Genomic DNA, 72,089 nt, shown 5'->3' on the forward strand with positions numbered 1-72,089 from the left:
GATGGTGACTTTTCATTGTTTTGTAATAGTAGAATAAGTCTGAAGTTGATGAATTAGTGGAAGAGACCATGTAGCCTAAAAGTCAGAAGAGAACTATAAATGGATTTACTATGTCATGCTTTTGCATCCATATACAAAGAGCAACATATTATATAGAGCATCTATATCTTAATCTTAGCAATGCAATACATAAGACAAAGAAAACATCAACACAGATGTGATTCATCAAATGCCACACCATGTTCCAAGCTTGTCCACTACTGCTTCTACCCAGAGCAATAACAAAGCACTTGCCATCAGAAAAGTGTCAGTTTTATTTATATTGATCCCAAAATTACCTTCTGTGCTGTTTGCTCTTCAAACTGAGTATATGTGTCAGTCAGGAAGAGGAAAACAAACCCTCACAGAACTGGCATATTTCCAATATTGCATGTGAAACGTGGGAGTGAGAGACAAAGGCAGAAGTAGGATAAATTTAAAGGCAAGAAAAATACACAGTGGCATAAATCTTTCCACAAAGCCTCCATGAAGTTGTTAATGTCCTCAGTAGAATTCCTGCTCTGGTTTATGACATTTGCAGATGTTATGACTAGGCCAGAAATGTGTCCTCCAAAGGTATATCAAGAATGCAGGAAACAGTGTTAGCATTTTAGAGAGCAGTATTCTTGCTCCACAAATCAGAAATAACTCAGTGTCCCCTCTGGGTGCCATGGCATGGAGTGCTACAGGTGACGTTGTTAGGGATGTTTTTTTTCCCCAGAGAAAATCTCCGAAGATGAATCTCCCTGATGCTGCAGCCTGTAAAGGTTCCATTGAAAATTCTATTACACAAGTGAGTTGGCTCCAGATTCTCTAGAATGTCTACTTCCAGCCATCAACACATTTCTCCTAGGTTCCAGGTGGGTATATTTGTCTTAGCTTCTGCTCCAGAGTCTTGCAAAAAAGTATCTTCTGAGGAGTGGCATGATTCCACCTGAGTCGCAAACAAATGAAACAGATACAATGCATCAAATTCAGTTTAGTTCATGTGAACATTTTATAATAATTTATTTCATATGTCCCATTGAAATGTATTCATTTAATTAGACATTAAATTTTGCCTGCACTGAAGTCCATATAAACTTTCCAGATTAAAAAAAAATCACAGAAACTAAAATTATTGTTAATAATTTTCTGAAGGTCTAATACTTAACTGTGATTCAAAAGACAATGTCAAGAAGAGCTGACTGAGGGACAGTGAGCAGAATTGAAAAAGAAATGAAAACTTTATAATTCTATAAATTTATGCAAATCACTGGTGCACTCACATTTTGAAAACCTCATGGCGCTCCAGTTATCTCATATGAAAAGAAACATAGCGTCACTGATAGGCTGAAAGACATGTAAAGCAAAGTGTCTACAAAAATATTAAACCGATTGAGACACTTCAATTCAGACAAGAGATGACTGAGATATAACAGAGATCTGTTAAAACATAAGTAGTATGGAATGGGTAATTGTATTTTGGTTTTGATGACATGGAAATGAGAGAACATCAAATGAATTTGTAAAAGAAAATTTTCTCAAATACTCAAAGGAAATACCTTTGTCATTCAATACTTAAATGGATTGTTGAACCTGTGGCTACAGCATGTTTTGGTTGCCAAGAGTATAAGTGGCTTCAAAAGTTGATTAGGCAAGGTAATGGAGGAGGACTCCACCAAGGACTGCTAAACATGGGGGTCTGATTACAGCCTCTGGCTTTAGTTCAGGATGTCCATGAACCAGAGAGAGCCAGAAGCTGCAAGAACAGAAACAAGGAAATTACCATTCTGTGCGTATCCTGCTCTTAATATTCATTCCCTGAACATCTGCTGCTGAACACCACTGAAGGTGAACTTCTGGCATGACTCAGTGCTGTTGATCTCAGAGGGGCATTGGGTGGTGAAGGCAGAGAGAGAGGGTTTTCAGGCCTTCGCAGATTTTTTAGTGGCATTTACTGTGCAGAATTAAAAACTAATTAAAAAAACCAACCCTGATAAAATACAGCATGCTGACCTAAATCCTTCTTAATTCAAGCTGTTTAAAAAGCAGTTATTTGACAGTTCTATTTTGTTCTAAGCAGGGAAACCTCAAAGAAAAGTGACAAAAGTCATATCAGAATGGAGGTTACCTATAATTCCTTCAAAGAAAGGATGGAATGGAGCTGGTTCTCTTATTCCTAGGATAAAGTCTCTAAGCAGGAAACAACAGTGGTACAAGTGTCACGTATGGTGTGAGTAAGGCTTGCTACAAGAAGTGTGGAATGAATAACATTGACAGATTCACAGCCACATCATGGACCCCAGAGGGACAACTGAAGAAGAAGCCAGACCTGCTCAGATGCCAAATTTCACTTTCCTGGAAAATGTCACTGTTGACAGCAGTCCTTTACATGCTTGAAGTGCCTCCAAGGTTAGGCACTGGTGTGAATAGAACTACATTTATGAATGTACAGATAAAAAATGTGCTGCTAAAATAAAGCCACCAGATGAATGTAGGACAGGAGCTGGGTGACAGCAATGCCTTACGCCACTCCTTCAGTTTTACCCCCCAGACACCACCTGAATGTTGTCTGAACTCAGATGCCTTAATTTTGAGCTCAGAGGCTTTAAATAGAAGTTTGATGCTGCTGCTGTCTTTGCAAAAACAGCCTCAAGTCATTATTGAAATAATGCCCCTCTTACTAACCCAGCAAAATAGTTATGTTTAGTGTAATAGAACAAACAAAAGGAATTGAAAAGCATTGCACTTCATGCTTGAGATCTATTTAAGAATTATTACAAATTTCCTGACCTTTCAAGCTGTAGTCTTTTTGTATTCAGAGTGGAAGCTATTTTTGTATCACTACAAACATAGAGTAGGGCTGTGGTTCTCAGTCTCTAGAGTATCAGGATGATGCTTTGAAGATGTGATTTCTGCCCATCAGGTCACATCCCCATGTAGTGGATAATATTACTTGACATTCTATAAACTCATTTTAAACCTTCACATCCTACAACAGAGAAGTTCCAACCACACCATCACTATTCATTTGGGCTTTGGCAGTTGCTTCTTAAAAATAAAGGCACATAAACTAGTAATATCTTCCTCAGCTGGCCAAGAAATATGGATCCTGAGAGAAAATATCTCAGCCTAACAAATCAGACACTGTGAAATGTCACAGCATTAGCACTATAGTCCATGATAATAGCTTCGTTATAATGATTACCTTTCATGGAAGCTTGCCAGCACGCCTGTGTAACAGGGATTCAACTCTACCATATATGTATCTTTGTTAAATAGGTGGAGATTCACTGCAATAATTTAAACCAGGTGTGAATTAAGACATTTTACTTTGATGTAGTTGTTCCTAACCTACACAGGAATTAAAAAAAAAAAGTAGCTCAAAATCTAAGTTATGGATTCATAATTCTAAATAAATGAAACAGATCCACAGATGTTATAAAATTTTTGTGGGTTATAACTGACAACAGCTGTCTAGAATTATAGATATTTGTTACATTTACAAACATCTAATATGTAGATGAGATACAGAAAAACTGAGTATAGATACATGACATCTCTATTAAATGGGTAATTTTCTCTCATAGCATGTTCCCAAATGGTTATGTATGTCTAAAATTCAACTGTAATATTTACATTAGATACATTTCAGATAACTATATAAAAAGAAAATTATATTTCTTAGATTTTCTGGCAAACTAGTGTATGCTTTGTCTGATTTTTCATTTCTACTAATCAAAGACACAAAATTTTATCCCCATCCTACAGAGACAAGAAATTTACTGTGGGAGCTACATTGATACTCTGAGCTTCTTCATGTCACCACTCAAATATATCAAATGCAACGACCTTTTCACAAGAAAAGAGTTTTCTGTCTGCAGACCAACCCTCTTAAAATAACAATTTCTTTATTATAGAAATATGTTGTAGAATTAGGTGGACTAAGCTTCTATTCCCCAATTCTTTTTTTTTTGATATCTAATCATCTTTCCGCTGCACACTTCTAACAAATAGCACTTCAGAATTTCTGGGTGTGTAGATATCATCTGCTGGAATACAGTTAAACATGGAACTAAAACATGACATAGTAAATATAGTTTTATGACTGGAGCTGGCTGACAACAGAGAGAGGAAGTGTGTCCAGAACCTCCTTTTCTCCAGACTAAACACCCCAGCTCCCTCAGCTGTTCCTCATAAGACTTGTGGTCCAGACCCTTCACCAGCTTTGATGCTCTTTTTCTGAAGATGCTCCAGACCCTCAGTGTTTTTCTTATAGTGAAAAGCCCAAAACTGAAGATGTGGAGTGCCCATCCCTGGAGGTATTGAAAAGACAGGCTCTACAGAATATGGCTTAGTAGCGGATTTGGCAGTGCTGAACTCCATGACCTTAAAGGTCTTTTCCAATCTTAATGGCTCTGTGATTCTATATATGTATGCAAACCGTTCCCAGTGAAAGTTTTGAGGGAACAGAAACGACAGAATAAAAATATCCTGGAAGTATATGTGTGTGTATGTACATATATATATATATGTATGTGTGGGTGTTCATATTTTCTGCATCTGGCATTACACACACAAACCTTGGAGACAAAAACACTGAAACACAGGCCCAATCTGGAATGCCCTTTCTTATGCCTTTAGGATGTTCTGAAGATTTGATTTGCAAGGATATAAAAAACTAAATAACAATATGTCACAGTGTTATAATGTAGTAGTTGAAACACTGATTTAGCTGAAATGTTTCCACATCAATGTAAACGTGAAAGTGAGAATGGAATTTGTACAACAAAGCAAATTTCTTTTACTGGTCATGCTGCATATGAAAGGGAGTTTTTATTGAATAAGTGTACTTATCTCATGAAAAGGCAGCAAGTAATCTCAAATACAAATGGAAATGTGACTATGAATAGACAATTTACACATACAGAGACAGTTTGAAGATAATAAAAGAGAGTTCTTGACCATTGAAAAAGAGATTTTCAGTAACTTACTACTTGCTCTGCAAGTATATGATGAACAATACTTGCAGTTCCTGGTCCCTAGATATCCAAACTCAAGCCCATTGTAGAATATTGCTTCCTGCATACTGCTATTACCCAGGGTTCCTTGTACTGGAAAAGAAATAATGGATGCAGGATATGAATGTGAAAATATCCACATGCTGGTTCTGTCTGGGATAGAGTTCATTTTCTTCACAGTCACTAATGTGGGGCTAAATTTTGGATCTGTGCTGGAGACTGTTGCAAATTCAGGGATGTTTTAGTGGCTGCTGAGCAGGGCTTGCACAGCATCAGGGTCTTTTCTGCTCCTCACCCCATGCCACCATTGAGGAGGCTGGGGGAGCACAAGGAGTGGGGATGAGATACAGCCAGGACAGCTGTAGGGGCTCAAGGGATATTGCATACCACAGGTCAACATGGTTAGCAATAAAATGATATGAGAGGTGGCAGGGAGACACTGCTTGGAGACTGGTTGGGCATTAGTCGGTGGGGAGAAATTTGTATCACCTGTCTTTCTTGGGGTTTATTTTTCTTTTTTATTCTCTTCTCATCATTCAACTTCAGAAATACCATCGCTGTATTATCTATTTTTAATTATTCTGTCCTATGGTTTAATCTCTGACATAGAAGACAGAGTCACAGCTTCATTATATTAATTGTCATAATGAGCTGGATTTGGGATATCCAGCTACAGACTATATTGGAGATGCAAAATAGAACAATTTCAGATTTTTTTTCTTTTTTTTTAAGGAAGAAAAAGAAGACATATTTCTTTTGAGGTCTTTATATGCTTATTTTGCTTTTCCAAATGTGTCCTTCAAAATACTATTTTTAATGCATTTGTTGAATTAATACTCTGATTTCCATAGTTTATGCAATAAAGGTTTATTTATATCAGCTAACTATGCAAAACATTTCATGCAAAATATCCTAATTAAAAGCTGTTATATTATTTCTTGATCCCAGTGGGATATTCTAGTTGGAAGTATATATCCTAAAGACTGTGATGCCAAATTATCTTTTCCATTATAGGTGAACAATTAAACAATGGAGCCTAAAGGTGAACAATGGAGCCTAAAAGACATAAGAGAACTTTTCTCAGATATCGTAGAGTGTGCTGCTAATATTTCCAATCTAGTACAGATGTAGTGGGCAGTATTTGCTTTGCACAGATGAGGTAAAAAATAAAGCACATTGGCAACCTGCTTCATTAGGCCACAATCTTATGTAGCTGATTTATGACCTTGACAAACATTTGAATTGAAAATATCCGAGGACTGGACTGTCATTAATTCAGAGCATGTGTTTCTCATTTTTCTGTGACTTTTTTAATACAAAATAAGACTTCCTATACAACTAATTGAAAGCATAATTGACAAATGAAGGGACTAGCCTGTGTTTACATTCCAGTTATCAGTGACAAAAAATTATACACTTACTACTGAAAACAGACAATCAAACAACTGAATGCAAATCAAAAAGGCATGAAAAAAATCCTTGTCTAAATGTTTGGGATTTTTAAATTTTATTTTCTTTGTTTAACTTTAAGCTGTGAACATTTTTCCTTTCTCATTCCAATAATCTGACATTTTACAAAAAACCAAAGTTGAATGCACCAAACCAAATTATATATAGCTAAGTATCTTGCACTGAAGGAATGTTTGCTTTCTAAAACATTGAATTTTTGGATAGAATTTTGTATTTCCCTGTTGAAAGTATAAATGTTCTTTTCAATTCTCTACAGCAAAGTTTAATTGCAGAAATTTACCTAGGAGTTTAGAATATCATCTCACTATCTAATGGTCATCAATCTCTTTACTAGTAAGAGTAAAACACATATGTGATGATGTGATAATCAGTAAAACAATAATTTTATCTCTGTCTTGTAAAAATTTCTGTTATAGGGATTGTCAACATTTAGTATACTTTCAGTTCTCTGCATAATCTGGCAGAGTGTTGCCCTGCTCCTGTACTGATTTTGCTTTTCAGAATGCTCAACATAAACCAACAAGTCAGATTTTGTGACCTTTGTCCAGTTTTCTATTGTTTGCTACTAAGAAAAATAATTTGATTTTATCTTTTTTATAACTGTTGTTCAAGTGTCAGTTAAAAAGATTTATTTCAGACATCTCTTGGGTCACCTCTTCATCACCTCTATACCAGATTAATGAGGCTCAGTTTCTTGAGCCTCTTTTTATTTCTCCCTTGTGCAGAGTTTCTGTCATTTCTACTCTCTGTTTGTGCACCAACAGGATTTCCACATTTGTGTTGAAAAAGAGGACTAATACTGGCTGCAGTAGATCAGTTTTGACCTGAGCAGTGTCAGCAACTGGTGAATCATAAATTCTCTCCATATGGCAGCATATTTCTTCTAATATAGCCAAATATATTAGAACTATATTGATATTTGCAATGGAATTTCACTGTAGAGCTGGGTTTTTTGTGGTTTAACCCCAGCTAAGCACCATACACTCTACTAACTCACTCTCCCCCACTGTTGGGACAGGAAACACAATTAGCAAGGTAAAAGTGAGAAAGCTCATGGGCTGAGATACAGACAGTTTAATAGGTTAAGCAAAAGCTGTGCACACAAGCAAATCATAACAAGCAGTTAATGCACAACTTGCTATCAGCAGACAGGTGTACAGCCATATCCAGGACAGTTTCATCTCATGCGACAGTGACATGGGATGAGAGACATCATCATTTGAGAGGTCCTGTGCTTTTTTCTTCTTCCCCCAGCTTTATATTCTGATAATGATGCTGCATGGTACGAATATTCCTGTGATCAGCTGGGGTCAGCTGTCCCAGCTCCTTGTGCATCCCACTCTCCTCTCTGGTGGGGTGGGGTGAGAACAGAAAAGGCCTTGGCTCTGTGTAAGCTCTGCTCAGCAGTGACTAAACCATCCCTGTGTTATCAAGTCTGTTTCCAGCACAATTCCAAAATATAACCCCATACTTGTTACTGTGAAGAAAATTGACCCTATCCTGGCCCAAACTGGCACGAATCTATATGATCCCCAGAAGCCCTTAATGATGGATGTTCCCTGCCAGTAGTCTATCCTATACCACAGAATTATTACACTCCAGGTGCCGAACTTGGCACTGCTGCTTGATGAACTTCTTAAGGTTTCTGTCAAGTTTTTGTCCCTGGAGTTGTTAATTGAAACTTTCCTCAGAGGTTGAAAGCCAGATTAGAAATGCATGTGCTTTCTCTTTTGAATACAGCTGACCAGAAAATCTTCCATCTACTTACCACTTCCTCAACTTCCAAATGAGGGGATGGAGATGTTCAAAGCTTTAATAAATTCAATTATATACACATCCCTCAGCAAATGTATTTTACACCACTCTTACCTGGACATGTAGCTAGTAATTTCATTTTAGCCATTCATATTGGACAAGCATGAATCCATTTTTGAATCCATTTTAAATCCATTTTAATTATTCCTGATGAATGCTTTCTCCTTCATGCTTTTGGAACTGAACTCAATGAGAAATTGGCTTAATATTCTTTCCAGGGACTATGATAATGCTGAATTTGAAGATCTCATTTCTAGTTTTCCTACAGAGTGGAAGTCTCCTTTGCTAGTCACAATTCTCTCTTTTGTTCAGGTTGATTATACCTCTTCCTAATATGATCTTTTCTTCTTCAAGTGAGCCACCACAGCTGAGGTGGCAACACCATCTTCCTCATAAGGTTTGGTATGATGAATGCATCTGCTCCAGAAAGAAAGAGGTCAGAAGTCTTCTAGCACAATAGAAGTTTGCCTAGTAGAACAAAATTTCACCCTGTTTGATATGAGAAAACTGAATAAGGGGTATGGCACTAGAGAAAGTTGTCCTGATGCTCAGCATGTAGGTTGTAATGGAAAGTAACTTTATTGGCTAGAAAGGAGAACAGAGGCATGCTATTTATAACAAGTTTCAACATCTGAGTTGCTTAATAGAATTGGTTTTGGGCAATAAATTATCTGCATGTTTAAATTATAATAATGATGTAATTATGGTAATATGCTAATAATTGCTAATGTAAGCGTGATGTTAATGAAAAGAGTGATTTGTGTAGGTAATAAGAATTAGACACTCTAATGTATTGATCTCAATGTGTAAAAGGATATCTTTGAGAATGAGTATGTAAAGCAGACAAAATGAGGCATATTTGAAGGAGTGATTCTTTAGAATTTTCCCCAGGGCGGTTTTATTAATGCCAGACCACCTGCTTCTACTAGGCTATGTGAAAAGGAAAGAAGATAACAAGCTGAAACCCTACTGGAAAACAGACACTTTAATTTTAGTGATAAAAGAATGTTAATTCAGATCCCTACTTCTGATGAATTAAATCTCTGATTGCCTTGAATAATCTTAGACTGACTGTTAAGACAAAAGCCTAGTGAGATTATTTGGTCCTCATCAAACTAATTTTGAAGGACAATTAAAATTCTTTCTTTACTAACAGCATCTCTTAAAGATCTACTCATATAACACGGAAATTAAAATAGATTTTTTTTTAGCACCGCTGCTTCCATCACAGATGATAGATAAATCAGCATATCTACCTTTATATCAAAAACCACACATTTAGATTTCTAAAAGCTTCTAAGCAATCAGCATAGACACTGAGTAGTTAGTTCAGGTACGTCATAAACTTACAGTCTTTATTAGTCTGTACATAACTATATAATTGCCTACACACTAATTGAAACATGGACTGGAAATAATCCTCTCAACTGGTGCAATATCCACCAACATATAAGGTTTTTCTTTTGTCTTTTAAAACATATGGACATATATAAGAACAGAAGGCAACAAAAGAGAGGAGAGAAGGAGTTTTTTAAGAAAAATGAGCAAAACCACTGCACCGAGATGTAAGTTTCAAACCCGTGTTTCCAATCAAGAAACAGGAAGAACCTTCTATACAGGATAAACTGAGCAGAAACCAGGTAGGTACAAACTCTTTTCTGCACTTTTGCTTCTCCTGTCTTGGTTTGATGTCTTTTCAAGAAACAGAAGGGTTGGAATGTCTCTTAAAAGGAAAAGACATCTGTCAGTACTAACACAAAATTTTAGCTAGGAACTCTGATGCAAGCATAAACATTTACATTTGATGTGATACTGTAGTTATTTTAATTGACTGTGCTCTATTGATATCATTACATGCTTTAATATTTTCATAAGTTTTATACTTCCTGAATTCTGATACTTTAAGATGGTTTAAACTGAAATATGAAATATGACTGATACAGCCCATCTCTAGATACCATGGCTGCTTGCTGTGGCACTGTTGTGGCATGGCAAAAAAAAAATAAAATTAATAGATTTGGAAGGCATAATTCATGAGTTCTAAATCTAATTTAATTTTGCCAATCAAATAGATCGTGTCTGAATTTTGCCTAGGGCAAAATTCATATTAATAAACCTGTGTGTAAAATCTTGTTTTGTCTCATTAGCAGCCTGCTTTTTTTTTAGACAAAAATGAAAATTTTATCTAAATTTTATTTATAATAATATAATGATAATGGTAGAGTATGAGAAAAGCAGAAACATTTTATCTTGAAAATACATTTAATTTAATTTTTAATGATTTAGTAAGTTTATGTATAAATTATGCAAAAATAGCTTTTAACAGTGAAATTGAACTTAATGAAACTTCAAAAATGTTGCAAAGAACTTATCAACATTTTTGATATGTAAAAAAAACAGTTCAATTTCTTTCAAAACTGATTCTTTCTTCCAATTTACCCTTGTTTAAAAATAATTAATTGGAATATTCCTAATCTACACTCGCTTTTCATGTTTGACCCAAACAGTCAGTCAACATTTTACACTTTTGGTTAAATTTACTCCCATATCCACAGCTGTAAAAGCCAGCCTGGCTGCTGAATGGAACTCCAGTCAAAATACCACTGCGCATCATAATGGCAAGAGACTGAGATATGTTTGTAATCAACTTTGTCTGAAAAGGTGCCAGATGATTTTGACTGCATGACTTTGTTTGGCACAGAATATATACTAATAATATTAATGGTTACCATTTTGTAATTTAAAAAAATTAACAGTTCATTTTTTAAATTAATTTCAGAAACGAAGTGCTGATTTTTGTTCACAGAAAGGATGTTTTATTTTGAAAACGTTTTGCAAAGATTTTTTATTTTCATTCCTTTTTTTTCTTTTTGCTTAAGCTAGTTTTCCAGTGATACTAATGTGGCAAGAGAGATTGTCAAAGAGAAACCACATGCAGTGTGCCTTGATCCTTATCCTCTGATGGTTTCATCATTAAGTTTTATATGACAAGCAGATACTCCTTGATTTTCTCTGTGTTGGGGCTTTCCAAGGATACTGAAATTGTAGCATATTTTTGAGCACTAACATTAAATCCAAACTGGACAAAACACTAAAGAAAATGCGGTTTAAAATCTTTTGTAAAGTATTCTGAGATCAGTCGATAAAAAACAATGCAAAAACACCCTATTTTTGTAATGAGGAAGGATTTTGATATGACTACTAATATCTTTTTATTCTAACCCCAGATTCCGAATCTTTTACAGGTACTGTTCCTGTCTCTGTTGCCAGAAATTCACTGCAATTCTTACCAAAAGAGAGCTGAGCCAAAACACAAAGCACATGGGTGCTGTGCGCTCCCTTGTCCAGACGCCCACATCTAGAGCTGTACAAGAATCCCCCAGCCTGGTGATATTCACATAGATTTTCTCCTGACAGTTTTGGCCACCCAAGGTGAGCACTCACTAGCCACTGATGTTATAGAAACCCATAAGAAACAAGATCCTTGTCATGCAACTAGCAGAAATTGCACACCTTGTTAGAAGAGCACATTAGGAACCAGAAGACAGAGCAAGAAAGAACCTTAGGAACGAACTGATAATATGTGAAGCATCTCAACACATCTTCAGCAATATTTTTCCATAGGAATGACCCAGTGGTGAGGGACATGATTCAGGACACACCCTGCCCCTCTCCTCAAACTGTCTACTTTGGTGAGACAAAAGCATTGGTATTTGATTATGAAGAGAAATTAGTCTGGAATATATTAGCCAAGGTTCTTCATCGCACAACAAAAGCAACTGTACATAAATCATGTCAGATTTGATTTATCATGTCTGCATTTTCTAAAAGTTTGTGACTTACATGGCTACATGGTTAAAACTAACAGATAATTTAGTCAATTTACATTAACTTTATCATTATTATGGCAATAAATTTGCATTTTTACAGAAAGGAAGAAGGATAAGGAAATATAGGAATTAGCCAAAGGAAAGAAAGAAGGGTAAGGAAATGTAAGAATTAACCGCCTCTGCTCACAACTCTGACTTAAATCCAGTCAGAATGTTAAAGGCATAGTAATGTTTCGAAATGTTTCAAGTCTAGGCTCTTTTGTCAGGATGACAAAAGTGAAGATTGGCACCAAGGTCTGAATAGCCCAATCACATTTATCTATTAAGAAACACATGAGCAAAGCACTGAAGAAGAACTTAACGAAAATATTTTCAAATGAGTATTCCAAAACTAATAAATACCAGAATTAAGGTTTCAAATGTAACCCTGATTTGACACTCGACATTTATGCATTATGAGAACAGCCTCTGCATGATCACATTGTATTTTGCTATTCTCCAGCTCCAGATTAGAGCAACCAGACACAGAAGAGATGAAAAGCCCACACTGCATGAGTGTGACTTGTCCAGAATCACAGTGGAACTCTGCGATGAAGTCCAGTTTCTTTGGGAAGTATCCAACAGTCACAATTATTAAATCTTCTTACATATAGCTCCTGCTTTATTAACTGTTTATCTTCATTTACTGGAAAAAAAAATGCATGAGTATCCTACAGTTGACAATCTCTTTCATCATAAAACTTGATTGGCAGTCTGTGAACTGAATGAGGAGAGAATGCTAAGAAAAAAATTGCATGTGCTAATGTAATTATAGATGGTAATTCTTACATCTAAGACAGACTAATTAAGGCTGTATAGGCAACCTTAATTCTGACATTTTTTTAACTTCTGAGTAATTGACCTTGCAATCGCAGCACTCCACATGTATCAATTATAATTAGTTTTTAAAAACATGAAAAACTGTTGCTGAGGAAGAAAAAAAAAAAAGGAAAAAGGAGAAGAAATTTTCCCCTCTGGAGCCGAGCTGTGACTTTTTGAGAGTCAAATCTTTCAGAACCACAATTCAGAAGGCTGCATGATGACCTACCTACTCCAGGCAGGCCTAGCACCATTAGTAACCCCTGCATGGGGCAGTTACTAGAAACTGGAACACACATCAGCACTGAGAGTTTTCAACAACATATTTGTTGTTGAAAGGTGGTGATTAAGGATGCCTGGCAGCAAGTCAGGCTTGGTGCTATTGCTGCTGCCACCAGGCTCTCTTGCCCTTGCTTTGTCTCTGTAGTCCTCTGTTTCTGCCTTTCTTATCCAAGTTCCTTCCCCTGCTACTGCCTTATTTTGTTTGCTCATTCTTCTGGGCCTTGGTCCTTGCACCTCCTCTTCTGAGCTGTAGATTTGCTGTTTCTTTCTGCTCCATCTGCCTGTACTCAGCCTACCTTCTCTCAGACTTCATCTCAATTGAAAAATGAACCATGAAAATCCCTGAAGATTCCACTAAAGTTCTATCTTGGGGTAAGCTTTGTGTGTATTTTCACACAGGTCAACTTTCTCAAAAAGCCTGGAAGACAGAACCACAATGTCCCCAGTTAAAGCATGAAGACCTTGCCTCCCTGACAAGCAGGCACAATATATCTTTTATTTTAGTGTTTTTAATATGACTCTGCAACTTTATCTCTCCAATCTCATTGTGAGAACCTTTTAACTCATGTTTTATTTCTTTTTAAAAAATTCAGAAACTCAAGATATAAAACATCCGTTTTTATTTTGGAGCATGGAAAATCTACAATGTAATTATTATAATGTAGAATTATGTAGGAAAAAGTTAACTTTGCAATGCTTTGGAATCACTATCTCTACCCCTCTTCCACAGGCAGCAATAAGCAGAATGTTATTAGAATAATAATGATAACTGACTTGTGCCTAGTAGTCAAAAATTTAACTCACCTTTTTTTGAAAGTTTGAAAGGTTGAGGAGTAGAAATATTTCTTTTGCAATATTTTTTAAATAAATAAAATGTCATATTGAGTAGATTAGTTCCTACTGACATTTGCAAATATTGTTTTAGTTCAATCTCTGCTTAACCTGTTGTCAGAAACCAAACTTACATAGTTTTTTCAAATAATTAAAACAAGTCCAATCCTAAGCAATTACAGCAATAAAACATAATCTGCTTTGTCCAAACTTAGTTTGGAAGTAAAAAATGAAACAAAGTCACCATTCTGGAGCCCTGGCATAGGCATATTTTGATGTTATAATGTTAGAGGGAAAAAAAACTCCACAAGGAACTATGACATTCTCAAATGATACAGCCAAAACTTCCTTAAGAGACAGTATCAGAGTTCTTCACCAGATCGTGCCCGGGGAGAGCACCATCTTAGAATTAATGAATATAAACAAGCAATAAATGAATTTAGAGTTAGCATTTTCTCGCCATTAAAACAATGAGATGCTGGTGCATTTGCAAAGGTAATGTATTTATACAGGGTGTGCAGCAGGCTCCCTCTCCCCAGGGCATGTATTTATATCTGAGCTCCGTGTCCTGCGCTCCCCTTAGCAGTGAGGAAGAAACGACTTTAGGGCACAGAACCAAACCTCCAAAAATGAGCCATATCTAATTAACAGGACCAAGTGCGTCATCTATGCTGTAATTTTCACTGAGCTTTAATGTCATAAAGAGATTTTTCCAGATGTCTTTTTATTTCTCAAGAGATTGTTCATGTTTTCACTGAATCTTTCTATAACAGTTTGGGGTCTGGTGGGGAAGGGATTTTTTTTGTATTTTTGTGTTTGTTTGTTTGTTTGGGGGTTTTTTGTTTGTTGGTTTTTGTTTTGCTTTTGATTTTGAGGGGTTTTTTACATTTATCAGGAAAAGGGACTGGAATACTCCTTGATATCAAATTCTGTTTATTCATGGGAAATAAGAGAAATCATCTGATAAACTTGATACTCAGTTATTTTTTTAGAACATGTTTATTTATAGTTTGAAGAGCTAGCTTAAAGCAATGGAAAGTAAAGACTAAGACTCATTTCAAATCTGAACAAGCATAAAAATTTAAGTAAAAAACTGAATAGTGGATATTCTTCAATCTATTGTATTTACAGTTAAAAAGAGAGGAAAGCAGGAGGAAGTGAGTAGGAACAAGGCATAGACTTTAAAAAAAATTATTTTAAAGTATTGAAAATTTGCCATGGCATGCTGTTTCCATTGTATTTTTCAATATGTTATAGCTATCCTAGGGTTTTCTATTTGTTTTCCCAAGATAAATCTAATTTATGTATGACATTGAAAGATGTGTATCATAGGCTTTGCTTCTTTTGTTCATACTGTATAGAGCAGCAGCTAAAGTAGTATCAGAAGGCAAAGATCTACAGAATTAATAGGATTTAAATAGAGCTATGAAGTAGTAGATAAAAAGAATATTGATGAGAGTGAGAAAAAGAAATCAGTTTATTTCCAGCTGATCCCTATTGGTAAATTAGATAAAAAGGAGAGCAGCTATCAGTTAACAGTTGCCAATAAAACTGAGTCACATTGTGTTGGATTAACTTTGCCAAAAGCTAAACTCTCTTTCAGCAGTTCTATTCAGTCCCCTTTCCCACAGGGTGGGCTGCTATGAGGGAAGTTAATTCCATCCCAGCCAGGCCCAGCAAACATCTCTACAGAAAATATTTTAAACTCATGTTTGACAAAATAGTATTTTTAATTGAAAGATTTCCCAGACAAAATGGAAAATTCTACTTTCATTGGACTCTTCTGTTTTCTGATTCTCGCTTTAAATCTGCAAGAATACTAGGTATCTCCACATTAGTTAATTGCAACCTTTGATTTTGCAAATGACCATTTACATAAAAACAACAATTATATTCAACTACTTAAAAATTAAGGCCCATATGCCATATTAACTAATGATAAATATAAACTGTTTCTTAACATAGAGAATTTTCAGTGGTGGATTCAAGCAGATAATAAAGCAACATTTGAGATGCAGTTTCTGTAAGGAAAAATAAAGAATAATTCTTACGAGAAATAGACTAAGTTAGTTAATTTTACAAATTTACTTATTAAATATCAATTCCTGCTCCCTAAATTCATTGCAATACTGCAAGAGAAATTGGAGATGAAATTTTCCTTGGAGCAAGTTTAAGTACAAGAAGTAATGGAGCACGTAGATTCAGAAAGACACAAATAACTTGCTGCAGTGTAGAGGACTGGAATACCCTGGCAGCCTGTCTTATTTATGGAAAAAGGTCTCAATAGCTAGAGGACATGTCAGAAGGTATGCTCCCATCTAAAGGAGAAGCTGTAACTAGAGCTTTCATTCAGTGCACATATCTTCTTCAAATCTTCTGTCTTTTTAGTACACTCTCAAGTCTGAGCCTACCAGTCATTTAATGGTAATTTGTAATTTATTTCTCTGCTGACAATAATGACAGAAGCCTTAAGATCCTCAGTGTGTGAGATGGCAAAAGAAAAGTCAAGTTTAAGTATAGCTTCCCTCTTAGCTAGGCTGTTTCTTTGTTGTACTTATAAGCAAATGATAACAAATGGTTCACTAACTTTGTAATAAATTTAGAGCTCCCACATCTATCTGTATGAGTCAAGAATCCGCCCATCAGCTCCACTGTAGAAATGAAACACATTGTGTTTCATTTCATTTTGTCAACAAATCTGCATGTCTAGATCAAATGAGTCAATAGGAGACTCACTTGGTTCTGGGGGGCTGCATAATATACAAGAAAATAGGAAGACCACACTGAGCCAGACCAAGGGTCTGTTTGCTGGATGGTCTTTGACAATAGGAAGTGACAGCTGAAAGGACAGAGCCTGTGACAACCAGGCAAGCCTTTAAGATACAGGCTTATCCTATGTTTTTTCCACTCTGTCCTCCCAGCTTTCAGCAGACTGCCTAGGGATTTCTAGAGCCAGAGATATTTTTGTTTGCTAAAGTCTCAATGTGTATCTCTTCCACAACTTTGTCAAATTGCTTTTTGAACTGGTTTGCACTTTTGACATCTGGAATGCTGCTTGGCAGAGTTTCCACAGTGTATGTGTTCAAGTAAAAATATATTTCTTGTTCGCTTGTTTCAACCTGCTCAGTGATGATGTCTTTTCATGATCTCTAGTTTTTATACTGTTAGAAATAAGGAATGTTTTCTACCCTCATATCCCGTGGGACTTGAAGACCCAGCCAAGTTCAGACCTACAGGATTCATATATTTCTGAAGTAAAATTTAAGTTGCAATATCATTTGCTTACAATGAATCTATTTATTTCAGAAAAGACCAGGTTCAGTTTCAGGAAAATTAGGTTTACTGTTTGTCCAAGCTACTCTCAAAAGAAAGAAATTTATACAATGATTTTTATACTGGCAGTTTCAAATTCTTTGTTAGTATTACCTGTCAGATACTTAGACAGAATCGGTTTAAGGATGTTCATTCTTTTACTAATCATAAATAATAATAAAACTTTCCAATATTAGCCTTCAAAAAAAAAATATTTCATGCATTTGCAAGAAATAATAGCACCATTCACAAGCACTCAGTACAATGTTTCATAAGTGCAATGTAAGGCATTGCAAATTCCAGTTTCAGATAAAAATGCATTGCTTTTTTTCCTATAAATAAGTACTTGTGCTGTGGCAAGCTATCCCAAGAAATTTTACACATAACCCCTTGAAAATTGCAGAGAACAGACAGAGCTGTCTGATGGTATTCAGCATGACCAGGGAAGTTGAAATGATCATGACATAAAGTAATCTTGCTTGATATTCTTTTTAGATTCTCTGCTTAACTCTGGCTTGTCCACAAGTTCTTACTATTCTAGTCATTTGCAGTGAAGCACAAAATTGTTTTCTGTATTTCTAGCCAGATTATAAAACAAATCCAGAAGCCTAGGAAATGTCTAGATTTCCTCAATGTATCTCCATTTTAGGGCAAAGGGCCACTTTTTCAACTCTCCTCTCCTCACTTCTCTGTCTTCTGCCGCTAAACAACCGCTAGGTTTCACATTATGTATATTGAATGGCTGAATAATATAAAACTTTCAGATGTTAAATTTTAAAGATAAAAGACAGGAAAGGGTTGGTAAATTAATTGCCAGCATCTACTGACAGATGTTCCAACTTCATAAAGGGTTCTTTTACAGAAAAATACTTTTAAAAACAATAGTGTTTTGTCTCTACCAATTCTATCATGATTGACTTAATGATATAAAGTTATCAAAATTATTTTCATTAAAAGCCTATCAAAATCCTGTGTTGGCTAAAGCTTTACTCTTGTTCAGACTTAGATCTGTCAGACTCCTAGTATCAGCACACATTCCAACTTATTTTGCAATGATCATTGTATAGTTTCTCATTGCTCTTCCTTCTGAAGTATCACTTGAATCTGACATATCATCAGCTTTATCCAACTCCACTACTTCCATGAGATTTTGCCTTGTTCTCCATGGCTTTAGAAAGGGGTAATAAGAGTGGTATATAAAAAACAAGGAGAAAGAAGGCAAGACTGTGAAGCAGCACTTGGGAACTCACTGTCCCAGGGAAGTATCTGATCATCCATCCACCATGCACTTCACTGCTCTTATAAATTTGGAATACTTAAGGCTCAACTTTTAAAAAGAAAGTAGAAAGTCATATATAATGACATATTTCAAGACCTAAAACTTTCAAAGAGTAGCACCAAATATCCACAAAAGTTATAATAAAATCATTAGAGATGACAGCCATGGAAGAATGAAAGCCCCATTGCAGGAATTCTTGTGGAAACAAGTGCTTTGTAAAATGGTCCATTTTAAATACTGTCATGTTCCCTTGTGGTGCAAACTGTATCAAATTTGAGTGAAATTGGTTATGAAATGCCATCGATCGTGGATTGTAGAAATACATAACTTCCCACACAATGCATTAAATAAAGAAAATTCTAAGGAAATAACGTCTGTGTTTACACTAGTTTGAGGCACACTTTATTGCCTACTTCTGGTGGAATAAATAGAGATTCTTTCTTCTGGATGGAGACCTCCATTTAAATCTATAGTATTGCAAATCAGAGATACTCGGCTGAAAGGTGGAAATGGGCATACAGCATGAAAAGGTAATTTTAGTCACTTACGTTAGGGTTGAATGTTGGAATTGGAAAACAATTAGAAGAATAAACTTCTAGATTTATTCTGCATGTGGAATTGCTGACATAACTTGCTATTGCAGTTCAATCTTTGTTGAATGCCAGCAAGATATGTGCATATATTGGTAACTAAGCAGGCCTGCCTGAATATTGCAGAGGAACTAATGAATATAATCTCTAAGATCCTACTTGGTAAATGAGATGATATTTTTATCACAAAATCTGCTACAAATTGTCAGCACTGTAGTAAAACTTCTATTCACATCTTTTTCTATGAGCATGTGAGGAAATAGTACCAAGCTGCACAATCTAATAAATTCATAAAAACTTACTAACAACTCAAAATTCATTTTTTAGCAGTCTGAATCCATGCTAGTATATACAATTTTGATATTCAACTCAAACCTGTCCTTGAAATTGCTGGTGCCAGACCCAGGAGGTATCCTCTCTGCAAGTGCATAGCTCTATTTTTCTTATACTTTAAATTGCTACTGGGTAAAAACTTTTCTTCTCTTTATTAAACTGAAAGCTTGAAATTGTGTTCTTCTATACATTTTCTGTTTTCAGACACTAGAATAAAATAAATTGTTGCCATGTTAAGCGCAACATTTTCTTAGCGAAAGTCAGTCATGACATTTAGATGAAAATGTCTTCATACTTCCCGTGTAGATACAACAAAACATGGTTGTAATTTTATTTTCTTGTGGTTTCTAATTTTTCTCAAAGGACATTTGGATGATTCTGAAAATAAGAAAAGCAATGGCACTTTGCTTCAAGATCACATTGTCTAAAAAGCGATTCAGAAAGGTGTTTGAAGGAAGAAGGGGATTAGCATAATTGCCATGAGCATCCTTCTTTATGTAATGCTCTACAATACTGTAAAGAGAACTAGGAAGACTTGTTTTTATTTTGAGATAAAGGATAAGTATTGTCAGACATCCTTACCTTCCAAATCCCAACTTTGCAAATCCCACTGGTGTCAGTAGGAGTCAAGTGACAAAATCCAACAGAACCATAGCGCAGTGCTCTGAAGCACGCGCTGATGCTTTTGCTCCAAGCTATGACTAAAGGAGGATATCGGTTATTTTTGGGATTCCAGATTATGTTAGTGTTTCATACTGGACTCTGCAACAGTCTCAGATGAAAAATACATTTTATCGCTGAAATTGGATCACATTTGGCTTACATATATGCACATATTTTCAAAGCAACTCTAAGTCTGGTCATCTATTTCTAGAAGAAAATCACAATTTGTCATTTGATTTCAATTGAATTTTGTATCACATCTGCATTAAAAAAATAAATTATCTGTTTTGGGGTTTTTTTCTGAAGAATTTTTGGTTTGGTTGTTAAACCATTTTCTTGATCCAGTATGAGACCAGTTCAGATCACCAGATATCTAATTCTCCAGTAATAAAATAAAGAAAATAACATGAAAGTATGAACTAAAATGTGGCCTGTAAAATCTCAAATTCCTCCCAAATAACAACACAGTAATTATTAATTAGAAAAAAATTCAAAAATTATTAAATTTTCATGTTATTGTAAATCCCAGAAAACATTAATAATTGTGTAAATTATTTAATATAAAAACCAGGAGTTAATAATTGTTTTTAGTATTGTGCACTGATTGCTGCATTAATAATTTATACAACAAATTAACCATAATTACATGAATTGCAACAACTGAAAATGTGTGTTAACAGATGGCACACATGGTTTACTGTGAAAAGCAATATCAAAAATCTTTGGGTTTATCTCACATCTTACTTTCCAGCCTAACATTGTAAGACCACCTGTTCCAAAATTTTGACCTGTAAAAGCAAATTGCAGTAAGGTCCTAGCTGGCCATTTCCCCTCACTCCTGATGGTGGTCTTCTCTGACAAACTGAAGAGTTGGAAAATTAAGAGGTGCTCAGTCTGTCAGAAAGACAATAGAATGTGCCTGCAATTTCTGATTGTAGTTCAATTGAAAATAGGTAGCAGATTAAATACTTAAAAAAGACCCCCCCACTCTCCTGCTGGAAACAGGAAGCTGGAATGAGAAGTTGAGGTGTGACCTGTTCCTAAGGCCTCCTTTCCAGCTGCCAGTGGCCAGCATAGTGCCCAGCTTAAGGTCTCTATGAAGATAAATTTGCATCCGAGGCTTTCAGCAGCCTGAGGTGCAGTGCAGTGACTGAGGTCCATCTCTTAGTCGGGGGCCAGAGGAAGAAAAGAGAAGTTTCACAAGGTTCTCTGAAGCTTGACAAGTTGCTTACTTGTTGCAGCAACGGCACAGGAAAGGGTGAAAGCCTTTCACATGAAATACCCTGGAAAATACAAGGGGACTCAGACTTGCAATGTAAATGTTTTTTCTTAACACCTGCCATCAGCAGACTAAAAGTGAAAGGGTTAATTTTATCAATGTGAGTGAAGGTCAGACTTTTACTGCTTGACCTCCAAAGACAACTGCAGTTGAAGTCTGTGGTGGAAGTCCAGAGATGAATTAAAGGTAATGTTTCCTCCGCTTTAGCAGCATTTCTCTGTAATGGGAAATTATTGCTCTTATCTGCTTTGCACCTACCATAAAGACCATACAAATGTTACTGCTATCTAGTCAAAGAAAGAAAATAACAGGGTTTTAGCTAAAGCATAATTATGAACTGCCCAACATACACAATAGTTCTGCTAGTGTTGATTGTGACCTGTAAGGAGCTACTCTTAACTTACTGTACTATGTGTAAAAGTGAAATTTTCTGTCTTTCTGAGTTACCTGAGTGCCCAAAGACTAATTTACAAACTGAATCACTTCTTAATTGGAGACCAGGGGTCAATCAGAGTCTCTGAGTATTTTAAATGCCTCCAGATAAATAGAAGTTGTCAGTCTCCCAGTTTTTGCCTCAGGCTCCCAATTCCTTTTTAGATGTACCTATGAGATTCTGTGGATTTTTAATACTGAAAAACATTTAAGTATACATGCATCTTTACGATTTTATTCTATTAATTTAAAACTGATTTATAAGTCTTAAAACACAGAATAATGATTATATTTTGCAACATAAATAAAACAAGTCATCAAATATATAACCATAAATAGGATAAAAATAATGACAAAATGCGAGTAAAAAATCTAAAGGAAAATCAATCTTCATTTTTACTATAAACTATTCAAGGAAATCTCATAAAGACATAGATGGTAGAGTCTCCTGGTTTTCTGAAATTTATTAGCTAAATGTTACCTCTGCTTATCTATCTTCTTTCTGTAGTAAATATAAATTTTTATTGATGGTTTCTAAATTACTGAATGAACATTCAACAGTGCTTTTACCAGCAATCATGGAGAACAGGTTTTCTGTAATTATAAAATTTTCTTAATGACCTGTAAGTTTTTTTTGTGGATATGATCCAGAAAAGTAAATTATATAATTTCCACACAGATTTAAAATAAGAGCGGGCAGGAAAGAGAGATGTGCATCAAGATTTTAATGTGTATGACCCATGGAACAGCTGTAAGTCACTTGAAAGTTTTCTGAAGTTGTTAAACTCTAGAGCCAGGGAGGTTGACCTAGGCTGGCTGTCAGACACCCACACAGTGACTTTCTCACTCCCCCTTCTCAGTGGGACACGGGAAGAAACTATGATGGAAAAGCTCAGGAGCTGAGATAAAAACAGTTCATTTGTAATTTTTTGTTTATTATTATGTGCTGCTATGAGGAAAGTTAACTCCACCACATCCAGAACCAGTATATAAATACGTCTTAAGTAATCAATTACATTATATAATTCACTCCAAAAACAGAATAAGGAAGGCAATAATTTATTTTAGCCTAGTAAAATGATTCACAAAGAATTTTTAAAGAACATTTTCAATGCTAATATAAGAAGAGCTAGTTCAGGATTTCTTAGTAGTGTAGGCAGTTAAATTTTACCACTGCAAGGATGAGGATCAGATCAACAAATCCTGGAGAGGCAGACTGTGCTTTGACTGTTGTTGATGGATGGTACAGAGCTGGGCAGATGTGGCAGCCCGAGAGACAAGATTGTTAATGCTGGGAGGCCCCTCAGGTCCCCAAGGCCCTGGATGCCCAGACCCTTCACCCAGCAGTGAGAGAGGCAGCACATGCGCCCCTCTTTGAGTGTAGCATAGGTAGAGTGGGCAGCAGCCACTACCTCCTTTCCTGAAGTGGTTTACAATCAAAGAATCACTCAGTTTGGAAAAGACTTTTAAGATCATTGAGTCCAATTGTAAAAAACAAAACAAAAACAAAAAAGAAAAACACACTCACATGGAAAAAAACTCAAACCAGCAGAAATCCAAACCCACATGTTATCACATTCCTTCTAGAACTAGACCCAAATCTACACCTTCAAATGTTTATGACACAAGGACTGAGGCAAACACCATATCTAGGATAGTGACAGAGTTACATATACATAATTCTCTATATGCATTTATGAAGCTCCATTATAAAGCTGTTCCGAAGGAACATTACAGTAGGCTGTTCTTCACCAGTGATAAGTAATTTACATTCAATTTCTACCTCAATTTTTTTCTGGCCATTTCATTGCCAGTTTCCTTGCATGTGGACTTAAGTGCTTTAACTCCCCTTTAGGCAATTATATATTGATTTGACTTATAGAGGCACAAATCTCCTGGAAAACTTGAGAGAAAAGGTGTTAAAGGTGTTTCAGGAATTTTAGTCCCACCTTGCTACTGACCCATTGTAGATAATGTATGTTGTTATGTCTCCTGACATTAAGATGAACATAAAATTGACCATTTTCATCATAGGACTCCCTCAATGTCTGAAACAAAATATTTTTAGGAGCATTCAACATTTTCTTCTTTTTTTCCCTTGATTTTCTAGAGGTTTTACTGACAGAAAATATGGTTTTCTGAATACTGCCCAGATGTTAGGGCAAACTGTTGACAGCTCACTGAGAAAGTTTGGCATTTTTGAGTAAGCCTGGATCCAGCAGTGGGTGCCAAAATGAGGCCATAGCACCTTCTGCTATGATAAAGAAATGACAGCTTGAATATGTCATTTCAGAAAGAGCTGTTAGTTTTGTCATTTCACATTTTGGTCTAGCTAAAATTAAACCAATAGAATTAAAGTATTTGGTTTGTATTCTTTCTTCAGGTACACAATACTTTCAATATGAATTTTTTCCATAGCATTGACATATAGCTAAATAGTGAAATAGTGCAAAGTAAGCAGCACTAGATTAAATAATTCAGAAATTCAGGAAGCTGAAATACCAAATAAAAAATGCAAAAACTCAAACTTACCCCATCATACTGAGGAAAGACAGATAGATAATAGCTTTCTTCTACTTTTCTTTCTCTTTTTTTTATCAAGTAGCTTTTATTGTGTCAAAAATGACTTGTAAATGACTGAGGTACAGTTAAATAAAGCAAATATTTCTCAGATCGAATGTAACATGAAATGTGGGATTTAGATCATCTAGCTGTAACCACCAAAAAGGGAAAAAACTTGATCTTTGAATTTATCTAGTCATCTAGATTATTTCCACAGTAAAAAAAAAAAGAAACAGGCATCATCTATGAGCAGCTTGCACAAATTATGTTGGATGGCTAGAGCATAGAAAAGATGGATCAATGACTAACCTAGCTCTTGAGAGAAGTAAATAAGTGAGATGAATCTCATCACTTCTCTGAAACATTGGCCTTCTTTTTGCGTTTTTTTTAAGTTGGCATATATTTTGATAGACTCTTCATCTCAGTACCAATTCCTGATATCAGACCAATAAACAAGCTGTTACCCCTAAATTCTCTATTCAATATAGTCCAGGCTGTGATTCCACCATTCCAAGATGAGCATATGTATGTACATCAGTATCAATCACAGCACAATGGGTCTTCAAATTGCTTCAATATCTCACAGAAACAGAACAAGCTGCATAAGTGGTACAGCTCAGTGATGACTGAGCACAAGGCTTAATGGAATCCATTTAAAACACATTCTTAAAATATTAAATCAAAATGGCAATTTCACATTCCTGCCTTTAAATTAACAGCTCATAATCATTTGTTCATAAGCAACTCCATTTTAATCCTCTTCATGTATAGATACTACAAAATTGTCTAAGGTCAAAATAATGTTTATGAGATTTTTCCCTATTTGTATTTTAGTTTTATAATCATTTTAATATATTCTTTCATTAGTCTTTGCTTGAGTAAAACATTACCCAGAAAAATAATTTTAGCCTCAGAAAAAGATAATGAAGTTTTGAAGTTTGATTCTGAGGCTAGGTCATCAGATGGAAAACTTTGGTTTTCCCCATTGTGAGTTTTTGGGTGATATTAAAAACCCCACTGAAATTAAAATGTTATTTACTGGAATTCACCACATTTCATGGCTTACTTAATTAAATTTAAAATTGGAAACTTGCAAATTATTTATTAGGTATGCAAATATATGTTTGTGATACTGAATGTTTGGTTTAAAATTACCAAATGAAAGCATATAAAGCACAAGGTTTTAAAAATTTGTAGTCCTTTAGCCATGCTATGACTTGTATGGTTGTCACATAACTCTTTCATAACCTCTGCATAAGAAATCAAAGAGCTCAGTGTTGCTCCTGTAGAACAAGTGTCCATCATGACAGGAACTGATAGTACATGTGCGTGCAATCTCAGAAAGAAAGTTATTAGAGAGATGTTAAAGAAGCTATTTGCACTCTCTGATGTTAGATGTCTGTCTTAGGTAGCTAAAAGTTTTCTTGGCAACCAAGAATGTTGTTTCTTGAGACAACCAATGAAGCCACTACCCTGTCCTGCCCACTCTAACTAATTACTGCTGAGATTTCTGAGTCCTTTGTCAACCAGCTTCTGATTCCAGGCTAATTCAGTTAGGTTTTTTCCCTCCGAAAATTGCACCATAAACTCTTGTTAGCCAAAATTTGATTAATGTCCATTTCAGATGTCCCTTCAGCAAGGGCAGAACACAGATGGAGGCTGGCCACTGATCTGAGCCGTCAATCAGCCACTGTAGTTTATAGCAGGATGTCTTGAGGAAAGGTGGTATCAGTGATATCTTACTGTAAGAAGCTGAGAGGTTCAGAAATTGATTAATGAGCAGGTCCAGAGTCCATCAAGTGAGAGCAAGAGAGAAAGGTGGGTGTACCATTCTAAGGCAGGCTCTCGCCACTCATCCATCAGAGCCCTATGTTAACAGATGAGTCACTTCAGTTTCCTCTTCAGTCAGTGGAGAAAAAGGCTTCTCCTAGGGTGAGCTAAAGCTAGAAACTAACTCAGCTGCATGCAAGTGGAACTCGTTTCTTTCCTTTGACAGCAGGACTCAGAAGTTACTGTACTTAAACACTGAAGTTAGACCTTGTGAGTACTCCGTCAGAAAAAAATAAATTGTCCTTTGAAATCTCAGAGAAATATATTGAAGGGAAAACATTTTCACAAATTACTTAAAAGTGGCTACACCCTGAATCCATCCTACAAATACAGTGAACAATGCGTTGCAGTGACTACAGACCCCAGTTTTTTCCTGACAAACATCAAAGAGTAATGAAGAAAAGATGTAGGACAGGTGATTTCACCTTACTTCTTTTCCACTTCATAGCCTGTGAAGAACCAGGAAAACACTGACTGACAATGCTGGAAATATATTTATTTTCTAGTTCTCTTCTATATTGGCAGTATATAGTGGTCTTTTGAGCTCTGTACTCCATTCAGGTCATTCAGAAACAACACAAAAAAAAAAGTGTTCTGACCCTGAACAGGCAAGCCATTTACTGATGCTGAATTTCCACGCCTGTCTGTTTCCACTGTGTTTGAGAATATAGAATGGGCAGCATTTAAAGAATTTTTATCTATGAGTATAGGTAGTATGACATAGAAAGAATTAATGCTGAATAATAGGACAGAAGACACATTTTTTATTTTTTCCTGCAAAGCTCTATGCATACTGAGTAAAGAAAAATGCACCTGAAGGTTATACAAAGACCAAAGCAAGCCTAGTGAGTTAGTCAACACTTGAAACACCTTCTTTCAACTGGGTATACTAACCTTTAGTGAGATCTCACCTACCACAGTAGAACATTTGCACTCTTCAGGCTAGTTTGGCATCTCCGTGTCAAATTGCAAGGTTGATTTACATCCAGAACTACATTTCTAAATTGGAATAACCATAATTTTAGGTTATGTAATTTTGCTAGAAATAATATAATAAAGCTATTTACACTGATCACTTTATATCACAGCACTGATGCTGTGGTATAAACACAGCACTATTTTTTAAACAGGAATCCATCAGAGAGAACCTTCTGGTGCTATGGATACAGATATGGATGCTGATACAGCATGGGATACTGGTAGGGAAACAAGGAATTGGCCCTGTGTAAAAAATAGGCATGCTAAGAATATTGATTTATGATGGACCCTGATGATTAGTGTTTCAGAGACTTTTTCCCCAAAGGATATTCCATCTAAACATATATTGTACTAGTTGTAGTGAATCTGAAACCCAGTCATGGGAGGTGTGATGGTAGGTGACTGCCTTGGCCACAGTGATCATGAAATGGTAAAATTTAAAATTTTCAGTGAAATCACAGAATCAGGGAGGTGGGAAGGGATCACAGTCCAACCTCCCTGCTCAAGCAGGGTCATCCTAGAGCGTATGGCAGAGAATTGTGTCTAGACTATGCAGAATATCTCCAGTGAGAGAGACTCCTGATGTCTATTTGCAATCTGTTGCAGTTTTCTGCTGCTAATAAGAAAAAAAAAGGACAGCAGAGTTGTTAGCCAAGACTTCAGGAGAGCAAACCTTAAGCTGTTCAAGAAGCTATTTAGCAGAGTACTCCAGGAATCTGCTTTTAAAGGCTTAGGAGTTCAAGAGTGCTGGTAAGTATTTGAGAACCACATTATAGACCAACAGGAGCAACAATTCCACTTTGTCATAAGTCAAGCAAGCAGGGTAGAAGACCAGCTTAACTGAATATGAAACTCCATGTTGAGATCAAGAGGAAAAAAAATTGCATCAACTCTGGAAGCAAGGTCACGCTTTCCAAAAAGAAGAGCTGTGTTTTGTAGATGCAGGAAGAAGATGTAAAAGATCAAAGCTCAATTAGAGTGAAATTGGCCATTGTTGTGTCATACAAGAAGAGTTTTCAAACTGCATTAATAGCAAGTGAGATCTAAAGGAAGCATTGGGATGATCCTTTATGAAGAGGGTGATCTGACTAATAGAGATGAAGAGAAAAGCTGATGGCTACTTGGTACTTTTTTGAAAAATCCAGATATCTCACCACTCAGATTAGTCAATGGTTAAAACATCAGACTCTTTAGGCTACTTCTATGTAAGTGTTTAGTGGACCTTCTGTCTCATTTCAGACTCTACAGAAGTATTTTTGATAAGGTGCATCTGCATACACCACTACAAGCACATGTGTGTGGGAGGAATCTCATTCTACTGAGCTAAAATCAGGGGAAAAAATAAAAAGCTGCCGCTTAATCCTTAAAATATATCTGAACATATTAAGCATTTAAATTTAACAGTTATTAATGCATAGCACTGGATTTTAAAGAGGATGTCTGTGATAAGGATGTGATTTGATATCCTGTTCTCTTACTTGCAATTAGTTACAAAGTTATCTTGTGCATAAGTCACCACCAAACAGTTGTTTTACTAATATTTTTATATTTGCAATAGCAACATGAATATTAGTTAAAGGTTATTCAGACCCTAAATGAAAAATAATACAAATTAAATGCCAGCACAAAATACCTCAAAATAGGTGCTTTCTTTCCTACCTTTTAAAGAAAACTAGTTAGGAAAATACCCAATCCTATTGGAGTAATAAAACCCAAATCAAACAAATTTGTCTGCTCGGGAGTTTTCTGCTAGATTCCTATTGCATTTCATTTCAGTATCACAAAACCAAGTATCAGCAGTTAAAATTTTTTTGACCAGAAAATAATAATTAGAGAATCAAAATTTCTTTCTTTCTGTATTAGTTTAACAACTGGATTAATACACAAAGGACTTCAAAAAAAATGGACTGAAAAGAATTACTGACATGCTTAACAAAAGTTGACTGCAAAGAGTATATTGACACCATTGCATTCCTTTATTTTTTCCATTCTTTAACTCAGAGTTTGATCTTGCAGCTATAAATTAACTAGGTTGTATCTAGCACAGGAAATACCTGAAGCAGAATGAGAGCTGCTATATAGAGTCATAAAGAAATAACATTTAGTCCTACTAAAGAGTCCAACAGGAAAACAAAACAAAACAAAACAAAACAAAACTATAAAAAGCCCTGAATAGAATAAAGCTTACATGAAGCAGTTCTGTTCCCTCATAGAGCTCCCAAATTTCCATAATTACTGTTCAGTGACTTTTCCAAGCCAGAGGTTACATCCTTAGCATCATGTTTAGCAGCCACTAAAGACCTATTCTTTGTGCACAGGTCCAGTCCCTTTTTAAACTCAATTGTACTTCAGCCTTCATAACATCTTGCGGCAATAAATTACATGCTCTAATTGAGCTCTATACAGAAAATTATTTAATTCCTTCTCCGCACCTTTCCAACATCTCCTAGATATAGGGAGTGTAAGGCATGGACTGGATGCAAGACAAACCAGGAGAATAAAGGAAGAAATCCTTCATGGGAAAATAATAAAAACTAATCATCTTTAATGTTTTTAGTGCAATAAGAGTGGTAGGAGGCACCGCATATATTTCTATTAGATGAGCAACAAAAATACTTTCAATGGCTTTCTACAGACCTTGCTTCAGAGACTTGTGCAGAGCTATTACAAATTTCTTGGGCCACATTTGTTTTTATTGAACAAAAAAGAAGTGCTTTAGGATTTGGAGGTATTCTGAAAATCTTTCTTCATTAAAGCCAAGATCTCATCTTTTTCAGAAAAACAGCTCTCTCTTCATTATCTAAAGCATATTTTGGAACTTTAAACAGATGTTTTAAAACTGCAGCTTGGTATCTTGGTTCCAGACACATTTCACAGTGACAAGAACTTCTACAGTGTATTGCATTCAGATCTTACAGATATTCTAAGAACTGGGGAATTAAGGAGATCAGTAAACAGACGCAGGGTAACAACTTGCTTTTTCCAATCTGTTTACACAATTACCGACATGACTGCAAGGGAAGTGCCAGAATAAGAGAAGGTAGCTAGACAACAGAAATTTCTGGAGCTAGTAGGCCTGGCAGCTGAAAGCAAGTGAAAGTATACCCCAACCATCCCATCCTACATCTGCTCACTTGCTATGGAAATAAGACAGCAGTAACCGATTTATGCATCTCAAGGCCAGAACAGTGTCAAGTGGCTGACATGATTTCTGCTAAAATGCCAGCAAATCTTGCTCTTCCGCAGCAGAGAATATTAATGAGCCTCAACCACAATCTGGTCCAGGATTGCTTCCTACAAGGTGTTACAGAGAGAAATCCATGTCTCATGTCTCACAGGCACCCTCCATATGGAAACTCCCTTCAGTTTTGTTTCACGAGATAAAAGATGTAGAGGATTTAAACTTTAATAACATGGTGGGTTTAGTGATCAGCTGAAATGCCAATATTTACCACAAAATAATTGTCTTCATTACACATGGTATGCCAAAAGAAGCTTTTGTAATGCAAGGCAGACATATCTATATAGGACATATTTCAACTGTTGATAATTAGATTTATATATTTCTATTTTTCTACAGGGCATGATAAGGAACACCAAGCAAAGCTTAATGTACTACACTAGCAGGTAGCATGGGTTTAATGACCTTTTTATTATTTGAACTGAAACATCAATTTTTCTGTATCTGTTGTGCCTATGAAATTTTGGAAAAGAAAATAAAGGTGTATTGAAATATTTTCTATTTAGTGATTAGTCTAGAGAAAAATTAATTATGTCTATAGCAAACTCTTGATTTAGCAATAAGCCAAAAAAAGATAAATTTTCCAAACCTTAAAGTTTCTTATAGAAAAGTTAATTTTTCAGCTAGTCATTTATTTCCCACCAGTAGTCATCCCCCACAGACAAACATGGCATTTCACTGAAGTTATTTGTACTTTGCCTTTGGCCCCTTTCGTTATGTTTGTGGTTGCCAGACAAATTGTTTAAACAGTATCTTGTTTTATTTTTACCTTACCATTAAGAGAAGTTGAAAGTCCACATTACTGCTAGTCTACTGGATACTGATCCTGCTCTAGTAGGCTGAACTTTGATGTACTTTGGAAGAAGGACCAATAATGACAATTAAAAACACAAAACTAACATTTGGATGCACATTGCTGATAACTGCTTGAATTTCAATGCCCTTAATGAAATAGTTACAATGTTGAGTGAAACAGAGTTTTGGAAAGTTGTGTCTTGTCTTTACATGTCACAAACAGTGCTGTAAAACATCTGAAAGTTTCATTAGATGATCATAAAAAAAAAAAAAGAGGTCACTTTAAAAAACCAAAATCAAATGAGAAAATTGATCTACAATAGTTGCCTTTTCTTTTTCTCAATTCTGTATTCTATCCAAAACTCAGCTGATTACTGGATTTTTTCTCTTTGAAAGTTCATGGGGTTTCAAGCAGTCTATTTAGTGGAAAATCTTTGGCATGTTTCCCTTTGAGGTTATTTATAATACCTACAGCTATAGGAATATCAGGCATTTGACTAGAGCAATAGATTCTTGTGTGATGAATAACAGCTTCAGAAAAGCTGTTCTTTATATTTTGGTTGTAACAGCTCCTGGAAAAGTTGGAATGTTGTTGTTTTCATCCTACTAGGTAATATTATGTTGATACCTCTGAGAGAGTGTATCTGCTGGACTATGTTCCTGAAGAAGTCAGAGAAACGTGGAGAGACAGCAGGCTGAAAGTACGGAACCTTGCTGGAAGAGCCAGGGAAGAATGATGAGGATGGGAATGCGTTGTGTGAAATTTCTAGACCAAGGGAGTTCTTCAGGTGTTCTGTAAACTCTAAAGAACTCTCATCAAACTATTCACCTGGCCCCAGCCTTTGCCGAGGGATAAAGTTCTAAACCTGAGACTTCTTGTACAGGGAAAAACTTTCAAATCCCACTCTCCTTTCTGGATTATTATTCTAAAAATCAAACTAATAGGTAGTATTAGGCAACAGTAATAGTGGGTGTGAGTCATCTGTAAACAAATGATCAAGGCAGATTCATTGAGGCGTTTCCTTCTGGAAATCACCACATCACATGTTTATATACGTACCTAATTCTGATGTATGCACACATAATATGGGACAAAACTCATGTGTCAGACCTTTTTTTTTTGAGTATGAGCTGTTGAAAGCAGTATGGGTCTCTTGATCAGCAGGCTGGTTATTATTAAAGCTGTAATTCTTTCTCTTTGTTGTATGAGGTCAAAAGGACCCAGGATGGATTTCTAATATCTGGGAATTGGGATTGCAGAAAGAAGCATTATGCTTGGACACCTCATTTTCACAGTCAAAACAGTGAATTCATGCTAAACTTCTGTATTTCTCTCTGACTGATGCAGAACATTTTAACAGAAGCAAACCTATAGATGTAGTATAAATTCATGCAGCGAAAGAGATTGACTTGTAACAGATGCATTTAAATTTCTTTCAGTCTTTGTGAATTTCAGCTTGCAAGGCATTTGTGCTGCTTCACATTCTTTACTCTTGTTTGGGACTTGTTGGGCTTTGGCTTTTTGTTTTTGTATGCTTCTTTGGTAATATGAATTATATGCAAAGGTTATAGATCCTGGAATTGTTGCTTGACCCTACTACATGTACAAACAAACAGCATTCATAAACTGTGTCAGATTAACAGAAAGGCAATAAAGTAAAGCAATTATCAGTGTAAACAGAAACCTTCTGTCTTGTTTTTGATGTTAGCTCATACCAGAGTCAATAAACCTCAGCCCTCTGGTCCAGATATTTACCTGCACCTTTAACTAAATAATTTAAATTATCTTGAAGGGAAAGTTGAGCAACATCGTACTTTAGCCCTTTGCAGACTATCAAAAATTGTTTCCTTCCAAAGCAAGTATTATCTGGCAAGTGCATGATTTATTACAGAGGACGTATAGGGAGATTTTTACGGCGGTAACATTTTTTTATTATTTCTGCTAGCATGTTCCCTTGAAGAGCATGCATAAAACTTTCAATAGTATGGGAGGCCTAGAGTCCTTATCCAGCTCTTAAGGAGGTACAAGTTACTGTTACATTTTCTAATGAGAAAACTAGAAGCTTTTTAAAATAGAGGAAACATGAAATCAATATGTGTTCCTAAAGTATTCGGCACAAGTGACCAGCACAAGGGCCATGAAGGATATTTGAGGTACATTCAAGACAGCATGATTCACTTCACATCGCTTATTCTAGAACTGCATTCAATATGCTGCAAAGAGATAAACCCCAAATTTTCTGTTTCCTACTGCTGCCCTTGTAAGCTCCCCATTAATTACAAAGCATATTTCATTTGTATTAGGAGGCATATTTCTTTTCTATATATAGCTGCAGACCAAGAGAAGATGTGCATATATTTGAAATATGTTCACAATTATTGATTTCTGGTGTTTCAAGACTACTTCACCAAAAAGAGCATATTAAATGTATTCCATATGTAAATAATGTAACAAATCACATTATTTAATTCTGATAATTTAATAATTAATTCATTGCATTCCATTTTTTCTGCCATTAGCAATGTTTTGGTTTTGAGCAGTCAGTTTTAACAGGAAAAAAAGAAAACCTGTTTCATCTGCTTTAAAAATATCTTCAGGATAGTAGTCAGAAAAAAAACCAACAAAACTTTAACCATCCATTCAGAAACTGTGCTATCACAGAAGATGCTATGCTTTGCTGTTTGCTCTGTTCAAACCAGGACAGCAAGAGAACCACTGCTATTCCCACTGACACTCAGTGCTGTGTGTGATTTTACCTGCAGTTCCTCTTATCCACCAAACCTGGACAGCTGTGGGCTCACCAACCCCTAATTTCTATGAAAGGAAATCCTTACTGGTGCTTGTGTGTCCTGCCACTCGGCAGGTGCAAGTAGCCGGAGGAACTGATCCTTGAGGAGGGAAATAAAGCCCCCTTCACATCAGATCATCTTCAGCAGATCATACCTGTGCTCTGGTGGGTTTATGAGTGGTGCACTGAGAGCAATTAGTTCCTGAATGAGGATAACAACAGGCGATTACCCTTTTTAACAGCTGCTAAGTGGTGTTAATTGCTGGCTATATACCACAAGCTGAGAGATTTTGTGCAAACTGTACAAACAGAACAAAACAAACAGATGATGTAGGGAGAAAAATGGATCTGAAAGAACCACTATTAATCCCAAACAGACATACAGCTGGAGAGATCATATTCATTGCTGGTGTGAATTATTTGTAACAAGCAGTTTGTCAAATCCAGCCCGTTACTGAATTGTCTGTGAATAGAAAGCAATTTTTATTAGTTTCTTCATTATTCACAGTCATTTAATGAATGGTTTGTATGAAAACGTATTTTCCCTAAGGTTTGGTTTCTCCAGCATGGCTAGTTTGTGATAAACTCATTTTTATTGAACAATGCCTTGATTTCTGTGAAACAGAGCAAAGAATAAGATATTTTCAGAATCTAGCCTTAAATTTTAAGTTAATAATAAGCAAATTATCTCTAAAAATGGGAAGAAAATATCCCTAAATGAACTTATTTCTTCTTCTTCATGGTTTCTTTTCTTCTCACTAAAATGTTGAAAATAACAGGAAAAGTCCAGACAAGAACTCTTACAGATGTTTCCATGTTTTTTTAGATGCTCTTTTGATTTTCAGGTCTCAGTTGCTAAGAGCATTCACTAATCACAGTGCAGTACATGACCAGTAAAGCTGGCCACTGTGTACACTGTATTGCCTAATAGCATGTTTTAGATATTACATGACAGACAAAAGCTGATTTATTTGGAAAGTATAGCTGCCAGTTATAAAAATAGCCTACATGCTGTGAAGATGTTGATAAGTTATGAAATTAATCACAGAAGAAAAAAAATAGAGTTTTGTAAGTCCCTCTCCTGGTTTTAACTGGGATTGAATTAATTTTATTCTTAGTAGCTGTGCATTGCTCTGTTTCAGATTCAGTAGGAGAATAACGTTGGTAACAGAGCGACGTTTTGGTGGTTGCTTAGTCATGCTTGTCCTGTCAAGGACTTTTCAGTGTCTTGTGGTCTGCCAGTAAGGAACTGCATAAGAAGCTCTGAAAGCATGGCTGAGACAGGTGACCCAAAGTAGCCAAGTTGTATTCCATACTGCAGAACATCCTAGCCAGTATATAAACTGGGGGGAGTTACCATGCAGGGGTCAATCGTGACTTGGAGACAGGCTGAGCTGGTGGTAAGAATTGTATTGTGCATCACTTGTTTCGCTCAGCTGTCTTTCTCTCCCTCCTTTTTATTACATTTACTATTAATTATTATTATTATCATCCTCATCATCACCCTTCTCCTCATCATCATCATGTGTGTTTTATTTTATTTTGTGTCAATCATTAAACTGTTCTTATGTCAACCCATGAGTTTTACTCTTTTCCTGATACTCCTCCCCATTCCTCCATGGAGGAGGTGCAGTGAGCGAGTAGCTGCATGGTACTGAATTGCCTGCTTAGGTTATACTAGTCCCAAAAAATCACTAGAATAATATATTCACAGGTGAAAAATGAGATTCTGCAAACAAAACATGAATATCTATTTTAAATTATTCTTTGTGATGAACTACACACAAACAAGGAAAGCAGACATCAATAAATGTGCTAGATCAGATTAATGTAGTGGTATTGTTGATCTACCTAAGCTAAAAGCTCCATGCTGGTTGCTTTTCCAACTGTGAATCAAGAAAAAGGACCCAGTACCAAGTATGCAGCAGACTGAAGGACCAGGATTGTCATCTGGTTTCTGTTGCTTTGGTTCCTACTCAGCTTAATCACCTGGTGAATTTCTCTTGCTCTTATTTGCTTTATGTTAGAAAGGATATTATTTTCCCTAAAGCTTATGTTGGTATTCTATACATAAATATTTCACCCAATATGCACACCACCTTTATAAGCCATAAAAAAATTCTTTTTTATCAATGAGACCTTTTTCAGTGGACTCCCATGGAACAAAGGCAGGATCCTATTTTTCAGAAAGCCTGTGAAAGTAATGAAACTCTTACTTAGCTGAGAGATCGAATGCCAAATGCCATAAAAGTGCTTAAAACTTATGCTTCCTTTTTCTTCTCTTCCTACAGAGCTTTTGAAGGACAGGAGTGCTGGCATGCAATAAACATAGCTTATCTCTAAGACACGGCACTCAGGCTACAACATTAGATTTTTGGGTGTTCTGAGTGGAAATTTTCTTGAACTGTGAAAAATATAATTTTAGACTACATTTAATCTTCATCAAATATGAATATTTGCATGGAATTTGACTTTACAAAGTAAATTAGAAATCTTCTGAATTCAGTGATTTTCTTATTATAAATGGGAAAGTAATTTCTATAGCAACATTTTAAAGGTTATTTAAACACTGAGAAAGGATTTGGGGGAGAGGGGGAGGGGAAATGTTTTTTTTCTTTCCCTTACCATTTATTTTTGCTTAACATCCCTAAGGAAGAAAGTAATAAAAAAAGAGAGAAGAGAAAGAACAGAAGGTCTGATAGCTGGCAAAATGGCCATTGACCGAGAAGAATAAGGATTATGATTCTGGGATTTTATCTGTACTTTATAATAGATTTACAAGCTGAACTGCTGAAACTTCTTAGCTTCCATGCCCTGGAGAATCTTGTTATACATTAGTCCTTTCTTTAAATAATGTAGGTTGTAGTTTAAGTTTACAGTCTGTGCAAATACATGCAGAGAAGAGGCACATAAACCTAGTCTTAATTTTAATAAGGCTATATATTATATGTGTCAATAAATATTTGTATGCTCTAAAATCATTTCAGTGAATACAGAACCAAGTAAGGTTCCTTATCTTGGCATGTAGCACTTGGTTTGGGTAAAATAATTAATTCTGTGGTTTATAGAAGCTACAGAGGTTCCAAATGCAGAAGCCTGCTGGGAGGAGGCTGCAGCAGCTCCATGCTGACCATCAGTCAGACCAAGAGCTGTCCCCCAGTCTCTCCAGTTGCTGGCATATGGAGATGCAAACCCTCAAGGCCACAGTCCCACCTTAGCTGCCAGTACAGACACCCTTGCATGCACACACGCACACAACAGTATCTCTCAGTGCAGCCCCAGATCCTTCTGTCTCTCCAGCAGCTGGCCTTGACTCCAGATCCCCTAGGCTGGCACCTTAATTTGCCGCCTCTTCCTATGGTTGCAGCCTCAGAGGCACACATCCTGCCCCCTGTCCCAGCCCACATCACCTACTATTTGTATCACCTGGAAGAACCTTCACTAACTGTTATTGCCATGCTTCTTCCTGTCGCTGGCACCATGGACATGTGGAGTGCTCTGACTCCTGGTCCCAGCCCCAGGGCTACCTCTGAGCCTCACACACACACTTTTGCACACAGGATGGAGACCCCCATTCAGGCAAATGGCTTAGGAAGTGGGGTTTAGTGAGAAGCTAAGACACAGAGTAATGATCAGGAGCAGGCCATAGCCAAGCAGATGCACTAACCAATGCCTGCTTGCACATAACTGGCTCATCTATCTACTTATACTTCTATTTTCCCGCTTCTTCCCCAAGATACCTTGATTCCTCCTTTTGTCCCTGAAACATCCCATGGTCAATCCTGTGCAATCAAAGTGCCCTTCCCCTGCACTCTATACCTAGCTCCATTCCCTTGATCTTGCTGCAAAAGGTGAGTAATAAATAAATAAAGAGGCAGGGGCCAGTGTACGTCATGGAGTCAGCAACAGCACACCGTGTACAAAACTACATGTCAATGAGGGGAGCAAAGAGAAGCAGTCACTGCTCTTTTAAGATAATATGGACATAGTAGAAAGATTGTTTTCTTCCAGCCTCACTAGATTGATGTACCCAGATACACCCCTCACCTCCCGGTGCCTGGGAGTGCCTGATGAAATACAATTACAAGTTTATGCATGTACTATCTCCCCTCTCATAGATAATTATGAAGTGGTGCTGCAGAGTCTCTGAAATCCTCCCCTGCATGTCAAGATGACTATTTCTTCTGAGTTTCTTTATTCATCCCCTGGCACAGTTGCAGTAGAGAGTGTGGACAGGCAATATGAGTAAAAAATATGTACTTCAGAGGAATGCTGCAAGGCTTTCTTGCAATCTTTCCTGCCTTACGTACTTTTACTGTAATTTCTTCAACTTCTGAATGTTACCATAGGACAGATAAAGTAAGAAGATCTCAAAAGTGAAGATGGATATTTTGACATTTTTCTGTAAAATCCTGAAGCATTAGGTAAGATGAACTGGGGGAAAGGAACTGACTAACCCACAAAAAATCAAATCCTCCCTCATACTCCTTCAGAGTTATAAATCAGAATATTTTTACCTTCATATAGCTGACACATGAGTAGAAAGTAGGCAACTATTTCTTTTTCCTCTCAATTTTTGTATTAGTTTTTAGTGGATAAAAGCTGTAACAATTAACATAATGAGCAGTGACACTGGCACCTTAAATTTTGAGGTAGCACTCTATGTAATAAACAGACTTCACAGTTTGAACTTCATGCATGTCATTGGAGAAGTCCATCTGTGGTTTCATCTCAAGACTGAAGTAAAATGGAATGCAAAGGATCATGTGGAATGTAAGCTTCTCCGAGTACACAATGGGATTTGGGATGTAGGTTGAATCTTCCCAGTAGGAGTGTTACAAATGAGGCTGCCAACACATTTATTTGTTAGCACATCAAATTCGTCTCCACTCTCTAACAAAATAACACCCTCTTTCCTGGTACTGTTAATGTACTGATAGAGCGGAGTTTTCTTAGAAATCCCTTTATAGTTATATCTCTTTTCTCATCAAGGCCTATAGTCCCACATGAATGCTTCCCTTAATACTTCTCAGTATTTGTTCATGTTAGCATTTTATGAACTTTACTGTTGAATTTGAGGACAGCAAAGATAACTTGGTTTAACTGAGATAATCTATTGATGCTTCCCCTAAGCCAGCATCTGAAATGAATAATTTGAATGGAATAATTTGAAGTTTTCTTTTAAAATCTATCAGCTCTTCTGAAATTAGGTTTCCCCCCATCTTTACATACACGCACACACACATCTTTATATATATACTTTTCTTCCTTATCATCTCTGAGAGTTATTCTTAACAAAACATAAGATAGAGAACAGCAAAGTAAGAGCAAGGGATTCTAAGGAAAATAATATCATAGTATTATCACTCTCACCTTCATTTGAGTCACTTCTTCCTATTTTAATATAATTGGTACAGAAGAGCTTGCCTGTCTAATTTATGTCTCTATCTTCAGTTTAAATAACTTCTAAACTAATTCAAAAATCTTCCTGAACCATCCATTTTCCTTTTTCCTGCTCTCAACAGGCCCCTTGATAGCTAAATATTCCCCTTATTACTAATTAAGATACTTCACTTGTTCTCCTATTAGTTACAAAAAAAATTCCCTCTCGAGTTTTACTCATTGTATGTATTTGGTGGCTTAGAGTAATCCCCAGTCATAGCAGTTTCCTTTTCTTCTTTTATTTTAACATTAGGCACAGATTTTCAATCAGTGTATTCTCATGTAGCGTCTAAACCAATATTTGCACCTTTGATATAAAACACATTTCCTGCATTTTCCCTCGCTTGTCTCCCTGAACAAATTGTATTCTTCTGTGTCTGTGTCAGATGTGCAGCATATCCCACAGTCTCTGTGATGACAGCAAAGTCATCATTTTGATCATGAATTAAGTCTTGAAGTATCTCCTTGTACCTGTGCTTTGATAGTTTACCGACAACTAAGAGTGTCATTATTCTTCCTATAATTCTCTTTTGAATTAAATCCTTGTCTTCTCCTTCCCCATAAATATTGAGCTTAAATTCAGCAAATTATATTCATTCCTTCAGATTTTAGTTCATTCCATTATAGAAGAGATAAGTTTAGCTCTTCTAAGTGGGACAATATGTAATAAATTCACAGAAACTGGAGTTGTACCAGTATTAAATCTTTGGAATTGAGATGAAAATTATACCAGTAAACCTTCCTGACTTGAAAAGATGTCTTCTGATGATTTTTAAGAATTATTATTACATTATTATTTATGTTATTATGCATATCACTATAGAGAAAACCACAATAGGTCTGAGCCTATACTGTAGTGAAGACATTAAGGTTTCCCTTTGGAAACAATAATAAATTGTGTCAGTTTTCTTGGTCTAAGCAATTTCCTTGAGGAGTATAATTAATTTGTAAGAAAACCCCAGCCAACAGTAAAGATTGCAGAATAAAATAGCAAATCAGAAACTTGTTGAAAAATAACACTTGCCGTAAAAATGATAACAATACCATGAAAGAAATTGAAAAGTAACATGTAAATAAATTACTGTGGCACTGTTCTTGCTACTATGGTTAATGTTATGTCAGCATTTTCATTAAAAGATCCATTTTTCAAAGTTTATGAGTCATCTATAAAATTTAAAAAAAAATCTTTCTAAGACTTATGCTGGAAGATCATGCTCTAGAAGGAGTTTTGATTACAACAGTGTAGAGGAAAAACACCAATTACTCTTCATAAAATGTCTTGAGTTGAAAAACAAGGTATCAGCTTAAAAATATAATTTAAATTTTTTGGACTGATATGGTAGTTGGAAATGCTGCTATAAAATTAGCTTTCTTTCCCTGTCATTCAGTTATTTACATCTTAAAGAAAATGGGACTGAAGCCAAAGTATTTAAATGGAGTGTCTGTAGAGTGTCTTTGAATGAAAGAAACCATGTTGTCATTTTAAATTTTACTACCTGCTCCACATACTCCGCTCTAAAGAAAAATGTTTTGAACCTAAGCTCATTAGGAAGAAGTGACAAAATATCTGTAGCTGAGTCATTGATGCAAGTTTATATTGCCGCAAGAATAACACACTGAAAGCTTTTAAGCCAAGATTTAGCAAAATCTTTCCCATGCAGATATTAAGAGAAAATATGCTTTGTTAATAAAATAGTTTCTATCAACTTATTTAGAACATGTTTTCTCTAAATAATAGAGTAATGAGTAATAATATGGGCCATGAATGGTATGATGAGATACCATTAAAAGAAAGTACCTTATACACTTTATCTGTAGTTTCTCAGCAGTTTTCTATTGCTGTTGAACCCAGACTGCTGAATTGAAAGCATCCTTGATCTAATATGACTAAATATAGCATTCTTATGGGGGTTTTTTGAGGACTTGGGGTAGTGTTTGAGAGCGCTAGCATTGAGATAAAGTTGAAGGACTCTGGACAGCATAAAAAGGCAAATCCAGTAGAGTCACATTTCTACAGTTCAGCCTTAAGAAAGATTACTGAGAGGAGACCTCAGGAATGCCTTCGAGTATCTGAAGGGAGGGTGCCTATAGGATGGAGCCAGGCTCTTTTCAGTGGTGCCAAGCAATAGGACAAGAGGCAATGAACTGATGCACAGGAAGTTCCACCTGAACATGAAGAAAAGTTTCTTTACAGTGTGGGTGACCGTGCAGGTAGCCCAGAGAGGTTGCAGAGTGTCCCTCTCTGGAGATACTCAAGAAACATCTGAATTCAGCCTGTGCCATGAGTTCTAGGATGGCCCTGCTTGAGCAGGAAGGTTGGACCAGATAAACCTGCTGTGGTCCCTTCCAACCTTACTCATTCTGTGATTCTGTAATTCTGTTACTTTTGTGAAGAACCCTGACATGAACAATAGCTTAATACCATTTTGAAGGCAAATAGTTGAAATGACTAAAAAAAATACTCCAGATATATTTTGCTTATGAGCAGAAGCCTAAGAATCTGTATAAAATCTTCATTGAAAGCCTATATTCTCCCCAATGGACATTTATAAGGCATCAAAGGCACATTTTTAACAAAATGGTACTTCTTTGGAGAGAAGAGAGGGTTTGCAGTGACACTTTATTATGCTTTTAAGGTTGTTCTATGGGCTATCAGACACTTCTGTGCCCACATTCTAGGTATTTCTGGATAATGGATGCATGTGAGTACAAATCAAGGAACTTCAGTTTAGTTGTCTGCATGGTTGTATTTACATATACGGATACAAATTCAGATAGTAGAAACTCCTACTTCCCTGGCTGAGGCATTTCCAAGTATCTTTTCCCTCAAAAGCTCTTCCTTTCTTGTACATATCACCAAAAGAGAACAACAGAACAGTTGATGTGAAAAGGCAGCTCCAGATTCAGAGCTCCTATGCCCCACTCAGAGCAGGGTCACCTAGAGCTGGCTGCCCAGGCCCAGGTCAGTTGGGTTTTATACATCTCCTAGAAAGGAGATTCCTCAGCCCCTCTGGGCAACCAGTTCATTGGGCACCACTGAGAACTCTGGCTTCACTTCTATATTCCCTCATCATCAATTTATACACATTGACTCAATCATTCTCAGCCTTCACTTCTGCAGTTTGAACAGCCCAAATTCTGTCAGCCTCTTCTTATAAAAGTGATGCTCCAAGGCCTTCATCAGCTTTTGGCCTTTCATTGAACTTGCTCCAGCAAGTTCATGTCTCTCTTGTACCAGGCATTTAGGTCTATGAGTGCACCAGACATCAAATTCACCTAGTTCTATTCAATATTACTAGTGAGGAACTGAAAGCTATTCAATTTACCCGAACAGAGATACCCACAGCAGGGTTCAGTTGTCTAAACACAGATGTTCTGTACTATTTCAAAAAGGTCTGGAGTATTCCCCATGCCCTCCAGCTGCCAAGCGCCAGATCATATTTCCCATCCTATGTGAATATCTTGCAAATTTTCTGTTCTACTAGAAGCCATGGATAGTCTAGGTTTAGACATTGATGTTATAATAAACCTTAGACAGAAAAACACCTTTCATTTTCTATGTATTATAACTTCATTTATAACTCCGTTATATAATGCTATCCACAGAAGCTAAGGTTCCCCTCGGAGTTGTCAGAGTTTCGGCCACAGGCAGTTCAAAGGAAGAGATTATCTCCTTCCATTTAACCAGCTGAGTTAAAGTGAAATGGTATGAATGTGTCCTAACACCCTCTGATCACTTACTCCTTCTCACAGACTTAGACAGCCAAGGCCAGAACCACAAACAAATAGGGGAACAACAAAAGTAAGGTGCAATCCTAAAATACCTGAGAATTAAAACCAGGAAATGAAGAGCTGATTATGGGTCATTTTTTTTCTCTCCTCCAAATTTCACAATAAATAACATGCTTTAGTAGTGTTACGTTATTACTATCTCCCAGTGATTTTGTTTACAATGCCTCTCATTATTACCCACTCTCTCAATGTGCACTTTAAAAATGTGAATCACATTAGCGTGATTGCATTTGCATTAAACACATGGTTAGTTTTTAAAAGTACAAATGCTTATAATTTTATGACACACCAGCATGAATTATAAAATGATGCATAATAGAACTTTGCTTGATTTCATAATTACCTGTTGTTATCCTGGGCTAATTAAATATTCAGCACTGCATGCTAATCCTAAAAGTCTCCCTGGCATTCTCTCTTCCCTTTTCTTGAATTTTTTAGCATATTCCATTGAGTTACAACTTGCTTCATGGAATCTGTAGAAAAAAAAGTTCAACAGCTACAGATATATGTAAATCTTCAAACAACCATACTCAAAGTTAGAAGTGGAAATTTCAATATGTACCTATTATTTCTGGCACGCATATAGTACACTGCTTTGATCATATTTCTTTACTAAGCTGCATCTGCTTGAAATAGAGCCTCTTAGAGCTATTTCCCCCTCTATTTCCTCAGAAAGTTACCTTGTATTTTATACAGCTTAATCTTCTAAGTCAGCTCACTTCACCTCCCTTGCTCTGCTGCTGATAAGAAAAGTCAGTATTGGACAGGAGGCAGCTCATTTGCCTATAAACATCTGGCGTAGACATGCCATGTGGTATTCAGCCAGAAAGGCAAGAAGTTTAGCTTGGGTCTTCTGTCAGATAAAAGCTGTATTCTGATGTCCCAGATATGGTAGGGAAAATTAAGAGTAGCCTATACTTGCATTTAAGCTATTGAATCAACTTTAGATGTTTGAATTTGTAGCTGGCTAGAGATAGGGAAGAAATGCTCTGAAACTGTCCACTGTGCTTCTTTTAGTAATAAGTACAGGTAGGTCTTTTCCCAAAATAATAACTTAATCTCCTGAACAAGACCTTGCAACATATGGAATCAGAAAATTGAAATTTTGGTTGCAGTTCTTTGTTTTATAATTTGTTTAAGCTCAAAACAAGTGAAAGATTAAAAAAAAATAAACCAACAAAAAAAGCAAAACAACAAAAAAATACACCAAAGCCACTGTCTTGGTTTTAGACAGGAATTAAAAATAAAAAAAAAAAACAACACAAGAAAACACAAAACAAACAAAACCCAAAACCTAAACCTCCCCAAAAGCCCCCACAATTAAACCCAAAAACCCATACACCAAAACCCATCAAAAATAAAACCAAAATAACCCCCAAACATTTTCTGTAGAAAATTTAGGCCTTATACAGGCCGGATTTTGCATTCATGATGCAAGTGTTGTTCCTCAGCATCTGCTAAATATGTTTAAAAAAAAAAGTTACTTTGAGGAAGTATATGAAATGTAATATCTTTACTTCTTTACCTACTTTGATCTCCTGCACATGACACTGTTCCTGTAGGTATACTTAGCCTAAATTTAAATTCTTGATTTTAAACTGCTGCAATGCTACTGCTTTCAGCACATTTAGTATGTGTCTTAATACAGCATAAATGAAAGGGGTGTCAATCATCATGCTTTTAGATTCTTGTATTTCTCAGTTAATAATGATGATCTTTGAGCTTGGTCCTGCAAGTAATCATTTGTGTGAATAAAATTAGGTATATAGATTTGCATTTGCAGGATTAGTGGCAATGTAAGCTTTGGCATTGTTAGGCTGCTATGCAAATGCTTAGGAATTCTCCCTTTGATTTCTTCCATTTTTATTCCCTTCCATATCCCCACACTTTCTTAGACAGGTGAACTTAGAGTCAATTTCTGCGAAGGTTTAGTGCTTTATGAATCTAAACCCTGAGATAGGGTTAGATGTGCTTAGATATGTTTCTCTCAAACCCTCTTTGAACCTTTAAGACTTCATTGCAGCTAATCTTATCACAGAAACCATGTTGGAAATAAAAGTGTTAGCCTCAGCTATACAAACCTTTGATGGGAGTTGTTTTCCAACACACTAGCATTGGAAAAGACAACAGCACCATCACCAAGATGCATGTGTATGAGCCCATTCACATCTTTCATGTATTATGCAAATAGGATTTTTTGATTAAACATTTAAAGTAATCCATTCCTTCCCATATGTTTATCCTTTTACTAACTGTAAATAGCTGAGCCATTTTCAGTCCCATCATTATTGTTATTATCCTGCTGTCCACTCCACATGAGCTTTCCCTTAGAGTAACTCCCTAGTAGAAAATGCACCAGCATACAGAAATCAGAATAATAACAACAGAGAGGAAACAAAAAAAACCCTTCAATTTTACCAAGGCCATTTGAAGATCCGCAATCAAAGTGCACACAAAGCACTTTGGCATGGTTTATTCTGTGTCTTTTGTTGCCAGATTCCAGACACACTTTACAGTAATGGAAGCATTATTTCCTGTGATAACCACAGAAATTTATCAGAATACTTCTTCTTGAATATTATTTTCCCCTGGTTTTGCTGCATTATAAAATAAATTAAATAAATTTAGATCAGTTTTGGCTCAACTCTCTAACTACTCTGCCAAAGTCTTTTAGAGCAAACCTCAGATACAGTTGTTAGTGTCCTCTGTGGCAACAGTCATTGCAAACATCATTAAGGATGTGAGGTCTCTCCCTTAATTAAGAACTAAAAGGTTTCATTTCCTAAAACAAAAGCATGTGGCAGGTTTTATTGATCTGGTCTATGTCGCCAACTGAACACATTAGCAGGGGTTATTGATTACTCTAGCGGTAATTAGCTCTGTTCCTTGTCAGGTAAAGAACACATTCCTAAGATCTTTCTTGAAGAGGCCTATATGTTCATTCACATTCACCAAGTTATACAATGACGGGGGTTTTTAAAGTCTTTATTGCCTATGTATCATTTTTTAAAATTTAACAGCAATCATTAGAAAGGTCGTTTTCCAGTCATTATCTTGTTATAATTCTTTCTGAATGCCACTGATGCACTTAAGAATGAATTCAAAAACAAAAGAAGCATATCATTGTTGTTTGGTTTTGTTTTGTTGTTGTTTGTTTTTTTTTTTCTAAGCACATATGGCTATTACTGCTTTTAAAAACTCCCTGCAAAAGAACTGCCATTATATGTTAATATGAAACTATGTTAAATAATTTCCTAACAGAATGCATGGGATCTCTCCCCAGTTTTGAAAGAATAATTTCAGAGTGACAACTGTCCTAGTTAATTCCTTAATAACATTTAGTTCATTTTTGGTTTTGGTATTTAAAAAAGAAGCTAATTATATTCAGTAGCACTTTGGAGAAAGACTTGATAAGTAAAAAGGGGCCTAATAGTGTCTGGCTTTCTTCAGACAACTGGAAGTCCTGGCCCTCATGGGTAACTGAAACCAGCCTGATATCTACAGAGGGAAAACACAGAGGAGCTCAAGCAACATGGGAGGTTTCTGGACTGCATTGTTCCTGGTGCAGGTGGTTGAGAAGCAGATGAAGGGAGCTGCTTTCCTGGATCTCATAATTACAGCAAACGATGAACTGGTCAGGAATGTGAAGGCTGGGGGAATTCTTGACTTCAGAGAGACGGTGTCATTTGTGATCCTGATGACACAAATCCTCTCCTGAAAAGACGAAACAAGGTATAGGGGTCTGGGAGAGCTGATTGATTTCCAAGGGTCATTTTATCCAAGCCTGTGTATGGCCCGTCCCAATATGTGGACAATCAAGTGAAGGCGACAAGAAGTCTGCCTGTATGAACGTGGATTGAGTCTTGCATTTATTAACTACAGTCAAATATGGAAAAAAGAAGAAAAAAGTAAGAGGTGAAAGCAAAATAACTTGCCCTCTCCAAGGACAAGTTTGTGGTTAAAAAATCCAAAGCTCATTTGGAGTCGTATCTGTCAAGGTTGCAACAAGAATATCAGCAGCAAAAGGAAGACCAGAACTATTGAGCTGATTCTGAAGAGTGCAGGGAACAAATCTGGTACATCTGGTACAAAAGGAAAACCAATTGCATATATTGGTTTTTCATGTTATATAAATTATATGCATCATATTGAATGCCTGAATAGCCTGGTAAACTTTTGCAAAGAAATCATTGGCTCAGCAGATTACTGTTGTTCATGTTCACTTCAGCTTTTGACACCCATTTTGTCTCCCATCAAATCCTCATGAACAAATGGAAAAAGTCTAGTCTAGATAAGTGGGTAGTGAGACAAAAAGAAAAGTAGCTCAGCTTCCAGGATCAAAGAGTGGTGATCAGTTGCATCTGCTCCAGCTGAAGGCCAATCACTAGTGGTGTGTGCCAGAGTTTCAAATCAGGGCCAATTCTGTTCAACTCCAACAGGCTTGCAGATGTTACAAAAAAAAACACCTACAGATAGTTGGGAGTTTGGTAGGGTTTTTTTACGGTGGAGTTTTTTTGGCAGGAAAAAAAAAGTTGGCATTTTAATGACGACTCTCGATGATTGCAAATTTGGAAGCATTGTTAACACACCAAAAGATCAAAATATATTTTACAGAGGAAAACATGATACAGAAAAAATGTGAAATATGATCATTTAAGGCGTATGTTCATGCACATATGTCTTGAATTATCTTGATTTAGACAGGTCTGAAGGCTAGCTATTGTTAGTTATTTCTACAATTAGTTGAGAGGGACAGGCACCTCTAGACTGAGATACAGAATCCCAAGGGAATGAATAATTTTCTAGGGGAGCCTTCCAATGACTATAAATACCGTTCAAAGAGTATGTCTAGCTATAACTAGGCCTGTTTTACAAGATGAATAAAATACATTTTGGCTATAAAGTGGGAGCTCATCAGTTGAACTTTGCAAAATTTACTGGTACAGTTATGTTCAATCTATTTCAATAATTAAATGCAGTTAGCCCTGTGTATCACCACTAAACAGCTGCAGCAGTCCTGATGTCTGCTGGAATTGTGAATTCTTTCCTCTTTTTTTTCTTTTGCTTGGCATCCTAATATTCATATTAAACATGCCCTGCTCAGCGATGCAAATACACAATACTTTTTTTTCCCAGTGAAAACCTGATCACATTTGCTTGGCGAGCTTTAATGAGTTCTTTGCAAATCTGACCGTAATGGGAAGTCTTCCAGCATTAGTTTTATCTCAACAAAAATCCACAGATATGATTTAGTGAAGCAAGGAAAGGTCCAGAGAATCTTTGTAACTCCTCATATCCCACGTCCATTCAAGGACCAGAAAACAATACATGCCCTAGAAATAGCTGTGTGAGTCTCAGTAATTTTAGAATGTCACTGTGATTAATATGCTTTGATACATAAGGATAATTCTAACATATCTGGAATTTGAGAGAGACAGATATAGAAAGGAATGCTAAATTTTTACTCAATTGGAGAATAATGGTGAACCACCATTGTGACAAAGTCAATATAGATTCCTGACTATACCAGTAATGTCATTTTTTTTCAAACTATACTAGAAATGAACCACCAATCACAGACCATGTTTTATCTGGAATGTTCAGTATACATCTACATTGTCTGCTGTAAGAAAAAGTTTGGAAAACTTGTTACAAACAAGTCAGACTTAGTTCTCCACATTGCTTAACTGTCAGCTGACTCTCCATATTTTTCCTGAAGCACTTCAACAAGTTTCCCACAAATTATCACCATTCCAGTTCAGGGAATAATGCCACACAGATTCTTTCTCCATAAGGCAGTGTGTATACAATTGCATAATGTCTGTCTGATACAATTCTCCTTAGTCTTAAAATATCATCCAAACTTGTATCGTACCTTTGAGTACTCACATATGCCATATGCCAGTGCACAAAGCCATAGTCTCATTTTCATGCCATAAAAACTACTCCCTATCAAATTGCAATATAATCTTTGCATTATTTCAGGAACTTTGAAATGATTCGCACTAGCACTACTGCAACACACGCCAATAATATTGCATTTTATATTTTAGGGACACTGCCTGAGTCTGAAGGTGTCAAGGGCTGCTGTACTTCTGTGGATGTAGCCAGCCTGCCAGAGAGGAGTTGTCCCTGGCATAACATACACATGAACCAAAGAGTTCTGCCTGGCGACTGGTCTAGGGGCTGCTCCTTAATTTTCTTTTATTCATCAGAATTGACACACTTAGGCCCCAGAAACATTAAATCAGATCAATAGCAGCAAACAAACAAACAAAAAACCCACAAAAAACTCTAAAAAAATTCCACCAAACCCAAACCAAACCAAGACCAACAAATGAAAAACAATCTCTCCCCAAAACACAAACAAAACAAAACAACAAAAAAATCCCCAAACCAAACCAACCAACCAACCAACCAAAAAAAACTAAAAAAACCCAAACTAACGAACCAACCAAGGCAAAAACCAACAGCCCATAAATAAGGAGATGAAGGAATTTGACTTACTGCTTTACAAGAAAGGAAAAAATGTGTTAAGACATTAATTCCCAAAGAGCACATAAATATTGCCTATAAACATAGCTGTGGAGTAAGTTCTAGAGAATCAAAATTATTTTTTTAATTGCTTCAGCATTTTCTAACCTTTTCCAGTTTGTAGACATCTAACATTTCTTTAGGAGTCTTTGACATACTGAGGAAAATCACATAGGTGCTATTCTGTACATGGAATATAAACAGACTTCCTCTTTTCTTTGATGCTTCTTCCAATCTCTTTCAGAGTAGTCCCCAGATACACACTGATTTGTGGACACAGGGGTAAAACCCCTAAATCCCTCATTGATAGAAAAACTGAGTGATCCAGAAGTCAAGTTAGGATGGGAAATAGGAAAATGTTGCTATTTATGTGAGCACTGATGTTCTGGATCTGAACATGAAGAATGAGCTGAAATTTAATACTATAAAGACTGTTGTGAAAAATAATATTTCACACAAACATTGTGATACCCAGGAAATTAATTGATGAGAGCATTATTGTCTCTATTGTACAGAGAAAGTATTGAGTAAATTGTGTTCCTCTGAAAAAGTCAAATAGTCTAAAAGTTCAGAAGAAAGAAAATAATTTTTCTGTACTAAAAAAAGCCCTGTAAAATATAGTTTTAAATAATTTCTCAGACCATAATTATAATTTAAAAACTTTATTGTCAAATATAATCCTAGATCACTCATGACATGCTGAGATGCTGCTTCTTATCTAATTGGGATTAAAAAAGAATATATTCTATAAATAGAATGAAAAATCTTTGTTACAAAAGAAAATGAAAAACCTATGACTCATTCTAATTAAAACAGAAGCTTATGAACTCATATTCCTCAAATAAATGTGAGAAATCCACTTTACATACTACTACATTTTTAGGATTGTTTATTTCTTTTGTAAGGAAAAGTATAAGATATTACTGTGCACCCTTAAAGTGTTACTGTTCAGTTCACTTAAGCATTACAGACTTTAATTCTTCATTTTTACTCCTTTGTTTGGGGGTGGTGAATAGTCTTCACAGGCCCCTTGACAGAGTGCAGAGCTTTAGTATTCCCTGCTCCAGTCAGCTATACTGGAGCCCCACCACAGTCTGAGCAATCTTAGGAAACACCATGGTCTAGACTCAAATAATTATCAATAGGAAGATGTTGCACAAGAAGGAAACCATAATTAACAGTACTAAGTGAAATTCAACTTTTGAAAGACAAAAAAATTCAAGACTTAATTTGCCTCCTCCTTCCTTCTCAAAATAGGAAGGAGGCAAATTCAAAAACATTTTGCAGAATGCAAATTATTTTCAAGAACCTAATTACGGTATTTTAATTAAAATTAAAAAGTCTGTGCATTCCCCAAATGCCAATTCCCTGTAAAAATTAGGATGGGATTCATTAAGCCTAATTTTAGTCTTCATCTGAGTCATTTTATGCTCCTTCAGCAGCTGATAGAATTGAGCAATACTAGGGAGTTGTTTCTTTGGTTGGTTCTGAATATCTACACCAGAATGAGAGCCTAAAATTTGTTGCTTTCATTGCTCTCATTGCTGTCCTATTCCCCTCAACCCAGCCCTCTGTGTTTGGCTATAAAACAAAGGGAGGGAGCGTTTACTGTAGTCACACCCACCACATGGATCTAAAGGTGCCTAACAAGGGTACAGATGTTTTTCACAAGCCTGTTCAATACAAAACTGTATTTTTCTACATAGGAGTGGGGCACAACAGCAACTGCAATATGGAAGCACCAGGTTTATGCTGTGGACAGGGAGCCTTATCCTTGGATATGAGGCAGTGACTGTGGACTCAATACCCATGAATGATAGGAAACATGGTTTACTGTTTTGCTACACGATAATAAAATCAAGTCAGTTTTGCAAAATTTAACATTTCTTTTTAGGTAATTTGTTTTCCTAACACAGATACTAAAATTATAAACATTCTTTTAAATACCTGCTGTATTCAGTAAAGTACAAATATTGGTGTACGTAAAATTGTCTTTATAATTTGTAATTTTGTGTTGCATTTGTCTTCCCAGACAGAAGCTGAGCACCCACAGTAACAACCAAGCAGATTAATAACATCGCACTCAGTGACAAAAATGGGGTGGAGGACTGCTTGTCTTCCAAAGTCCTCATCTACCATTGTTCCTCGGATGTGCAATTTTTCACTATATAATGCAATGCAATGCAATTCATAATATCCTAATACAAATTCTCAGAATTTCTGTCAACATAATAAAAAAACCAAACTCATCAAGAAAAAAATGAAAGAATATGATGGATTCAACATATTTTCTAGAAAACAATAAAGTCTATCTATCTGAAATGCTACCTACACCACTGAAGTAAAATTTAAATGCTTGTCAGACGGCAAATATACAAACGCTTAATAATTTTATTACCTGTATCCTTTTCTCTGTAGATAAGCAAGAGGCATCATTCCATTCCTTTACATGGATGTCAAATTAAGGCTCATTTGTCAATTACATGTCTCAGCATATGAAATGCAACACTAATCCATACAATGCTGTGTGTTTCTGAAAAGCATGGACAGAATACCTAGATGTGGTCATCTACTCTTTTTTTCTTAAGTGTCTATTTCAGTAATCAGGGAAATACATCTCTTCATAAAGCATTGAAAGTATTGAAAGCCCTTATTGAACTAGACTCATTATTTAAATTTCACAGTAGCTTAGCAAAAAGGAAAGAAAGAAAAACACAAAAAACACAATTTATTACCAAGAGCAGGGAGCTATTTCACTTCTTGTGAGTTTAAGTGCAGAATTTGGGAACAACTTAAGCACAGTCACACTCTGCAGTTGTCCCTGTGGTTTCTCCCTCTAAAACACAGGGCCTGCCCTACTCCTATCTCTGTGCTCCTCATGATGTCACGAAGGGTCCCCTGTCCTCTGGGGATGCAGGAAAAGTGAACTCTCCCTTAGGTGTTTATGCGCAGATCAACAGCCAGCAAAGGAACCTCTCAGGCAGATGGCCCGTAAATCAGGCCTGAATTTATATCAGTTGAGATCCCTACTATTACTGCTGGGTTTAGACTTCAGGATGTTGAGAGGTAAGACAGGCTGTCAAAACTTTGGTGAAACAAAAGTTTCACCACTGTTCTGATAACACACATCTTAAATAGTTAAACCTAAAATTTGTACAGCTCTCTGTAGCAGGAACATGTCACCCATTGGCTTCTGTTTTCTGCGAAGAGCTGGATGCTGATTGAGAACAGAAAGGAAGATTTGGTTCAAAGACAAGCATTTGCAAACTGATTAAAATAAACTTGTATCTGGAAAAGGATGTTTTTAAAATCATAATCTTCTGGAATTCTATTAAGATTTTACTTCTCTATCTGTCCAATAAGTTTCATAAAACCTTTTGAAAGTCTGTGGGCTTTGATGTCCTTACAAGAAGTTCTGTAAGAAAAAAAAAAATAAACACTGCAACACATGCCTTTGGAGACCTTGAATCTATGTGCCCCAACTCCCTCTCTATATGATGAACATGACATTAACATTTTACTTTTCTGAGCTCTGTTTAAAACATAAAATGAAGGCTGTTTCCACCTCTTGTATCCAATCAATATCAATAGAGCTGATTGAAACTTGGGTGTGCTGGTTTTGCAAAAACTGATTTTTTCCTCTCATGTAATTTAATTTTTTTTTTATGATTAAAAAGTAAGAAAATAGGAGAACAGAAGCCCCATTCTTGGTAATACTTTGTTCTAGAATTTTAGAATAAATACATAAATAACAAGAGATGAAAGAATAGGAAGGATTTATTCTTTTTTCTGATTCAGTTTCATTATGAAAATTACTTTTTATTGGCAATACTCAAACTCATAAAGGTATTTCTTTCTATGAACAGCTGGGTCTGTTCATAGAAAGAATAAAAGTACATGTTATAAGATGTGACACAATATGCAATATGATATTTAGCAGCACTCTTTCGTTACTTTAACTTCATGGCTAATTTTCCATAGCATTATGCTGATCTGTGGTTAGAGTTTTTCATAGTAGATACAATTTGCTCTTAAGAACAACTGCAATTTCTTTTGAAGAAGATTATCGAGCTCTGAGTGCTTTCACTTCACATAACAGTGAACAGATTTTCCCACAGGACATGCAGTTGTGAGGTTGCAGGTATGTCACAGAGCTCTGCTGGAATGCCCTACAGTTAACAGCTGGCTGCCTCCCTCCCCAGCACCTGGCTGGCATCACACTGCAGAACCTCAGACACAATTCAGCCACACCAGCACAAGCTGTACCACCCTCAGAAGAGTCCCCTCCCTTTGCCCCTGTGGGATGCTTACCTATGTGAACTCAGCCTCAACAGAGACCACCACAGTCCCTCCCTGGCATGCAGCATAATGACAACAAAGGCTGGCCTCTGAAACAAAACATTTCCTTACTCTCCAAAAAACTCCCAGAGGTGCTTAACTGCTTTATTGTTTCGTTGGGTTTTTTTTAATAGAAAAGGAAATTAAACCACACTTTATTAATTTGTTCCTAAATTTGCAGCACTGATATTCATAAATGAAACTTTTGGCACTTAAAAATGAAAGGAAATATTTAGTTGTTGTGCACTGAGCCCAGCTAGCAGGTCAACACCCCATAGCCCTCCCTATGTTCACTCCACTCCCCACCAGTACTGAGGAGGAGAACAGGAAAAACAGAAGTGATCAAACGCATGAGTCAAGACAAAGATAACTCAATAAACAACAAAAAGGCCCCAGAAACCTTTGCAGTCTGGAGCAATGGACCCAGTACACTGAATTTTGCAAGTCAGCCACTGTGCAGGGCGCAGTGACTTTTTCAATTGAATGTCTCATATCCCTTCTGTAGACCAAATTCTACTACTTTTTGAAATAATACAATTAATCAAAATACACTACCTTAAAAATTCATTTATTCTCATCAGAAACTGAGATGATACAATTTCTGAAGGATTAACCTTCCAAAGTACTGCCAAAGAGTGATACTAGGCTGCTTTCAACATCAGAAGTCTTTGGTTCCTCAGGTATCAACTAGCTGTAAGAATCTATACAAGTATAAAGTTGATGAACTTCTCTGGATACCAGAAATTCACTCTTGTGATGAAAAGCCTCCTTTCTACAAATGATATATGAGTTACAGGGATGAAGAAGGCTTCACCAGGACAACTGTGCATGGAAAATGAAGGGTGCAGTAGTAAGTCCTTAAGATCATAAGTACGTGGTGCAAGTTATTGAGAAAGTCTCTTATAATTTATCTTTGGGACCTCAGGGATGAAAGATCAGTAGTTAAATAAAATACAGACCCAGTAAAATAAATTTAAAGATTTCTGAGCATTTGTCACTCAAAAATACCATTTCATCAACACCAATGTTTCTAAAGTGGAATGTCAGCTTTGACAAAATTAGGTCTGAAAACACAGCTGAGGCAATAGAACATTTGGGCAATTTTGGAACACAATGTTTAGATCTTTTCAGGTATCATTTTGAAATTTTCTCTATTTGAAATCACGTTTCATTATATAACATGAACCAAACTAGCACAGACTTCTTTATGAGATGACATTCTGACACTGACAGTGATTCAACCCCTTCTCCTTAACTCTCTTCCTCCCAATCAATAACTTGATGAGTTTTGTTCTTAGTCATTACATATTATTCTAAATACATGAAGATGCACTGTGGAAAAGAAATTCTGAATGTCGCCGGTTGGACACAAGGTTTTCGGGGTGAAGGAAGAGACGAGATGGGCTCCATGATCAGAAGGCTTGACTTATTAGGTTATGATATATACATCTATTATAACTATACTAAAAAGAAAAGAAAAGGAGAGTTTCCAGAAGCTGCTAGCTACCTAAGAATAGAAAGTAAAGAATGAATAACAAACCTTGCTCTCTCGGACTGTGTCCGAGAGAGCTCAGTTCCGGATTGGCCATTACCTCCAAACACTCAATCTGGGCCAATCCAGAACTGACCTGCTGCATTCCACAGAAGCAGATAACCTATTGTTTATGTCTGGTTGCTGAACTTCTCAGCTTCAGCAGGGAAATCCTAAGAGAGGATTTTTCATAAAAGAAATGTCTGTGACATTCTGAAATTCAACAAGCTTAAAATATTGATGTCATATGGACAAGGCTTTCACAGACATTTGGATACATTGCCCTATAAATCCCTTACTTTGTCTCTCTCTGTGTTCTAAACACATCTGGGAAAGATGGTTCTGCAGAGTGAAGTATTTGGTCTCTTACAATTTTGCCCTTTGCACTTCAATCAGAATCATGTTTTTTTACGGAAGACTTCACCTGTCAGATGTTTACAAAAACCAAGAAAGAGAAAAGTGAAGCCATAATACACACTTTCACTCAAAAAGTTAAAACCTTAATATAAACCAGGAAAAAAAGAGACAGACATTAAGCATCTTTCCCTTGAATTTTCAGTTTGTTTGTTTTTCAAGGAAGAAGAGCAAAATCCCAGGGTAGAACTCTGATCACTAAGCTACAGAACAAGGAATACTATTCGTGTTTCCATTTAAAGGAGATAAATACTGCTTTTTCAAAGACATTGGAGAAACTCTCCTACACTTCCCACTTAAGCAATATTTTAGAGAAAAGGATTGCTTTTGTTTTTTTCCCAGAGGTTTTGGGGTAATAAAAGTTTAGTTTTATTTTTTCTCAGAATTGCAGTATTTGTCTAACCTGCAGGTTTCTCGTTTCACGCTGAGATGGAAACATCTCATTTTCCTGTGAGAGAATAAAAATCTGCTGATATTATTTATCTCTCAAGCAGAATGAGAGCATAGAAATCTCACAGGCATACTTTCTTTGAATTTCCTACCTAACTTCATATAGGGTCTTGGATATAGATCCACATGAATTTTTTTTTAATTTTTTTTTAATCCTGTTTTTCAAATATAGATCTGAAGCTGGTTTTGGTTTGGTTGTTTGGGGGTTTTTTTTGGTTGGTTGGGGGATTTTGTTGGTTTTTTTGTTTCGTTGGTTGGTTTGGTTTGTTATTAATTGAAAGCCTTTACAATTTTGCAGCCATAAGGATTCCTGCTCTTCCCACAGCACTTTCAGGAAACACCACCCAGGTGTTTCTATCCATTCCTCCCAAGCAGCGCTAACTTCCCACTGCAGCTGTGGAGGTGACCCATACAGCTGCATTAGCAGAGTTAGGCTAAGCCTTTTGCAAAAGCCTTTGAAAACTATTTAAATATAGTAAATGAAGTGAAGAGACATTAACTAATAAACCTCAGGTGTGACTCTGAGAACCTCTGAGGAGCAAAATCATTGACTCAGCAGGATTTGCACTAATTTATAGCCACCAAAAGGGCATACAAAAACAATGGTCTGATAATTAGCTGCGGATTCCCTGCGATATGCAGCAGGAGTAGCCAATGTTTCAAAATAATTAATGTGAAATGAGGGAAAAAACATCTGATACACAGCAAAACATATTATTTACCATCTTCTGTTGCAGTATGCCCTTGTGAGTACACCAAGACTGGCTCTTCTTTCACACCTTGTACAAAATGTTCCTACCATCTCCAGAGGCACTGGCCCCTTGAAAACACACAAACACATGGCTTTGTTGGTGTTGCAAGTTACCAAGCACAGGCAGAGCCCTCTCCCACCAGTGAAACCAAAACCTCAAGAATGGCAGCATGAAGAATTCTCTGGACTTTTTAATGGATGGTGGGGCTTCCTCTGCTGTTCCAACACAATAAAACCCAGTCATTCACCAGAGTCCTTACCATCTAAACACAAAAAAGCAGAGTCGGCCTCTCTGGAGAAGGGAACAGTTCTATTAGATGTTGGTGTATAGCAAATGTTGTGCATTTTAATTCACTAGTAATTTAATATGCATTGGTCTACTCTAATGGGCCAGCAATCTGGATTTGGGCCTGAGGCTACTGATGCAACAGTGTTAATAAAGAGCAAATCACTACACTAATTATGATTAATACTTTCTTTCAATGCAGCATTCTACTTCATCATTTTTTGCAAAGTGTTATTTTTTAATTTAAACAAAGCACATTGCCAACAAGCTAAATGTGTCAAATTGAACAGTTTAGTCTTCTAGTATATATAACCTCAAGTGTATTTTTGCATCTGTTATATATTCAGTGGGCGAGGGAATGTTGTGCTTTTTACAAACAGCTTTCCATAAATTTGAGCTAAGCTGACACACAGCTACAATGTCACAGCACTGGAAGGAGTTTCTAGTAACGTTATCACTAGGTGGTGAAAAACGCTTCAATAGGTCTGCCTGGGATTATCTCTTTAAATCCTTGAAATAATGGGATTTGATGACATTTTATCAATGGGATTAAGACTCTCCTTTTCTTAGTCCCCCCCTTGGCTGATTTCCCATAAGAAGTACATTTCAAAGCCATGCCCAAAGCAGACAGGCCACCTCACCTGACGTTCCTCAAGAACAGCTCTAGTGTCACTGGCATCAGAACCTGGAGCTTGTTTCACTGCTACACACTAGAGAGCTGATGCTCTGCATCGGCTCCTCAGACCTAAAAGAGAGTGGGCTAGTCCATTAAAGTAAGGAAAAGACTGGATGATTGTTTAGATTCAAAATAAGCTGTGACTAATGAAAGATATGAAGATTAATTAGCTAAATCTAAGTGGTACTACTATACCTAGATTTGGAAAAAGTGCCAAAGTCAAAATAATTCCCAAACTTTCCGAGTAGGCAATTTAAATAAATGAGACCCATCACTTTTTTGTGCAACCACACAACGGCTGTCAGCAAACACAATGTCAGAAGGGTATTATCCAAACCTAAAACAGTGAAAAGATTATTCAGTGACACATTAAAAGTTTTAATAGGAAATGGACAAAAATATTTTGCTGGCAAATACACAGTAACAAAAAAACCCCAAACATCAATAAAATGTAAAACTGTGGCCAAATCCAAGTTCTTTACATGTGTACACATAGAACTGTCATGTGTATATATGTATGTATCTGTATATGGGCCCATGAAAAGAAAATCCTAGCACCATTGTTTCAAAACAAACAACATGTATTCTCATTAATGTGTTCTTTTGTTGCTTGGGACAACAATGTGATAAAAAACTAACTTCATTGTTAAAACATTATTTGTTTCTTGAATCAAATAACTGTAGAAAAGCACACATCTAAACCATACATACAATTTAATTCCTGTTCATAATCAAGTTCAAAAAGTCCTTACTGATTCACTCAAGGTTTCCCATAATCAAAGAGCTGAAGATGAGAACTAATTTCCATTGGAAATTTTGCAAGGACCCCCTCTGCAATCTGGACAATTCTCTTAGAAATTGGTCTTTATCTTGATCACACTAAAATTGTAGGCAAATATAAGCAATCCTACCAATATCATATCTGTCAAAAAAAAAATAGCTCTAAATTTTTATAAAGTTAAACTTTTCTATTATGAGTTCTGTTGACTGCTTGTGGTCTGGAGATCTGTTTTTTCTCATTATAACTGAAGGAGGTCTGCTCAAAATGTTCAATGGGCTTCAGACAGTGATACTATTTAAAGGATTTTTTTGTCTGCTGCCTATCCAAATACAGGCGGTGTCATTTGAAATGCTATCCAATATCTCCCTGACCCTCAGAGGCCATTCCCTCAAGACACAAGGCTATTCTAGGTCCTAAGTCACATTTGCAGATGTCCTAGGTGTACCAGAGTATTCCAAATGAAAAGAGATGCCTAAAGTGAGGGAAATGCCTGGGGGGTAGGTGTAGATTGCCCACATCTAATGCAAATTGTACTACTGCACTCACTACAATTAGGAGTTTAATCCCACCTCTGTGCTGCTTTCTTGTGTCAATTCAAGGCAGCTGTGATTAAAGAAGAGTATTCTCACATGAGCCAGTCTGTATGCCTCCCATTTCAGTAATTATATTTATTTCTTGATGTCAAGATGCTAATTTACTTTACTGTAAATAAAAATAAATTTCCCTAAGTCCGTTATAGTCCATTTCCATAACACTTTTTTGATTTTGTTTCCAAACTGTGATTGTTTATTGTGAAAAATCATAGCATTTGCAACTAGATTAAGATGACCATTTGTAGTAATCTTCCCAGTTTGCCACTTTGCTACTATTGAAAAATTAAGTTTCCTTCAGGCCACCTGGCTTTAGGTGCTTGTAGAATAGATTTTTTTCAATAGGCCAATTTCAAAGTGAAGGATAAGTCTCCTTTGACAACGGAGCTCCTGGATTTATACAAAAAATCTACTTTTCCTCTTTTGAGAAAGGAGATTTTAAGGGAATAAGAGGCTAATACAGGAACAAATTCAAAGCACAGAGTGACTACACACAGGGAATGCCTAAAGGCTCTAAAGCTAGAAACAAGACCACTTCTTTTCCGTTTTTTAAAGGATAACTTTCTTAGTTCTTGAGACAGATATTTCCTGCAGCTTTCCAAACAGCTAGAGGAATATGTCTAAAGGTTTCGTTTTACCAGCATGTGAAAATCTACAATAATGCTCCTGAGATATTGAACATTTGAAAAGAAAGAGCAAACCTGTGGAAAGGGAAGTTACCTGAGTTTAACACATACAGATTCTCATGTGACCCATGTGATTTTTTTTGAACATGAAAAATACACATATTCTGCCAAAAAATTAGGAAACAGTTAATTTAAAATAATGTATAGTATCTCAGTAATATGTATTACTCTACTATTGTTCTAATATCACAGTATTGTTACACGATTTTGTATTTTTATAGTTTTGCATTGATGCATAGACCAAATGTATCCCCATTGAACAAAGAATCAAAAATATCTGTATCCAATAAGGAGATTTCTTAAGTAATGAAATTTAGAAAATGTGAAATATATGCAATCTCCTGAAAATATATTCCTTTGGGTTTTTTTATTTTGTCTGTACCATAAGGACAAACAATTTTAATAAAGAGCATGTGTACTGGTATACACAGAAGACCAGAGAGGCATGAGAAATCATATGTGGAAGAGAAAAATCACTGCTTAATTTACTTGTCCATACAGGTAGTGCTAGAATGCCAGGAAGCACAAGGCACACAGTGCTCTATCTGCAGCATTGTTCAGTTTGCCTCCTGAGATTCAATCTGAGTGCAATCAATCTTGATCTGTAAAAAGAAAAGATCCATAGAACACTGACCTAATTGGTTTCTCAATATCTCATTTCAACTTTTTTTCTTTTTTTTTCTTTGCTGGTTTCTTGAATTGAACTTTGTTAATCTCAAGTGCTTGCTATGTAAGAAAATAAAGCTTCCAAAATAATGAAGTTATTTTACTAAAAACACAAAGCTTAAAAATATTAAATTTTGTCTTTTCTTCCTTTTTTGTTTTTCTCCCTCTCACTGACCAGATCCATATTTTGCAGATATACACACTGTCTGGGGGGTTTTGGAAACAAAAAGGTTGGCAGATTACTTGTTTGCCTTTTTTTAAGAAAGATGACATCCAGTAATCACCTGATTCTGACAGTTTTAGAGATAATAATTATTTTATATCCTAAATGACTTCTCACAATAAAATCATGACAAAAGGCAGCAGTAAATGAAATTTTCAGAGCTTTTAACAGAAGAACTTGTGCATGGCTAGAGGATACCTGCCTGGGTAGATATTCAGAATTTAATCTGGCTTCACAAATAACAGGACCAGTTGATTTGATCACTGCTTAACTTGATCTTCTGTTTAATTTGATTAGAGCATTAGAGACCAATATGTTTTCAGCTTAAAATAATTCAAGAAGTGTTTGTTTTTTCACAGTACAGCAGGACAAGGTTATAAGAATTAAAGAAACCACATTTGCAGGAAGTTAGAAATTTAGTAAGTAGGCTATTTTGGGAAGCTCTATTAAACTCCATCACAGTGAAAGGACAGTTGGAAATCTGAGACATCTCTAATGTGTGCAAGGCTACACAGTTCCCATCAAAGAAATCTGAGTGATTTTACTGTGCAGATGGTAAATTTATCAGGTGCATCAACTTTGCTCTGTGACTGCAGGAACGAAAAGCAGAATGGAAAGAAAATATTCCCCTGAGAAAGATAGAGAGCAAGATCCAGACTATAAGCACTCTGCATTCACGTCAATAGGCAGTATTGCAGACTACCCTAAGAATACAGAGTGTCTCAAGTTTCAGTTATTTTGCCTATTCTCAACTGCCCTGTGGACACTCATCTTCACCTTTGCGTATTGGGAAGTCCTCTGCATCTGCTCTCCTGGACTAAAAATCATTTCCATCCTCACAGCCATGGAAGTCACTTACTCCACATCCCTGCTCAAAGGGTCATCTAGGGCAACCTTTACTGCAAGGGCTCAATGCTATGTTATGGCCACTGTGGTGCAAACAGGACCTCCTGCTCCTCTTCTCCAAGCTGCCTCCAGTCAGCCCCCAGCCTGTACTTAACCTGGTGTTATGACTCCACAGGGGGAGGAGGTGGGATTACCCTACATTGAACTTCATTAGGTTTCATTTGTTCTATTTCTGCAGTCTGTGTCAAGGATGATCTGGATGGCAGCTCTTCCATTACATGCAGCACCTACTTTCCCCAGCTTTATGTTGTCTGTGAACTTATTCAAGGGTATGCTCTGACTCATCACCCATCATTCATGAAGATGTTCAAGAGCATTACTTCCAGTATCATCTCCTGTCATACACAAGACTTGCATCCAGCTGTGCCAATGATCCCAACCTCTTGAGCCCAGCTGTTCAAACACTTTTCTAATCCATCTCACTGTCCTTATAGATTGCATGCTTATCAGATGGTCTAGGAGAATGTCATGGATGGAAGAGTGGAAAGCTTTGCTTAAACCAAGATAAACAGGAATTACTGGTCTTACTTCATTCATCTTGCCAGTCACATAATAGAAGGTTGTTGGATTGCTCAGGCATAATCCTTGCTTTCAAAATCCAGCCTGACTATTCCTATTCTTTTTGCCCTGCTTAATATGCTTAGAAAATAATTTCAGGAGAATTTACACCATCACCTTTCCAGACATGAATATGAAGCTGAGCAGTCTGTAGTTTCTTTGATCCTAATTTCTCTTTAGCCTCCTCGAAGATAGGTATGACATTTGCTTTCTGTCATTGCTCAGGAACACCCTTGTCCACCAAATCCCCGTGACCTTCCAAAGATAATGGGCAGTATCCTTACAAGTACATCTATCAGATTTCTCAGCATCTGTGTGCAATACATATATAAATTTAAGACAAGAACCTTAGTCTTTTTTGTTCAAGTCTGGTAAAATTATGAGGAACAGAATATGGGCTTTAAGCAGAAGGAATGCAAAGTCTTATGTCACTGGTAAAGATGCTACCACCAAAAGTTATAGTATATGGATTATTAGATATTAGAATGAAAATTTCTTTCTATAGAATCTAATTTCTACCAAAATTACAATAAAATAATACCACTCTCCCCTGCCAAATTAATTCAATGAAAATAAAATTAATCTAATTACGTAGATCCCTTCTCTGAGTATTGCTGGGGAAGTTTTCGGGGTGCCATGTGGATTGACTAGAGCATGTTTAGCTATTCATCTTTATCTTTTGCAAATGCTGGTGCTTGGGATTTTATTACTGCCCAGAGCAGCAAAGTCCATAAGCATCTAAAAAAGTTGTTCTACTGTCAGTGTCACCAAAGAGGGTGGCTAAATCAGATCTTAGCAGGACTACAAAGGAAAGGAAACAATTCTGGGAGGAAGTGGGTGTGTTGAATTATAGAAATCATAATGTTAATATGTTCAGATACTATGCTACAGGACTAGGTAATCCCCTCTATATTCATTACAGAGTTACCACTTTCAGAGGTGCTAAGTAATCTAAAAGCTTGAGGGTGCCATGAATTTTGGTATTAAAAAATGATAGAAATTTTTGATGCATTCATTTTGATGAATATTATTTAAATCTTATTGCATTCTAAAAATTCTACTTCACCTTTTCAAAATTGAGAAAATATTCTTTTATCTGATATTAATAAGGATTTTGAAGGGGCTTTCTTAAAGGCATATTGTGACTGCAGTTTCATGTACACTACAAAAAAATGTAACAATGTTCTGGATAAACATGTCATGTATGACTTGCAGAAAAAACCTTTCAAAGCTGGTCTTATAAAATAAAAAACAAAGAAGACAGATTTCTGGGCAAAATTGATGGAATTGGAGCAAAGAAGCAATAACTGAGAGAAGAAGTATTGTGTAGTGTAGTGAAGAAAATATATGTGGCATAAGAATGCTTTCCCTTATGTTTTGCACAAGGGACGTCCATAGGATTATTTTGCCACTCTGTCAATAGCCTAATGCATGAATCTGTGTTTGAGGATCCAGAAAAAATCAATCTCTGACACCTTCAAGAAACCTATCAAATCATGTGTATAGAAAAGCACTTTGAATTCTGCAAATGATAAATAATAATTACTTTTAGTTGTTGTATAAGTAGTGATGTTATTGTAAAGTGAGAATGGTGTGCTTAGATCCTCATATGTCATCTTTTATTTGCCTGTCCATTTCCAACAGTTTTTTTCAAATGATAGCAAAAATTAATAAAATGTTCTGCATCTGTTCTGTTAAAAAAGCCTAATTTCCTTATGTAATATTACTTAACCCACTTTTTTTCCCAGTCATATGAAAATTTATTACTTCTTTGTCACTCCTTACACAGGCAATTCTATCACTCTCTCTTATTGTTTGTCCAGAGGATTGAGTAATTTTATAATCTCTATTTAAACCCTGCCTTTGTGACGTCTTGACAAATTACTTAAAATAGTACTCCACCATAATTTTCACTTTTACATATCTGGGACCTATTGCCTACTGCCTTATTGAAATCTGGGGACCAAAAAGTGAAGTGGGAGACACTCAGTTGCAGAAATATGAATATCATCATCTTAGTTCTTTAGACTAAAATAAGTCAGGGCAGGGTAGAGTCTTACTTTGGGGATAGCATCATCCATCTGCACCAGAACTTGATAACTTTCCTAAAATCTTTTCTGAAGAAAATTTACCCCAGCCAAAGCACATTGATAATATTTTGCTTGTGCACCAAGTGCACTGACAGACTCCCTAGCTCTGAGCCTGTCCTCAGATCATGCAGGAGCAGGGACTATGTGCTTGAATAGAAAGTACAGGGGAGAATTGGCAGTACATTGTGCCTACGCAGAGGCGCTCAGCTGGAGAGTTTTGATTTCTATTGAAGTTCTAGGATGACTGCGGAGGTCTTCAGGCCCTTTAGATAGCTGTTAAGCAAGTTGGCTCTTCCTGCAGGTATTATTTCCTCTCAGTGAATGGGCTAAAGACACTGACCTGCCTTGGGCAATTCTTTTCTGTAGTACATAAGATGCTGAGTGGCTGTGCTGTGACTGTACTGAAAGAGGGAATTTATCATCTTCAGTGTGGTGCCATGCAAACAGAGCAATATTGCTTTCAGGCCTGAAGGAGTCTGCATGTAGCCTCTCTGCATGTAACATGAGTTGGCTGTGCCCAACTGTTCCTACATCTTTTATATGCAAGTGGAAGGCTCTGGTTCAGGAAAAGATATTTAATTCTTGACAGATCAGCATCTGCTGCCTCAATAAGAACCTTTGAGCATACACTGTCAGCCTCTTGTAATACACTAATCATACATTTTAACAAGTGTGAATGCTGCTTCACACAAAACTTCTGCAATCTACAGGCTAAAAGTATGTATGAGTTATGAGCCAATTTCATACTCTGTTCATTAAGAAAGTCATCACCATGGTAACATATACATCACAAGTTACTATCACAATCTCTAAAATGTTCAAGTGCATAGCAACAAGAACATAATGCTGGAGCATCTCCATTTAGTAGTGCTTGAAAGTTGTACGTAAGGTTTACTAAGCACCTTATAAGTATTAGAGAGAAGAAATGGATCTTTTACACCCAATTGACATAAAGAAAAATCATGTTATTAATTTGTAGACTTAATGATCTTGAGTCAAATTGTGCCAAAGATTAACTTGTTCTCATGTTTTTCATCTTGCCTTTATATTTCTCCTTCATCTTGTTATGTTAGCTTTTCTTTGAAAAATCATTTGTAATATGAATATCCTGGGGAGGAAACACTGTATGCAACTTACATATGGGAAAGTTGTAGACAATAATGTGGTCTTTCAAGCGACATGGAGCCACTCGTTCTAGCCCTATTGCTTAAACCTCTGCAGAAAGCTCAATTTCCAGATTCAATTTCTCCAGTGACGTAATTTATATCACAGTAACTTTATCTAGTTTTATCACAGGGAGATTAGCTAATGACAGATGCTGTTAGAGTTGTAGTAAATGAGAGGAAGGACTTCAACCACAAAAAGGTGACTCAAAGTCACAACCAGGAAATTTTTCCTAGAAGATTGATGAGAGCAGAAAGGTAAAGTAAAAAGAAGAGTGAATAGTTTATGCATCAGCTTTCTTCTGTGCGGCTCTAGCAATCAAGACACATGGGCTTTCATACTAATGGAACTGATCTGCTCCTTGTAAATTAGGGGGGATGACTATCTGTGACTTTCCCTGTGCTTTGCCTGATAAAATGGAAGATCTGGTTAACAATTTGATATGCACATCCACAAATGCACAAACTTTCCTCTCCTCACTGACTGAACATGATAATGCTCTATTTTAGATTTTTATCTTAGTACTTCTTCCCACTAAAGGTGAAAAGTTATTTTGATGTCATAATCGTACTTTTTTTCCCCTCAAATTATCCCTTGCTTTATTTCAGAACTTCAAACTTGAAGATCATTAAAAACTTCAGAAACACAAGGGAACAATGCTACTATGAAAATGTTTGAATAACTAGTCACAGGGATATTTAAAGACAGTGGAAAATGTCAAGAATGTAAATTTATCTTTGTCTCTAGTAGGAGGTTCAGAAAATGTTAAGGCATAACTTGAACAAGAGGGCAAGTTCCTGACAACCACAGCTATCACACCAAATCAAAATTAAGCATCCATTGTGTGAACATGTTTAATTTGACAGGACATTACATTGTTTTTCTTTAAAATTATACTTCACCAATAATTTCCACTGTCAATTAAATGAGAAAAAAAATATAGTTAAAGAATGCACTGTAGGCTGCAATCATACCTTCTAATATTTTCATTTGACTCATGGTTTATATATAGAATTTTTTTTTTTTTTTTTTTTGGTGCTGGGGGAGGTTAAAGGGATGGTTTCTGTGAGAAGCTGCCAGAAAGTTTCCCCATGTCTAATGAAATAAATTTCAGCTGGCTCCAGGATAGTCCTGCCACTGTCCAAGGTTCAACATATCAACCACAGTGGTAAAGCCTCTGGAATAGCATATTTAAGAAGCAGAGGAAAAAAACTGGAAGAGCAAATGCATCTGGAGAGAGGAGTAAGAATGTGTGAGAGTGACGTGATTTGTTCTCGGGTGGACACCAGGTGCCTACCAAAGGCACTCTGTCACTGTCCTCAGCTGGACAGGGGAGAGAAAATATAACAGGCTTGTGGGTTGAGCTAAGACATTTCTTAGGAAGGAAACGTCTCTCACCAATTAGTGTCATGGATAAAAAAAACAACCCTCAAATTGAGGAAATTAATTAAATTCATTAACAGTCAGATATGTAGGTAATATATCTGTATATGCAATATAATTGTTATAATTTGATCTAAGCATTTTTCATTTGGGGTACCCAATTGTGCTTCTTTTTTCTCTTCAAATAATTGAAGGCGCGGATCCTCCCTCTTTTAGGATGGCTGCAGAGGTTGCCATCTTTTGCCAAATAATTCTGGTGGGTCTGTAGCATATACACCGAAGGAAGGTAAAAAATGTAAGTCTTCAACCATTGGCTAAATAAGAGTTTAATCCTTCAGGTTATTATATCATAAAATATTTTTTTTTTAGTTTCCTTCAGAAGCTTCCAGGCATCACTCAGTACCCTGAACACTTTACACAGACCTTTGGATCCTGCTGCTGCAGAGCCTGTTTGTAGGTTTAATGGTGTGTGCAGCCATGCAAACAGTCTGCATGGCAGTGGGTGTGCTTAGTGGAGGCCTTCGTGGTCACAGTACCAGAATGTACCATCCTGCCCCAGGTGGCACACCACTGTTAAGTGCTATGGACAAGAATCACTGAAATAGCAGCAGAGCACAAGTGACTGCACTTGTGATTTGAAGTAAGAGCAGCGAGCTGATCTGATTTTCCTTGGGGACTGATACCTACTCCCAGAGGAATTCTTGAAGCTTTCAGATCCTTGCTAGCAGTACATATGAATGAACATATGAAGCGTGAGTACACGCTTCTCTTCAACAATTTTCTGGGAGCTGAAAGGTGAGGATGTGACTTGTCTTCAGTTGCTCCTCTTCAGTGTTGCAAGGGGTTTTCCCCCCCATTTCTGGACAGGGAGTGGCTGGCTTTTGGACATTAACAGAACAAGCATTGGTGGTAAGAGCTGTAGCTTCTTAGCATAAAGATTTAGGGGTATGATCATGTACAGAAAATACCACAGGCAGTGAAAGACAACACCAGCACTTAGTAACATTGATATCAGCTATACAGAATTGCTGATCTAGGTGTATACTGCTGGATCAGTATAGTGCTCACTATTCAATCTGGTATATGAGAAAGCAGAGGAGCTCAAGTCTCATCCACTTTCAAAATCTTGATAAAAGTATCCTTTCAAAGTTTTATGGGAGGGGAAATTATTTTTTCATCCAAAGTAAGTTGTTGGCACGTAAGCATTACACACTGTCTGTAAGCTGCCATCTCTATTTGAAACCCTTTGAAGGAAATCTATGTTCCAGACTTCACCAGGAGTGTATATAGCAGTCTGCACCTGGCATTATCCTAAACAAATTGGATAAATCTTCGGCAAACTCTATACACTGGTAACCAAAAAACGTAGAGAAGCCAGTTAGTATTTTTCCATGTCTACAGTCTGTTTATAAGTTCACTATGAGCATTTTCTAGCTCTGGTGTCAAACTGAAGTCTTTGATTCCCCTATGCTATTTAATTTGTATTGGTATTACACAGGAGGCATTCAGCACCTACCTGTGTGGGGCAAAAGCCTGCCACCCTTTGTTTTGCTGAAAAAAAACCCTTCTCTACAATGAAATTTATTGTCTTTATTTAGAATTGAAGTTCTGAGGTAGTAAATAAGCATTGTATTACTCAGAGAAAGCATTAGTTAGATAGTTGGCTTTTAAGTCTGGTGTAGTGTGTACATTGGGATAGTTGTGTATTGTCATCCAGGTAATTAATAATGCATCAGCTTAACTGCAAAATTCTGTGCATAAATGACTGCAATTGAAGGATAAATAGCTGCATCATATAACTATAATCCATGTAAAATGGATTTGTAGGACTATTAAATAAAATTGTATTAAAAAGCAGTAAAAGCAATAGGACTAAACTCCCTGGTATAAGAACTACTACTAATTACTTAGATACATAATAATTACACAAACTACAATAACTATGTTATTACATAATAGTTAGAGTTATAGTGTTATAAAGTGTGATTGCTGCTTGTCTTATCCTAACTCATGTTATAGCATTTAACTTGAAATAACTTCCAAAAAAGAAGATTAATTTTAATATTTATGGACTTAACACCTATTGAAGTAGATGGGAAAGTCTTTTATTTCAATAAGTTTTAGAATGGGATAGATAGATAAAACTACAATGTGAGGAATAATAATAGCGTCCTTTGAAGAAAATGTGTGCTGCTTCTTACATTCATACCTAATAAAGAGAGAGAAAGAGAGAGAATGAGAGAGAAAGATCTGGGGCAATTATCACTTTCTGAGACTAGTGAGAATTAGGACCTAGTCCAGGCACAGATTCAGGTAACTTGTCCTTCCATCTTGTTTTCTGCATTAGTCTAAGCCTATGGTTCTTCCACATCGAGAGGATTCTTGCCTTTTTTTTTTCCTTTTTTCTTGTTTTCCTTTTTTTTTGGGGGGGGTTCGGGTTTTTGTTTCATTGAGTTGTTCTTTTCGCAGATTTTCTGGGTTTTTTTTCTTTAATGCCAGACACCTTCATGATATCTGAGCTGAATTCATTGGAGTTAAATTTTCTCACTCAGTCATATTTTATTCCTGTTTGTTTTACTAACTGTCTATTATAAATAGACAGCATAAAAGAATTACGCTGGGCTTATGGAAGAAGGAAATTATTCACTACAGCTACCTACTTTATGTGGTATAAAGAAATTCTACTAGGAGGATCTGAGAAGTGTCATATCTTTTGTGTACCACTAAAAGCAGTAAAGAAAGTCCTAATCTGCCTCTCCTTGATCTAAATGCAGTGTGTGATTATACAGACAGTTCTTTGGCATCCCAATGTTCAGCATTCTGCTGACAAAACAATTGAAATTTCCTCTGCTTCCAGGGGTTACTGGGATTCCCTTGGTGCACAAGTTGCTTACCTTAGGGACTGAACAAAGAGTGCTGAACACCAGAGAAAGGAGGCATTGAAAGATCTTTTCCATAGGAGCAACAGTCTTCAGTGCAATAGGTAAGGTATCTTCATTTTCACCGTCACCTTCTTCGCCCCTAATTTTTGCTGGTGAATCCAATTTGAGAAAAACAGTCGGAGAATTTAATCTCAAAAATTCAGAAATTAAATATTCCAGCATTTCCAAGACAAAATATTCTACTTTTGGCTTGCCTGCTATTCACTTAACCTTTTCATCTCCTGACAAACTTTGGTGACAGAGGTTAGACAGAAGTTCTAACTTTGCTGATGTTTTTAATTATAGAGGAGCCAAGAGATCAGTGGGATTTTATTACTTATAACAAATATCTAGTACTATACAACCTGTTGGACACAAGAACAGAAGAGAAAGTCCTGTGGTTATGGCATACATTCTCCTGAGAGAAGATAAATCTTCACATGTGTCTGCTGGCCATTGACAGATGACCTTATTTGTCTTTCAGCTCAGAGCATTCTCAGCTCTGAGCTGCCTTTCCTGGTCCCCTTTCCTGCTAGAGCCTCCTTGCAGCAGCAGATGTAGAACAGAATGCAAATCTATCTCTTACACATCCAAGCTCAATCCGCTGCATTTAAAATGTCAGTTAACTGGGTTTAGCATTGCACAGGGAACAAGGGAAAAGTCATAGACATTTTTCCCATTCTTCCTTACTTGCAAGGAAGCACTGACCCCCGGAAGAAACACAGGAACTTAGGAGAACTCATCACAAAAACGACCAATAAAGCTCTTTAAATATTTAAGACATATATCCTCCCTACTTTATCCATGTAAACTATCCAAATTAATTAAACAGTGCCAGCTTGTAATGACTTAAGAACAATTTTTTCTCACCTATTTTTAACTTTGCCATGTTTATGAACATTTTGGATTAGAAATGGCAAGGAGATCAGGTGGTTATAAAGTATGCTCAAAATTGTCACAAGACTATCACAGACTGTCACAAGATAGAAATAGGATGAAAAGATGATGCCACTTATAATGAAATTAATTGTTAGCCTTGAAATTACTAGGGAATCTAATAACAATACAATAATAATTACTATCTTGGAAGAAACTATGGAAGCGTTTCCAATTTCTTAGTTTAAAACCCCTGCCAAAGATCAATGAAAACATATGCTAACATTTAGCAATTAATTATTGATAATTCAATTTAACTCACTCTCTGTGCTGTTTACTGAAATTAAAGTCATTTAGTAATCAATAATCATCCTTATAAAACAAGGGTAAGACTTAGCTAACAGTAGTGCAGATCAGTGAATTAACTCCTCTAATAGAACCTAATATTTTAATTCAGCACTGTAAGAAACAGTGGGCATTAATTTCACTGAAGCAGCCATGAGGAATATGGACCCCTTGCACAATTTCCATCATGAAAATTAAAAAAAGAAAATCCCAGTGATGATGGACTTCTTCATTGCAAGTTTTCAATTCTGTGTGAAAACACAAATGGTCCTGTTTCCTTGAATACAGATGGACTCAATAAATAAAATAATCTTGCCTTGCTAGCAGTACAAAGCAGTTCCTTAAACATTGCATCTTAGAAAAGCATTCTCTCAGCCTCAGCCCAGATTCATTCTATGACCATTTATTTAGTTGTCTTGGATTTTCTTGCTGTTCCTACTCCATATGCCATTTCTGTCACTTCTTTCTAGGCACA

This window comes from Geospiza fortis, unplaced genomic scaffold (genome assembly GCF_000277835.1).
Source record: "Geospiza fortis unplaced genomic scaffold, GeoFor_1.0 scaffold16, whole genome shotgun sequence".
NCBI classification, from domain to species: domain Eukaryota; kingdom Metazoa; phylum Chordata; class Aves; order Passeriformes; family Thraupidae; genus Geospiza; species Geospiza fortis.